This window comes from Furipterus horrens, unplaced genomic scaffold (genome assembly GCF_987537825.1).
Source record: "Furipterus horrens unplaced genomic scaffold, mFurHor1.1.pri manual_scaffold_5, whole genome shotgun sequence".
Lineage (NCBI taxonomy): Eukaryota > Metazoa > Chordata > Mammalia > Chiroptera > Furipteridae > Furipterus > Furipterus horrens.
The window spans coordinates 40,930,783-41,002,871 of record NW_028327175.1 but is presented as its reverse complement, the minus strand read 5'-3'; the positions used below and the strand labels follow the sequence as shown (position 1 = coordinate 41,002,871).

Sequence of the window (72,089 nt, the reverse complement as noted above, 5' to 3'; positions counted from 1 at the left end):
GGTGCCTGGGTGAGCAGGGCTACCCGGTCATGTCAGCGCTGGCGTGTGGGGCAGCGGTGCCGGGGAATCACGTCCGCGCAGGCGCCTGGGTGATCGGTGCAGTCCGGTCACGTCTGCGCTGGCGTGTGGGTGAGCGGGGCCCCGCTGTCACATCAGCGCTGCCGCCAGAGTGAGCGGGGTGGTGCGGTCACGTTTGTGCTGTCATTTGGGTGAGCGGGGACCCGCTGTCACGTCCGCGCTGGCGTGTGTGTGAGCGGGTCTTGGGAATCACGTCCGCTGTGGGATTTCCGTTAGCAAGGCCGCGCGGACACATCCGCGCTGGCGTCGTCGTGCGCGGGTGTGGCGGCGCGCTCAAGTCCGCGCTCGGGTCCGCAAGAGCGGGGCCTCACGGTCACGTCCGAGCTGGCGTGTGGGTGAGCGGGGCTGCTCTGTCAGATCCGCGCTTCCTGTGGGTGAACCGGGCTGCCCATTCACATCGGCACTGGCGTGTGGGTGTTAAGTGGAGTTGCGCGGTCACGTCCGCGCTGGCGTGTGGGCTAGCTGGGCCCCGCTGTCACATCTGCGCTGGCGCCTGGGTGAGAAGGGCTACCCGGTCCCATCCGCGCTGGCGTGTGTGTTAGCGGGGCCCCGCTGTCACATCCGCGATGGCGCCTGGGTGAACAGGGCTACCCGGTCATGTCAGCGGTGGCGTGTGGGGCAGCGGTGCCGGGGAATCACGTCCGCGCTGGCGTGTGTGTTAGCGGGGTCCGCTGTCACATCCGCGCTGGTGCCTGGGTGAGCAGGGCTACCCGGTCATGTCAGCGCTGGCGTGTGGGGCAGCGGTGCCGGGAATCACGTCCGCGCAGGCGCCTGGGTGATCGGTGCAGTCCGGTCACGTCTGCGCTGGCGTGTGGGTGAGCGGGGCCCCGCTGTCACATCAGCGCTGCCGCCAGAGTGAGCGGGGTGGTGCGGTCACGTTTGTGCTGTCATTTGGGTGAGCGGGGATCCGCTGTCACGTCCGCGCTGGCGTGTGTGTGAGCGGGTCTTGGGAATCACGTCCGCTGTGGCATTTCCGTTAGCAAGGCCGCGCGGACACATCCGCGCTGGCGTCGTCGTGCGCGGGTGTGGCGGCGCGCTCAAGTCCGCGCTCGGGTCCGCAAGAGCGGGCCCTCACGGTCACGTCCGAGCTGGCGTGTGGGTGAGCGGGGCTGCTCTGTCAGATCCGCGCTTCCTGTGGGTGAACCGGGCTGCCCAGTCACATCTGCACTGGCGTGTGGGTGGTAAGCGGGGTTGCGCGGTCAAGTCCGCACTGGCATTTGCGTTAGCGGGGCCCCGCTGTCATATCCGCGCTGGCGCCTGGGTGAGAAGGGCTACCCGGTCACATCCGCGCTGGCGTGTGTGTTAGCGGGGCCCCGCTGTCACATCCGCGCTGGCGCCTGGGTGAGCAGGGCTACCGGGTCATGTCAGCGCTGGCGCTTGGGGCAGCGGTGCCGGGGAATCACGTCCGCGCTGGCGCCTGGGTGATCGGTGCAGTCCGGTCACGTCTGCGCTGGCGTGTGGGTGAGCGGGGCCCCGCTGTCATATCAGCGCTGCCGCCAGAGTGAGCGCGGCGGTGCGGTCACGTTTGTGCTGGCATTTGGGTGGGCGGGGACCCGCTGTCACGTCCGCGCTGGCGTGTGTGTGAGCGCGTCTGGGGAATCACGTCCGCGGTGGCATTTCCGTTAGCAAGGCCGCGCGGACACATCCGCGCTGGCGTCGTCGTGCGCGGGTGTGGCGGCGCGCTCAAGTCCGCGCTCGGGTCCGCAAGAGCGGGGCCTCACGGTCACGTCCGAGCTGGCGTGTGGGTGAGCGGGGCTGCTCTGTCAGATCCGCGCTTCCTGTGGGTGAACCGGGCTGCCCAGTCACATCTGCACTGGTGTGTGGGTGGTAAGTGGGGTTGCGCGGTCAAGTCCGCGCTGGCGTTTGCGTTAGCGGGGCCCCGCTGTCATATCCGCGCTGGCGCCTGGGTAAGCGGGGCTGCCCGGTCAAGTTCGCGCTTGCTTGTGGTAAGCGGGGGTAGCGCGGTCACGTCCGCGCTGGCGTCTGTGTTAGCGGGGCCCCGCTGTCACATCAGCGCTGGCACCTGGGTGAGCAGGGCTACCCGGTCACATCCGTGGTGGCTTGTGTGTTAGCGGGGCCCCGCTGTCACATCCGCGCTGGCGCCTGGGTGAGCAGGGCTACCCGGTCATATCAGCGCTGGCGTGTGGGACAGCGGTGCCGGGGAATCACGTCCGCGCTGGCGCCTGGGTGAGCGGTGCTGTGCCGTCACGTCTGCGCTGGCGTGTGGGTGAGCGGGGTCCCGCTGTCATATCAGCGCTGCCGCCAGAGTGAGCGGGGCGGTGCGGTCACGTTTGTGCTGGCATTTGGGTGGGCGGGGACCCGCTGTCACGTCCGCGCTGGCGTGTGTGTGAGCGCGTCTGGGGAATCACGTCCGCGGTGGCATTTCCGTTAGCAAGGCCGCGCGGACACATCCGCGCTGGCGTCGTCATGCGCGGGTCTGGCGGCGCGCTCAAGTCCGCGCTCAGGTCCGCAAGAGCGGGGCCTCACGGTCACGTCCGAGCTGGCGTATGGGTGAGCGGGGCTGCTCTGTCAGATCCGCGCTTCCTGTGGGTGCACCGGGCTGCCCAGTCACATCGGCACTGGCGTGTGGGTGTTAAGTGGAGTTGCGCGGTCACGTCCGCGCTGGCGTGTGGGCTAGCTGGGCCCCGCTGTCACATCTGCGCTGGCGCCTGGGTGAGAAGGGCTACCCGGTCCCATCCGCGCTGGCGTGTGTGTTAGCGGGGCCCCGCTGTCACATCCGCGATGGCGCCTGGGTGAACAGGGCTACCCGGTCATGTCAGCGCTGGCGTGTGGGGCAGCGGTGCCGGGGAATCACGTCCGCGCTGGCGTGTGTGTTAGCGGGGTCCGCTGTCACATCCGCGCTGGCGCCTGGGTGAGCAGGGCTACCCGGTCATGTCAGCGCTGGCGTGTGGGGCAGCGGTGCCGGGGAATCACGTCCGCGCAGGCGCCTGGGTGATCGGTGCAGTCCGGTCACGTCTGCGCTGGCGTGTGGGTGAGCGGGGCCCCGCTGTCACATCAGCGCTGCTGCCAGAGTGAGCGGGGTGGTGCGGTCACGTTTGTGCTGTCATTTGGGTGAGCGGGGACCCGCTGTCACGTCCGCGCTGGCGTGTGTGTGAGCGGGTCTTGGGAATCACGTCCGCTGTGGCATTTCCGTTAGCAAGGCCGCGCGGACACATCCGCGCTGGCGTCGTCGTGCGCGGGTTTGGCGGCGCGCTCAAGTCCGCGCTCGGGTCCGCAAGAGCGGGGCCTCACGGTCACGTCCGAGCTGGCGTGTGGGTGAGCGGGGCTGCTCTGTCAGATCCGCGCTTCCTGTGGGTGAACCGGGCTGCCCAGTCACATCTGCACTGGCGTGTGGGTGGTAAGCGGGGTTGCGCGGTCAAGTCCGAGCTGGCGTTTGCGTTAGCGGGGCCCCGCTGTCATATCCGCGCTGGCGCCTGGGTGAGAAGGGCTACCCGGTCACATCCGCGCTGGCGTGTGTGTTAGCGGGGCCCCGCTGTCACATCCGCGCTGGCGCCTGGGTGAGCAGGGCTACCGGGTCATGTCAGCGCTGGCGCTTGGGGCAGCGGTGCCGGGGAATCACGTCCGCGCTGGCGCCTGGGTGATCGGTGCAGTCCGGTCACGTCTGCGCTGGCGTGTGGGTGAGCGGGGCCCCGCTGTCATATCAGCGCTGCCGCCAGAGTGAGCGCGGCGGTGCGGTCACGTTTGTGCTGGCATTTGGGTGGGCGGGGACCCGCTGTCACGTCCGCGCTGGCGTGTGTGTGAGCGCGTCTGGGGAATCACGTCCGCGGTGGCATTTCCGTTAGCAAGGCCGCGCGGACACATCCGCGCTGGCGTCGTCGTGCGCGGGTGTGGCGGCGCGCTCAAGTCTGCGCTCGGGTCCGCAAGAGCGGGGCCTCACGGTCACGTCCGAGCTGGCGTATGGGTGAGCGGGGCTGCTCTTTCAGATCCGCGCTTCCTGTGGGTGAATCGGGCTGCCCAGTCACATCTGCACTGGCGTGTGGGTGGTAAGTGGGGTTGCGCGGTCACGTCCGCGCTGGCGTGTGTGTTAGCGGGGCCCCGCTGTCACATCAGCGCTGGCGCCTGGTTGAGCAGGGCTACCGGGTCACGTGCGCTGGCGTGTGTGTAAGCGGGGCCCCGCTCTCACATCCGCGCTGGCGACGGGGGTGAGCAGGACTACCCGGTCACATCCGCGCTGGCGTGTGTGTTAGCGGGGCCCCGCTGTCACATCCGCGCTGGCGCCTGGGTTAGCAGGGATACCCGGTTTTGTCAGCGCTGTCGTGTGGGGCAGCGGGTACCGGGGAATCACGTCCGCGCTGGCCCCTGGGTGAGCGGTGCTATGCTGTTATGTCTGCGCTGGCGTGTGGGTGAGCGGGGCCCCGCTCTCACATCCGCGCTGGCGCCTGGGTAAGCGGGGCTGCCCGGTCAAGTTCGCGCTTGCTTGTGGTAAGCGGGGTAGCGCGGTCACGTCCGCGCTGGCGTCTGTGTTAGCGGGGCCCCGCTGTCACATCCGCGCTGGCGCCTGGGTGAGCAAGTCTACCCGGTCACATCCGCGCTGGCGTGTGTGTTAGCGGGGCCCCGCTGTCACATCCGCGCTGGCGCCTGGGTGAGCAGGGCTACCGGGTCATGTCAGCGCTGGCGCTTGGGGCAGCGGTGCCGGGGAATCACGTCCGCGCTGGCGCCCGGGTGAGTGGTGCAGTCCGGTCACATCTGCGCTGGCGTGTGGGTGAGCGGGGCCCCGCTGTCACATCCGCGCTGGCGCCTGGGTAAGCGGGGCTGCCCGGTCAAGTTCGCGCTTGCTTGTGGTAAGCGGGGTAGCGCGGTCACGTCCGCGCTGGCGTCTGTGTTAGCGGGGCCCCGCTGTCACATCAGCGCTGGCGCCTGGGTGAGCAGGGCTACCCGGTCACATCCGTGGTGGCTTGTGTGTTAGCGGGGCCCCGCTGTCACATCCGCGCTGGCGCCTGGGTGAGCAGGGCTACCCGGTCATATCAGCGCTGGCGTGTGGGACAGCGGTGCCGGGGAATCACGTCCGCGCTGGCGCCTGGGTGAGCGGTGCTGTGCCGTCACTTCTGCGCTGGCGTGTGGGTGAGCGGGGCCCCGCTGTCATATCAGCGCTGCCGCCAGAGTGAGCGGGGCGGTGCGGTCACGTTTGTGCTGGCATTTGGGTGGGCGGGGACCCGCTGTCACGTCCGCGCTGGCGTGTGTGTGAGCGGGTCTGGGGAATCACGTCCGCGGTGGCATTTCCGTTAGCAAGGCCGCGCGGACACATCCGCGCTGGCGTCGTCGTGCGCGGGTCTGGAGGCGCGCTCAAGTCTGCGCTCGGGTCCGCAAGAGCGGGGCCTCACGGTCACGTCCGAGCTGGCGTGTGGGTGAGCGGGGCTGCTCTGTCAGATCCGCGCTTCCTGTGGGTGAACCGGGCTGCCCAGTCACATCTGCACTGGTGTGTGGGTGGTAAGTGGGGTTGCGCGGTCAAGTCCGAGCTGGCGTTTGCGTTAGCGGGGCCCCGCTGTCATATCCGCGCTGGCGCCTGGGTGAGAAGGGCTACCCGGTCACATCCGCGCTGGCGTGTGTGTTAGCGGGGCCCCGCTGTCACATCCGCGCTGGCGCCTGGGTGAGCAGGGCTACCGGGTCATGTCAGCGCTGGCGCTTGGGGCAGCGGTGCCGGGGAATCACGTCCGCGCTGGCGCCTGGGTGATCGGTGCAGTCCGGTCACGTCTGCGCTGGCGTGTGGGTGAGCGGGGCCCCGCTGTCATATCAGCGCTGCCGCCAGAGTGAGCGCGGCGGTGCGGTCACGTTTGTGCTGGCATTTGGGTGGGCGGGGACCCGCTGTCACGTCCGCGCTGGCGTGTGTGTGAGCGCGTCTGGGGAATCACGTCCGCGGTGGCATTTCCGTTAGCAAGGCCGCGCGGACACATCCGCGCTGGCGTCGTCGTGCGCGGGTGTGGCGGCGCGCTCAAGTCCGCGCTCGGGTCCGCAAGAGCGGGGCCTCACGGTCAAGTCCGAGCTGGCGTATGGGTGAGCGGGGCTGCTCTTTCAGATCCGCGCTTCCTGTGGGTGAACCGGGCTGCCCAGTCACATCTGCACTGGCGTGTGGGTGGTAAGTGGGGTTGCGCGGTCACGTCCGCGCTGGCGTGTGTGTTAGCGGGGCCCCGCTGTCACATCAGCGCTGGCACCTGGGTGAGCAGGGCTACCGGGTCACGTGCGCTGGCGTGTGTGTAAGCGGGGCTCGGCTGTCACATCCGCGCTGGCGACGGGGTGAGCAGGACTACCCGGTCACATCCGCGCTGGCGTGTGTGTTAGCGGGGCCCCGCTGTCACATCCGCGCTGGCGCCTGGGTGAGCAGGGATACCCGGTTATGTCAGCGCTGTCGTGTGGGGCAGCGGGTACCGGGGAATCACGTCCGCGCTGGCCCCTGGGTGAGCGGTGCTATGCTGTTATGTCTGCGCTGAGCTCACCATCAAGTTGCAAAGTCACGGACACAATACTAACAAGTATTAGCAGCACTGAGAGCTGAACCCAGCGATAAACACCACTCGAGTGTCAAACTCGTACACACATGGCACAGATATGAATAGCATTGCAAAGTCTTGGAAAAGGACCAGACATTGAAACCCACAAAAGGCTGGTGAGGAACTTGCAGCCTGAAACTAAGTGGGCCAACTGCCTTCTAAAAGAAAATACCAACATACTCCACATATTTTAAACCACAGTCAAAGTCTCATAACATAATTGTAAAAATGCCTAATATATAATCCAAAATCACTTGGAACATAAAGAAGCAGGAAAATCTCAATTTCCAAAGGAAAAACAAGGACCAGATGTTAACACAGAGATGACATAGATGTTGGGGTTACCTGATTAAGATTTAAAAGCAGCTATTATAAAATTCCTCCAGTAGGTAAGGGTGAATATTCTTGAACTGAACAGAAAGAAAGTGTCAGTAAAGGAACAGAAGAGTCAAAAGGGAAATTTCAAACAAAAAGATCTAATCGAAGGGGCTTAAATGCAGAATGGAGATGACAGAGAAAGGAGTCGGTGAACATCAAGATATATCAATAGAAATTATACAATTTGAGCAACAATGAGGAAAAAAAGATTTAAAAAAGTATGCATCTGTGGGTAACTTCAGATACCTGTGGGACAATACCAAAAGGTCTAACATTCATGTCATCGGAGTTCCAGTAGAAGAAGGAAAGGATCTGGTTAAAAAACAAACAACAAAATAACCCACAATTTGAAGAAACCATGGCTAAGAGCTTCCGGAATTGGGTGAAATACACAAACCTACTGATTCCAAAAAGCCAGCAACTCCAACAGGATAAACACATATAAATCCACACCCAAGCACGCTATAATCAAACTGATGACAACTAATGACGGGAAAAAAAATCTTGAAAGCTGCTAGAGAATACTTGCCAGGAATAGCAATTTAATTAATGCAGATTTCTCCTCAGAAGCCCTACAGGCCGAAAAGAAGAGAGCAATATTTTTTAAGTGTGAGAGGAAAGAACTATCAGAATTCTATATCCAGGATAATATCCCTCAAAATGGAAGGCATGCTCAGATGAAGAAAAACTGGGATTCTTCATTGCTAGCTGACCTGCTGTAAAAGAGTTGTTAAAGGAAGTTCTTCAGACAGTAGGACACTTGGATCTTCCAGAACAAAGGCAGAGAAACAAAAGTGGTAACTATCTGGTAACTATAACTGTCTACTATTCTCCTCTGGAATTCTTTAAAATATGCATGACAAAAACAAAACAAAAATTAAACAGTGTCTGATGAGGTTTTTGTTAGATGTAGGTGTTAAAAGATCACTATGACATAAACACAGGTGCTATTGATGAACTGAACTAATGGGAAAGACATATATGCTCTGGGTATGAACTGGGAGCAGGAAAAATGTTCCCCAGGCCAGAGCACATCCCATGGCCAGGAGGTCTGTCTCCCCTTTTACTTACTGAAACCCAATTTACCCATCCTTAACTTTCTTCTAAACGCATGAAGTCCTTCTCACTTCTTTCCACGGCATCCCCTTAGCATCTGGTTTATAACTCTCTGAGGGTTCTTATAATAAGCAATAACTAGCAATTAATAAAAATAGCAGCGATCATCTACTAAGTATGTTCTGTCTACCAGATACAACACTAAGTACATCACAAGCATTATTTCTAATTCTTATCCGGAACCCTGTGAGGTAGATGATATTATTCCCTGCTTCACAGAAGAGGAAAGAGGCTCAATGTGCTACTATGATTTTTCCACTTGTTTTATTTACAACAGTTAGACTGACTGACTCGGTTGTGTCTATCCTGGGGCCTCTTTAGGTTTATAGAATTAGAGCTGGAATGACCTTAGTCATGTGCTTCCTCTTTAAACCTCTAATTCTGCAGCTCACCAAACTGGGCTGGTTTGCTTATTTCAAAATTTAGTTAGAACTATAAACCTGAAAGGAAAACAGGCCAATAATAGGTTTGTGAACTTTAGCCTCCTTCCAAATAACATGCAAGACGAGGCTGAGATGGCTGGAGGGAGTTTTGTGCAAACTGTGGAGCCACCGTTGACTCTCACTGAGATCAGAATGAAATAGTTTATGGTTCGGAGCATCAATACCTTTGACTGACCTTGCTGCTGAATGCTTACTGTGATTGTTTGTGCTGCAGCACATTCCAAGTTCAAAGTAAGATGGATCTATCTTAGCGATACATGTTGGAGAAAAATCAATTTCTATGATAAATGGTGTGACGCTTGCCTTGTGTAGGGGCTGTGTGGGCAACCCCATCAAAGTACAGCAGACCCACTCCTAAAAGGCCACAGCTCTCTCTGAACACCTATGTTCTTGTTACCTTGGAATGTTTGGGGCCAAGCTGCAGTGCCCAGGGAAAGAAACAGTATCTAACCATTTGATTATATTTGCTACAGTCTGAATGTGCACACCCCCCCCCCCGCTATCCAAATGCATATGTTAAAATCCTACCCTCCAAAGACGATGGCATTAGGAGGGGGCCCTTTGGGAGGTGCGCAAGTCCTGAAGGTAGAGCCCTTGTGAATGGGATCATTGTTCCTATATCGTCAAGGAGGCTCCAGAGAGCTCCCTGTGCCTTTCACCTTGTAAGGACACAGTGAAAAGGTACTGGCTATGAACCAGAAAGAAAAGCCTTCACCCAAACGTGCTGGCCCCTTGATTCAGACTTCCCAGCTTTCAGACTGTAAGCAATTAATGTCTGTCGTTTATAAGCTGCCCATATGGACTAACAGTATCTGCAGGAACTTCTTGTGGAGGAGGCCTATGGTGCTGGGCACTGAAGAAGTGAGTTTAGAGAAATGGGACTGGAGGGGATGTGGTGCAGATGGTATTCCCAGCTGAGAAGCCAAGGTCTGGAAAGGGAACCAGGCAGGAGGGAACAGAGTTTGACTAGAGCACAGAGGACATATTCAGAGGAGGAAAAAGCAACATCAGTTGGAAAGATGGATGGACCTGCACCAGGCAGGATTCTTCTAATGGAAGTAATTGAAACACAATTCAAATTTGCTGAGTCCTAAAAGGGGAACTCATTGGCTCTTTTAACTGGAACATCCAGGAGTACTGCCAGCCTCAGATATGGTGGGATCCAAGAGCTAAATATATCCTCCATTTCTCTGCCTCCTCTTCCCTCGACAGACTGACCAGTGGTGCTGACCTCACTGGCTCCACCTGTAAGAAACCTTCTGTCAGGTAGGCCAGGAAAATAACCACCAGCAGATCAATCTGTGGCCTTGCCTGTCACTGGGCCAATCCTGGGACCCTGGAGAGATGGGTGCAGTGGTTGGCCAGGCCTGGGTTTTACGCCCACCCTATGCCACAGAACAGGGTGTGTGACTCCCACCCTATGCCACAGAATAGGGTGTGTGACCAGGAGAAAAGGGAAGACAAAAGCAAGAGTTCACACAGTCCACCACAGGGCCAGATCATGGAGGGCCTAGAAGGTCAGAGGACCAGGTTGGGACTGTGTAGACGATCACAGGAACAGAGTGATTGCTTTTATTTATTTATTTTTATTTATTTCAGAGAGAGCAAGAAAGGGAGAGAGAGAAAAATGAGAGAAATATTGATTTATTATTCCACTTAGTTGTGCATTCATTGGTTGCTTCTTATATGTACTCTGACCAGAGATCAAACCAGCAACCTTGCCATATCCAGATGACACTCTAAACAATGGAGATCCCAGCATGGGCCCAGAGTAAATGCTGCTCAAGTGAGAGGCATAATCAGACATGTGAGACAGAAAGGAATCTAGTGACAGTGTGCAGGATGGACAGTGTGCAGTGAGAGGGGGGCGGGTCCCTCCAGCCCTAAGGGCTCATGTCTGAGGTTTTACTACCTAGGGAGCCAGAGGACAGGTCCTTGCCATGGTAGAAGAACAGGGGAGAACAGCATGGGAGAGAGCTGTTCTTACCCCTGTACCCCGAGAACCCACAATGACAGTGACAGAGAACAAGGGCCCCAGTGAAACGATCAAGGCTCTGTGTTAGCGCGCCCGTGACCATGTCAGACTCACAGAACTCGTCTCGGACTTGACTTTGGAGGAGAGGTGGGATGCAGGATGAACTTCTCCCTATCCATTAGACAGGGGCTCAGAATGATAATGCCATGACCTTTGTATGTGTGTGGAATAAGATCAAGAAAGATGCATACAAGCTGTCAACAGTGATTTATTTACAGAGGGGAGAGAACTTTCACTTTATAACTTAAACACTCTGATAGAGTACAAAATAAGTGTTTTTACATTTGTTATAAAAATATACAAATGCATTGCATAGCTGTCACATATGCATTGCAAAAATGTATGCCATAGGGGAAAGGAATTGTGACTTATACCTTGAGCTGGTAACATGGGACACAATAGATTTGCTCTGACAGGGGGATGAACTGGATACAGTGGGGCCACAAGAGTGAAGCAATTCTCTCTGGGGACCTCAAGAAAGTGTCGTTGAGAAGATGTTGCTTGTGCTGGCACTTGAAAGTAGAGCAAGCATCAGCCAGACCAACAAGAACTAAAGGGGGAGGCAGTTGAGGCTGAGAGAACAGGGTAGATGAGAGTATGGGCCGGCAGCAGCGTGGCAGGGCTGGAGCACTGGAGGGCAGAGACAAAGGAGAGGAAGGCGGAGGCCAGCTCAGCCAGCCCCCGGCACACACGCCCTAGGGTGGGGCCTTGCCCTGAGGGCGATGGGAAGCCACAGACAGAGTTTATGCAGAGAAGTGGCGTGAGCAGCCCTTAGCTGAGAAAGACCAGCATGCCAGATTTGGAGGGAGGGAGGAGGACAGGAGGCTGCTGGACTCATCTGAACAATTACAGATGAGGGCTGAATCAGGCCATAGCCGTGGGGATGGGAGAGTTTCTCACATCTGCGAGGAATGTTCACACACTGCGCAGGACTTGGTGGGAGTGGGAGTGCAAGTCGGGGCTACCGCTTACAATTTTCTGGTCTGGATGATAGGCTACGAGAGGAGGAGAACTTTCTTAAGGTCAAGTCTTAACTTCTACAGCCTCTCTCATTGTAAACAGTGTTGGCTTTTCCACCCCACCTGTTACGTTACTTCCGTCCACTTCGTGTCTGCCATTATGGGATTGACCATCCCCTGACTCTAAGGAGGACAGTTCAGTGGCAGCACGCCACACTGTCAACTACAGCTACCCCTGAGCTTCTCGAAAACACACACCCTCTCCTTGCCTTATCCTTAAAGGAGGGCCTTCTGGTTCTCTTGAGGAACAAATCCAACCAACACTCCTGGCTCCCTGTGCGCCTATGCCCCTCCTCGGCACTCTCTTCAGGCTGCTCTGCATTCCACTTTGTGAGCTGGAGCTTACCCCTTGCTCTGTCTCAAAGGGCAAGCAAGCAGCCTGTCCGGAGCAGCCCAGACGTCTTAGCCAGGAGGGCTCCCATGTCCAACAGTTTCCTGCTTTCATCCTTATATTCTCCCCAGCCCCACTTCAAACCCCAGTGACCTGTCCCCACATGACCCCCAGGTCCCGCGGTCACCTACGACCTAGATCTTACAAATCCTCCAGTACCTGTGATATTTCCTCTCTGCACTTGGCTGTGCTTCACTCTGATTTCAGTCTTGTCTAGACCAAGTCTTGGTGGGGCAGAGCTAAGGAGAGCACACACCACCTTGCAAGGCCATGCCTGGGTCAGTGCCTGGCAGGTTCCTGCAGTGGCCACCTGCCCTGGGCCAGGAGACTGAGCCACAGCTCAGTCTGGTAAGAGGCATCTATTACCAAAGGCATTAGAGCAATCCCAAACTTAAGTACAACTTTATAATTGCTCAAGAAGGCTTTAGAAGGTGGCTGTTACGGGTGAGCATTTTCCCCATGTCTCTGACCCACACTTTCCCCTCCCCTTTCTTGCCCTCCTGACCTTCATTTCCCTCCTCCCCCAGCTGAGAGTTTGGCTCCTGCCCTGTTCTATGGGACTTGGTCTGGAAAATGAGGACCTGGAGTCTTGCTCAGAACAGGAAGCGGGGGAAGTTAGGCTCCATGGAGCCTGAGAGCACATACTCAGTCATTTTAAAAGCTTGTTATTTTTCTGAGGCCCCAAGCTCAAGAAATGAATTCAGAAAGAAAATGAAAAAATAACAAGACATATAGCAGGAGTGCAGCCTCTGCTAACAAAGGCCGTCAGCTGAAACCAATTTGGACAGCTCAGCTCTGTCTCGGCTCATGAACTTCACTTTACCTCAGAAAAGCCCTTCAGTAAAGACACACACACACACACACACACACACGCACGCACGCACGCACGCGCGCACGCACGCGGCAGATTGGGTCCAGAGCCATTCAGCATGGAACCTTGCTTCCTTCTATTTAAGTGATAATCTCCGTGGTTTTGACCTCAGCGGTTTATCTTTCAGAGACGTCTCAGATGGATCCCTGGCCGGGTGGCTCTGTTGGTTGGAGCATCGTCCCACACACCAAAAGGCTGCAGGTTCTGATTCCCAGTCAGGGCACATGCCTAGATTGTAGGTATATTTTTCTCACTCTAAGATCAGTAAGAACATATCCTTGGGTGAGGATTAAAAAATAAAAAGACGTCATCTTCGGTAGAACTAGCTGCCCAGCTATCCTGTGCCTGCAAAATGAATTTTTTGGAAATCTTTTGGGTTACTGAACCTCAAAAGAAAAGTGGAAAATTCCAGAGCAGCTCCTGGAGCCCTTGTTTGCACTAGCCACTTGTCCCCAAAATACTTCATCTCTCCACCCACCTTTATTTTAGAAACCTGGAAATGAAGAATTTAAAATCCTAAAACATTTGAAGTGACCAAACAGAGTTTACCAGAGAGTGAATGAGTCTGAGCCTCCTGAAAGGAATGTGGCCAGCCGGCTCCTTGGGGAGCCCAGAGGCCCTAATTCCAGCCAGCCTCTTTCACCAGGTGAAGGGGGGAAGGCAACAGAAGGCATGTTCTCTCCCCAGTTCCTTTAAGGTCCCAGCCACATCCCACCTTCTCTGGCCCTTCTGAGACCCTGCTCAGACTTGAGGCACAGCCTTGCTCACCCAGTGACTCCTGGTGTCCTTCCCCTTCGGTCCATGACAGGAAAGAGATGAAGGAAGTTGTCACTGTAATAGTAAGTGAAAAAAGCTAAGTTCAGAGCCCTGCATATGGTAAGCTACTAACTGTATGAAAAGGGGATTAGATGAATATGAATTAATTTGCTTGCAGATAAAATACCTCTGGAAGGATACACAAAAAATGAATTACACTGTCACTGAGGAAACTATGACTATAATAACTATTTGAAATGAATTAATTAAAACACAATTTAAAATATACATTGATTTTTAAAAGTGTTATTCACCAGAATTTCAAGGTAGGCTTGTTAAAGTAGGCCTAATCCAAGTGAACCTGTGGGGGGAAGTACTGGTCTACAGTCAGCAGCAGAGGATCAAAGGTCAGGACCGCAGACCTTTGGGAGACAGGTGGAGCCAGAGAGGTGAGGAAACCTGTGTTGTAGCAAAGGGCTACAGTGTCTGTTCTTAGACCTTCAATGGCATTTCTGAACTCACAAAATCATAAGTCATTGGACTTCCTTACACAAAATAGGGATGGCTACAAACCCAATGAACTGAAATGTGCCAAACTGAGCAGCACATTTTGACAGAGAAGCTGATTTCAGGACACCTTGAGGAAGAAGGTCAAAAATTCAAAGAAGTCACAAGGAAAGTATGGGGTACACACAGACCAGGGATTTGAGCCAAGGCCCCCATTCCTGAAGGGCATGCCCAACCCAATACAGTGGTTTATGAGTCCTGCTTACACCAAGACCAAGGTTATCATCCTTGAAGGAAAATTGCTTCTGAGACTCAGGTACCAGAGGCCTGGTGGGCAGCGGGGGGGAGAAAATGACATTCCTCCCTCAAAACACATTCCTGGCATCTGCCAGAACAGCGTCAGCTCTGTGATGACTGTCCTGTGAATGGCACCCCCTGGGCTGTGCAATCCACAGCACTTGTGGCTGCAGGGAACAGCTCTTGAGTAGGTGACAGGGAGCCTGTAGGGACCATTTGTGACTGCCTGACTTCTAGAAAGCCTTCAGGAAACACACACACACTCACACTCACACATCTTCCACCTTTACAGCACAAGACTTTAATGGGCAACTCATATTTCAAAAAATTATTTTTCCCTGACCTGGTGGCCTGCTTGGTTGGAGTGTTGTCCCATACATGGAAAGGTTGTGGCTTTGATTCCCAGTCAGGGCACATATCTAGGTTGTGGGTTCATTCTGGGAGTGTATGGGAGGCAACCAAGTCATGTTCCTCTCTCACATCCATGTTTCTCTCTCTCCCTCATACACACACACACACAATAAAATATTATTCCCGAGTGAGAATTAAAAAAAAACTATTTCAAAGACTAAAGAATAACCTGGTGTTTTAGGTTGAAAATGTGATTACATATTATTTCTATATTTCACTATTCTTTGAGATTTAATTTGTGCCCAGTTTCTCATGGTTCAAAAAATTTTAGAAACTCCTGGTTGAAAGACTTTAGAGTTGAAAGAACAGAGGCAGTTCCTGTCCTGGGATGTACTTCACATGGAATGTGCTCTCCCTGTCAACTTCACTTAGTGATAATAAGTAACTGAATAAACTGTTTTAGTGATCTAATATGGGTAATGACTTTTTTCAGCACACTGAAATGTTCTCAAATTCTGATCTGCATAAGAGTCCTAGGGAAGTTTGTTAAAATCTAATTCCCACCTCCTTCCATCCCACTTACAGACCCCATTCTGATTCAATGGGTCCAGAGTTTTGTTAAAACTGAGCCAGTATGTAGTTAATGTATGAACTTCACTCTCTAGTGTGAACTCAGCAGAGACCTGCCAAACAGGAACAGTAACTGTGATCTATTTTATTGCCAGTGGCTTTTCAATAAATATGCAAAAATCACACAGCTCCATCAGGTACCTGAAGTGATTAAAGCTAAAGTTCAGGATAGTCAAAATTGCTTTGGATGGCTGTTTCCTCAGTCGGGTCCCAGATGAAGAAACTGACTTGCATTTAGAAGCTTTTTAAAATGAGAAATAAATATCATTAAACAGAATCCCAGTAAGCACACAGCACATAGAAAATGAGGCTGGCTCAGAAGGCAACAGCTTGGGCTCTCCCAATGCACACAAGCCGAGGGATGAAGGAACACAGTCCCTCAACAGAGGAGTTACACAGATATTAAATTAAATTAAATACCTATGTAATGTGATTTCTGTTGGGAAGGCTTTAAGCAAAGTACTAAATAAGTTTGACTTGTTCCAAAACATCTTTTTCTTTTGTTCTTTCTTCTCTTCCCCACTGCCCTGCAACACGAGCCCATGAGGAAAGGGATAGGAAACCAGCATGTACAGAGGCCCTGTGAAGTAGGGGTATTGTTCCTGTTTTGCAGATGTAGAAATAGAAGCTCAAAGAGATTAAATGACTTGGCCTAGTCACACAGATTCACACGCTGGTCTACTGGGATTGCAAGTCTTAACTACTTACACCTTGCACACCTGTGCTGTGCACCATGCTGTGCACCAAATTATGGTAACTAATATGCTTAGTAATTGCATTATTTGTTGTCAGTTTCTTGAAGGCTTACCCCAACATTCTCCTCCCTTTACTCCCATTCTTCAAATCTTACCTATTTCCATGGCTTTAAATTCTATGTATATGTAATCATCAACTTCCAGATTTATACTGTCAGACCTTGTCTCTGAGCTTCAGGGACATATCTGGCAGGTGACATATCCACTTAGATGGCTTACAGGTGTCTGAAATAGAATGTGTCAAACACTGAACTGTTCATTAACAGACCCTCCCTCTTCAACAAAATCTTTCTTTCCCCAGGCTTCACTATTTCACTTATTGGCACCGCCTTTGGCCCAACTGTTCAAACCAAAATGCTGAGCATCATCCTGAATTCCTTCACTATCCTACACACAGCACATTAGCACCCCAAGATGCTACCTCCAAAATGTAACTGAAAAATCTAACCACTACTCACTAGCTTCTCTTTTACCATCCAGTTGTATATATGTGCATCTATGTACCTGTATTTCTTAGCAGCAGGGTTGCTGTCAAAATAGTTCGGGAGCCACTCGTTGTCCATCAGGCTGTGGCTCTTGCCTACATCTTTGATCTCATCTTCTTTCATCTCCCCTCTTTGTTCCTTCAGTCCCTGGAAAGTGTTGGCTTCTTCCCCACCTCAGAGGCTTCATTTTTTGCTGTTCCCTCCACCTGGAACATGCTTCTCCTCATCATTCCTGTATCTGGCTCATTGTCATCCTTCAAGACCCAGTTTAAATGCCATATCTTCAGAGGCCTCCCCACACCACACTATGTCAACCATGTCCTACACGTGCGAGTACTCATTTTTTCTAATGCACACCTAATGGCCGACTTGTTCATCACCAGGTTTTCGATGAGTCTAAGAGCATTGCAAAGACAAGAATGGTTTGGGTAAATGCTGATTCCCTGTATCCAGCTTTTACCTGACCCCAAGAGCACACAGAAAGGGAGGGCGGTTCATGTCTGCTAGTAGTGCTGTTATATTCATAGAAGTAGTAGGGTTGCATGCTGCAGGTGTACTTGTGTCCCCCCAAAAGATAGGTTCAAGTCCTCAACCCTGGTACCTGTGAATGTAACCTCACTTAGAAATAGGCTTTTTGTGGATGGAATCAGTTAAGAGGAGGTCGTACTGGTTCTCTTCACCATCTTTCCTTCTTGCCGGTAGCCACAGCCATGAAGGTTGAACTGTGTAGTCTCAGTGGGTTACAAGGTCTACCCTGCATACACAAGGCGCTTAGCCAGGACACAAGGAAAGGTTGTCCAATTTCTTAATGCAAAATGTGAGTGGGAATTCCTTTCCAAGAGGAATCTTCAACAGATAAACTGGACTGTCCTCTGCAGAGTAAAGCACAAAAAGGAAAGAAATTCAAGAGAACCACTATGCAAATTCCAGAGGGCCGTGACCAGTGCATCTCTTGCTGATCTAACAGCCAAGAGGAACCAGAAACCTGAAGTTAGGAAGACTCCATGAGAACAAGCCATCAGGGTTTCCAGGGCAGCAAAAACGGCTAAGCAAGCATTTAAAAAGACAGCAATGGCTGCTGCTAAGGCTCCAGCAAAGGCAGCACCTAAGCAAAAGCCTGTGAAGCCTATGAAGGTTTCTGCTCCCTATGTTGGTGGAAAATGCTAAGTTGGCAGATCAGATTTTCAAATTAAGATCTGACTAAAAAAAAATGAGGTCATACAGGACTAAGAAGAACCCTCAATCCAATATGACTGATGTCCTTATAAGAAGACACATGGGATACATATAGGGAGAAGGTCACGTGACAATGGAACAAGAGACCAGGGTGAAGAGTCTAATAGCCAAGGAATGCCAATCACTGCCAGCATACCAGAATCTAAAAGGACATAGAACAGACTTTCTCCTAGGGGCTTCAGAGAGAAAATGCTTCTAAACACCCAGAGTTCATACTTCTAGCTTCCAGAACTGTAAGTTAATGAACTGTTGTTTAAGGCACCCAGTTTAAGGTACTCTGTCATATTATGAAATGATATAAAGTGATTTCTAAAATGAAATCTAGCTCTAAGGTTTGTGGATTTTATGACTAGTAATTAGTAAGGGAGTGAAGTTAAGACACAATATAGTATTTGGGGAACCTGAAGATGATTTCTTAAGCAGGTTTGATTCCCTAAAGGTAAATACGCTAACAAAAACTCGAATATTTCATCTGAACCAATGTTATCCGAACCCTTGGAGCAAAAAATAAGACATATTTGACTCATCAAGCAATTAAATTGCTCATTAAACTTTTGCCACCTGGCCTGGGAGAACAGAAAATCATATTAGATTGATGTTAGAACATATTCTCACTGCTTAATAACTATAATGCTTTTAAAAGTCATGTACAGATAGTTATATCAGCCTTTTAGGATATCTTTAAACACAAATTGCATTAACTTAGATATCTCAGTTGGTTCATCAAACATAATGGAATTATTACTGCCAGAAGCTACAATTCCATGGAAATGAAAATTATATTTTTCCAAATACTATAAATAATGCTTGGAAGTCCTATAATCATTGAGTCTGAGAACTTATCTCTTTATACTCATTTTCAAGATGCACTTTAGAAGGGAAAACCTATCCAAATTTTAACTTACAAAAATGGTAGTCAAATACCATAAGGAGATATGCTGACGGTTGAGTACTGGGTCATGGAAAGGACACAGGCAGGCACCACAGCACTCAGGCCCTGCCCAGACACTGCTTCTTACAAGCAGTCAGAGGTGGGGTTACTCACTTCCTCTTGGAGCTCTGTCAAAGAGCAGAAAGGAAAACACTAGTTCATTTCCAAAATCCTTTTCAAACTCTAAAATACTGTCATGTGTGGACATTTCATTATTTCTCTGCAGCATGTTTATACCGGCTCCAAATTTCAGTCAGGCTTTCATCCTTTTTTAAGCCAATAAATATCTTAATGATTACCCAGTCCCTCTACCTGCCAAGTAGGCCAGCCAGAGTCTGGGGCTGGAAGGAAGTGACATTGAAACAGCTTCCTGTTGCTGGTGCCCCAGACAGCTGTGATGTCGGTTTATTGCACCAAGATACTCAGAGCACGAGACAAGGGAGCCTGAACTCCAAACTGAGCTCCATTTGCCAAGCCAGGCACCCATGAAGCTGCACCACCCAGACGCAGCACCGTGTCCTCACTAACACAGAGGAACCCATGAGGCTTGAGACAGCCCCACTCCCATGTCACTGGATTTCAGTTCCTTTGGGAAGCTGCCAGCTTCCTTTCTTGCTTCAAAGAAAGCAGTTAAAGAATATATGGTTTATTATTGCTATTAATTTATTGCTGTTTATTATTACTGTTCTTAAATTTATAGCACTAAAATGCTTATCTTAGGAAAAAATCTCAAGTCAGTGACCCCAATCAATTTTAAACTAAAAAAAACAAGCAAACAAAACCCAAAGTAAGCAGAAGAAATCAGTGAAATCAAAAGCAGAACAGAAAAAAATCTGATGAAAGCAAAACATGATTGAGCAAATCAGTAAAACTGGTAAATGTCCAGCCAGACTGATCAAGACATATATTAACAATATTAGAAATGAGAGATCACTATGTCTTAACATATATTAAAAGATAAGGAAATATCATGAAATTTATGCCAGTAATTTTGACAACTAAGAAAAAATGGACCAATTTCTTTGAATACACACGCCCCCAAAGCTCACTCTAGAATAAATGATATTAATAACCCTAAACCTATTTTAATAATGAATTTGTAATGTAAAAAGAAAATTCCAGGCTCGGGTTTGCTTTATTGAGAAATTCCACCTATAATTTATGGAAGAGAGACACCATGACCCATATACCAAAATCAGAAAGACATTACAAAACTACAGACCAATTTAAAGAAATTTAAGTAACTAGCAACATATTGAGTTGGCCAAAAAGACCATATGGTGTTTGATTTTTGTACAATAAGACAGATTTTTCATTTTTACCAATAATTTTATTGATTTGGATATTTTGGGTACGTTGGCTATCTCTCATGTGGTATGATATAATATTTATTGTTCTCAACTAATGTCTCAATTTGATTGTTATGAATTCCAACTGGCCTACCCAACCGAGAAGCACCATCCAGCACATCTCCAGCCCAAAACTTCACAAACCACTACTGACACGTTCTATCAGTCGCAGCACCTTCTCCATGCGCTGCACAAATCTTTCTCTGCGTTTCGGTTGTGTTTTTAACTTTCTTGAAATAATAAAACATAATATGTCAAAAGTGTTGCATATTTCCTTCCATCTTCAATATTAAAATGGCTATACAAAAATTCACCAATTTTGATGTTTTGTTTTGTTTTTAAATGCACGCTTTGGCAGCTGTAACAATACAATCTAACCAAATTTTTCCAATGAAGTTGAAGACAACTGAGTGCTACTAGAGCCATCTTAAAGGAAAAAACAAATGAACTTTTTGGCCAACCCAGTATGTTGAAATGAATTTGGAAAAAGTCCTGAAATTGGAAGACAAATTAGCAGGCTACAGAAATAAACTAAAAGGAAAAGGGACTTAATTCTAATACCATATTACCTTTCTGCTAGAGCAGATTCTGTTTCATGAGTGATACAGGGGTGCATCTAAAATATTAGAGGAAATGCACAACTAGGAAGACTTAGCAAATGGGACTGAGGGTAGGGATCAAGGCAGAAATTAATAGTGGTAATGAACAACTAGAAAGATGGCAATTCTGGTGGAAAATAGTAAGTAGCAGAGGTACAGACATGAAACTGGAAATTAAATATTTTGTTTGGAACAGGATAAATGCATAGTGCTATCTATTAAGAGATCCAGTATCACAATAGCTTTGAGTCAGGTGCTACCCTAATGAGGTGGTTGCAAATTTAAGACTGCAGCTCAGGAGAGGGAAATACAGTCCTAGAGGGTCATGCTTATGTAACTAATTCTATCTACCACCTCTCATTATCACACTGTGGTTAATACATTATAAAGTAGTATACTGTTTTAAATTTTTTAACTACTCTTTTCAGTGAATCTTAGAATGTTTTTCCTAAGATAAGAAAATGATTATTAGCCCTGGCCAGCTAGCTCAGTTGGCTGGAGCATCATCCCAATGTGCCAGGGTTGCAGGTTCGCTCCCTGGTCAGGGTACATACAAGAATCAACCAATGAATACATAAATAATGGGAAACAAATTGATGTTTCTCTTTCAAAAATAAAATAAAATCAGTAAAAAATTTTTTAAAAAGGAAATAATTATAAAATAAAATGTACTATAACTATATACAAATAATTACTATTTAGTAATCATTCCTAACAAAAATAATAGAGCACAGCCATTTTGTTTGAAAGTCTGCTGTCAGATAAGTTTCTACTCCAACCTGGCATTCCTCTAAGAAGTCCTGTGGAGGTCACACAAACACTGCTGGTAAGGGGTATGCTTTAAAGATCTCTCCTCTCTCATCCCACACCTTCCCCATATATGTAGTTTAACATACTTGGAAACCAAAATGGCAAATGGTCTATAACCACAGCTGGCCACTGGTCATACAAATCTGATAGCTAATGTATTTTTTAAAACAGGACCTTTGGCTAATAGGTTGTCATACTTAAATGACCACGAACACACCACTCATTCACCAAATGAAGAGCTATACTTCTCTGATAAATGGGAGAAGGCGTTCCACCTGCTGTTGAAAGACAAGCAATGACAATTTTCATTGTATAAATACCCTAGTAAGAAGCCTCTTCTGAAAATAAACGGGAGGTTCCAAATCAGCTATCACTAGAATACTACAAAATGTTTAAGATGCAAAGCCTTTGACTAAACTTACTGCCATAGAACACGAAGACTGGCCAGTGTTCACTATCTCTATTTGGTAGTAATTTTGAAACCTTAGAACAGCCTGTTACTATCTTTGCCATAAAAACAAGCTGGCCCCAACTAATGTGGATCAGTTGGTTGGGCGTTGTCATGCAAAGCAAAAGATTGCCAAGTCAATTCCCAGTCAGGGCACATGCCTACATTACCAGTTCGGTACCTGGCTGGGGCACAAACAAAAGGCAACTGATCAATGTTTCCCTAACATGGTTCTCTTCTCGTCTCTAAAAATAAAATAAAAAATTATTTTTAATGTGTAAATATACAAATAAATGTCTCGGAAATAAGTGAAATTACTACTCAAGACTGACAAAGTTTTAAGATTTTCATTTTATTAAAAATATAGCAACACAATAGCAGCATCATTTGATAAATCTTTACTAGTACCATTTAGTAGCCCTACTCACAACACACACCACCTATGCAGCATCTTCATATTTACGTTTTAAACTTTTCCCTTGATATTTATAGTATTATGTAAAGAACACTATTGTCTTAACCTAATTAAGATTAAGGAGAGTAATAGTTAACATTAAATTGAACTACTTGAACAACTACACAGTACACCAAAAATGTAATCTTCTGTGGAAATCGGGGAATTCTTTAGATTGTTCCCCAACAGTTTTTTGCCTACCCGTAACCTTAAACTAGTAGAACTCAATTTCAACTCTAATTCTTTCAGTATGAGTTTAATGAATCTGAACTTAACATGGTTAAGAAATCTAGCAAATAAAGGTTAATCAAGAATGAAGGGAACTATCCATTCCAATCCTGGGAAAATAATGTGAAGTTTCCCAGAAGTAGGCAATTTTCAAAATTAAAATGTTAGCTAGAGATACAAGTAAATCAGGCAGACTACAAACCTGCTTTTAAAAAACAATGTATTAAGGAATGTTATATTAGATATAAACTAAGAGCTATAATAAATTAATTGCTAGAAACTATAAAAGTAGTTTAAAATAAACTGGGAAAAAATGTAACAGAATACGGAACAAGGTCATTAACAGCTTTAGCTTTTATTTTTAAAATAATGTATCACTCTTTATGCAGAATCATCAATAAAAATGTACTAAGGAAAACAAATTCACCCACAAACCCAAGATTAAGTAGGGAAGTCAATTTTATTTTAAAAGATTAATTTATTACATTTATACTGGACTCTTGCTTTCAGAAATATAATTTAGCTATTTTAAGAGCACTAACCTTTGAAATTTGAAAATAAACAATTTAAACGAATATTACATTAATAAATAAAGAAAATGCTAAGTATAGAAGTAGCAAAAATTTTTGTTTTAATATTTAAACACATAAGGAACAAACTTACTTTATTGAAATAGCTCTACTTTATTACCTGCCCAGTTAAACTGATACTATCTTTTAGAGAAAATATAAGGACTAATTAAAATGTTAAGTTACTCAATGCAGCTCTCCAAAAGGATTCACTTTAACTAATTCAACTACTAAAGATTTAAATCAAACCATATTATTTCTAATAGGTTTTTTAAAACTTTTAAAAGCCTATTACTATATGTATATAGTTGTTGAAAACTCTGCATCAAGGGTTTATTTTCTTTGTTAAGTTTTAACATGATAGCAACACAGGAATGAATGCGGGTCCTGAATGACTAATAACACAAGATATTATTTTCTTGACAAAATATTGATTCTAAATGTTTTTTTTAATTGAGCATGTCAAAATTTAAGCCACTGACACTTTTGAAGATCAACATGGCATACAGTGAACGTCTTGAAAAATAGAATTCTGAACAGAAAATCATAAGCTAACTAGGATTTGCAATTGTAACAGATGGAAAATAATAACTAAGGAGATGGTTGCAGAAATTAAATATTTACACTTGTTTTCTCACATAAACTAGCTACTTTAGGAAGGGCCACTTTGTATTATCATTTCAGTGTGCACTGCTGAAAGGCAAGAACAAGAGGGCCAACAGAATTTGTCTAGAACAATGAAGAGCAATTACAATTTAAGGAAAAGTGTATTCTCTGTATAATCAGGCTAAAAAAGTTAATTACAGAAGGTTTCAAGTATAAAATGGCTGTCTTCTTGGCCTTACCTCAAGTTTTTCTGACAACATCTACCTGGGATAAACAAAAATAATTTTAAAGAAAAAAACAGCATTCCTTGAAAGAAAATTAAATAAAACAAATGGAAACATATCATAAGTGAACAAAGAGGAAATGTCTGTCTCGCTCTCTCTCTCTCACACACACAGAGCACCCCAGTATCTATAGACCCTAGATAGCTTTGCTTCCATAAGCCCTAATTTAAGAAAATGATTTCACTTTCTCCAGGTCTCTTGTATTCCTACTTATGTCCACCTTTTACAAATCACTGTCTTTCATTATTTTAAAGCTGATTAAATCAGCAAGAAAAATAATTAGCAGCAGGATCCAAATTAAATGTTAATTACAACACAAAAAACATTTAATAGAGTCTAGAGTACAAGAAAACACCTCAACCTTTAATGATTGTTTTATAGACAGCACACAAACATGCACTCCATGTCAAAATAATTCCTATGGAAACTAAAAAAAGGACAGGAAAAAACTAAGATGCTGTTTTGAAATACATACTTTCCTCTAAAATACTTAGCTTTATTAGAGAAATGGTACTAAAAATAACAAAGATTCAAACATTTGCTCTATTCTACTTACATATCATAAATAAGACAACTGTTGATGCAAGACATACGTACTCCTTCAAGATCTTCCCATATTCACCAAGCATTCTTTTATCAGAATAAGCTGTTTACCAGCCAACCGCATGTGGTTGAATGATTAAAATGACCACCTATACTTTACATAGTAAAGTATTTTCAAAAATTTTAATGTACATAGTGACAAAAAGGAAAAAAATACCACAGTAATTCTGGACACATGAAGAGTAATTAAGCAGCTTCATAATCAAATCAGGCTTCATTATTTGCAATAAGGGCAATTCTTTCCATTCTTCACCAAATAGTTAAGTTTCAATAGTATTAACATTAAAAAGAAAAACCTCAGGTTGAAACCAAGTAACTGATGTGCTACCCAGCTTTTTAAATCTATAAATAACTCTTCCCATGAGGTAAGGCAACTGAGTAATTTGATTGTATTAGATTGTATTAAAATAATTATACTTGATTTTTCAACAACATGCTAATTAAAAGGTGTAACTTTTTTGGAAATATAACAATAACAAGAGTTTTGAAACCATCAGCTATGGTTTAGGGGGGAAAATATCAGCGATGTTGTCATTTTACTACTTGCATACTTTCTTTAGAAAGTGAACCTAAGAATGATGGATGACCTGTATTTTGAACCAAGTAAACATATCCTTAACATAAAACAACCTCATGTGTTCTCCTTTAAGTACAATTTCTGCATAACATCGTTTATGAGAAGATGATTGAGAGGTAATAATTAAGGCCATCCCATGTAGACAACTAAAGGGTTTGCTTTAAGTAAATTATGAACATGCTTCATTTTCAATTATCACAGTATAAAACTAATGGTCCCAAAACTGCAGTTGTTTTAAAAGCTCTAAAGTCATTCCTGACAACAGGACTTCCCGCTCATATTAGGTGAACTAAATAAGAAGCTCTTCTGACGTATCACTTACACATTTCTCTATGGGAGTAAATGGAATATCCACCTAAATTCCGTATGACTTGAGAATGACTAGCACATATAAAATTCTAGAAAACAGTATACCACATTGTAGAAGGCACTAAAGCTTCAGCTTGTGCTCCCATAGCCCATTTTGAAAACCCAAGTTCTTTTTATAATGACACCTTTGCCACCTACTGCTGACAACACACACTGCAATATTATTCATATTAAGCTTGGAAATGTCAAGAAAGTTAAAAAAGAAGTGCTTACTTTGTAGGGAAATCCAATGATTCTAAACACTGAATACTAATACATAATTAGTATTCAACACAGTCATTCTTCCTTTGGAAAGAGAACAGTAGTAGCATGCATTGAAGGTTGTTTTTTAATCCACTTATTTAAGCAATTTTAATCTGTAAAACTATTTTAAAGAAAAACTGCTGTGCTAAACAGTGAGAAAAAGAAAACACAATAGTGAGATTTTAACACAATCACTCTAAATCCTGTGAAGTGTTAAAACTTCTTACATATTCTGCACTTAACAAGGGTGGATATATAATTGCACCAATTTCAAGTACATCATCAATTTATATATATTGAAATTAAAAAAAAAAAAAGGTAAAACAATTCAAAATTCATTAACCAGAACTTTTTAAAAGAGCCTCCAATGCTTATCTCTAGTCTTCATGGATAGTACAAATTTGGATCTTTAATGTCCCATTTATTTGTAATGGTTCTTGGCAAACACTAACAAACCACATGACAAGTGTGTCAGCCACCATGGAAATGCACAGATTTTACAAGATGAGTTTGGGTAACATCTGTTATTTTCATGATGTCCATGCTGTATTTTCTTACCCAGTAACAAGATGGCCACAAGGTTACCTAACAACTAGAAAAGCTGTTAGCTCCTATCTTTATGCTCAACTGGATTTCTTCACTGTTTAACATCTTGTTAAGAGACTTAAAAGCTTTGGATTTTATTCCAGCGTGTGTTTAGAGGTGCATTTGTTGGTCCTATACCGCTTCTGTTTTGGTAGAGAGGTTTTCTTCATTTGGCTGACAATTCCCATTTTGCTGTACTTTGTTCTCCTCAGTCCTAGGTGCATCCTTGTCATCTGCTTCTTTGCCCACACCTGATTCTGGTTCTTTGTTGTGCTCCTTCTCCTACAATAAATATTAAGATATACAGTTAATATTTTCTCAAGAGTTGCCTGCTACTACCTCTGCTTATGGCTAAAATATGTAACTTCCATGTTTTGTGAATTAATAAAATGAGATATTTTCTCCCATTATCTTTTCATATAAATAGGATATACAAACTTATGTCAATATGTCTTTTGTACTCCTAAAAGGCGGAAAATCCATGGAAATTAAATTAGAATAAAATAGATCAAAAGAAAGTCTACGGAAGTGTTCAATAAATGTTCACTGACTTCAAAAAATGTGACAGATCTCCTGAAAGAGTAAAACAGTGCCGAAGGATGCCAGGACTGATTTGTGATATGAATAACAAGGAAAAAATAAGGGAAGGTAGAAAAGGAAATCACTATTCCTCCTAACAAAGACTGTTCTAAAAGTAGTCCAAATTCTGCCCTCATCTTAAGGGAGACTTAAACGAGAACACGTGGAATAGTACCTGGCACATAAGTAAGTGCTAAAGAAATCCACATTATCAACATTACTGATGATGAGAAACTATTATCAGAACGAGAGTAAATAAAATTGTTAAGATAAAAGCTCCAAACTCGTAATTGATTTCCAAATACAAACACCAGTATAACAGGGGAATTAACATAATTAACAAGCTCTTAGAATATTCATCCAAAAACCCCCACTTGTTGAAATTCGGTTTTCATTAATTATTTTAACTCAACAAACCTAATTTCAGTATATATTACAAAACCAATGACAGAACAACTGTCAATTTTGCTGAAACAAATAGTGAGGAAAATTGTGTCAAACATAAGTCTTAGTATAAAATCACACATATTTGTTACATGTAGATAATTTTACTGTATGCCATTCTGATTCTCTAAAATAAGAAATGTTGATTGTTTAAATTTCAATTCACTTTATCTCATCCCTTCAAAATTTAGTATTTTAAAAAAACTGTCAATGTAACAAATATGAAAAAATACAAAAAAACATGTAAGACACTGTTGCCTTCAAGGAGCTTTTAGCCTAAAACTACTTCTATTCAACAAAGAACAATCTCAATTATTGGTTAGTCAAAGGCTAAATACTGAATGACTATTGCTTACTTTAAGTGAAGTATTGTTCTTCTCCAATTTTTCCTTCCCATCTCTGTCATTAGAATTCTTTCTTGTAGAGGCTGAACGTTCTCTCTCTCTTCTTTCACTGATATGGTCCCTGTCTTTTTCTCTCTTTTTATCCTTCTTATTTCTGCTATAAAAATATTGGTAATGTCAGTTACTTTCTAAGAAATTAAAGACCTGTTATAATAATGACAAAATATTCTTATCTAACACCAAAGGATTGTATTTTAAGCATATCTGTAACCTAGTTTGACCAAGTAACATAAATGAGGCCTATAACCTTACCTACTCTACCCACACTCTAACTTTTAAAGATATACAAGTCATTTTAGCAGAGCCTACCTGTGTTCACATAAAACAATTTTTGGATTGTCAATTTATTAGTTCTTAAACATTCGAGAGTTATCTGCTATAATTAGGATAAAATAAAAACAAATATATACATTTTTAACCCACATTTTCACAGCAAAATCAAATAAACAGAAAGGCATGAAAAGAGGCAATAATCAGATGTGGCTCCCAGGCAGGACTACTAGCAAAGCTGGAACTTCGAATAACTTACTGTTCCATGTGTCCTCATCATTCACCATTACAAAGAAGTCGCACCAATTCAAGGGCAAAAGTTAAGCAGAAGATGGAATGAACAAGTTTAATTTATTTAAAGAAGAAAAAAAAGGCACCCTTAAAATTAAAGGGAAAAAAACAATACATTTCACATAAGAAGCATAATAAATAGCTTCTACTCAAAATAGTTAGACCTGATATGGAATTCTATACTTTCTCCTCTTAATTATGAATAGTTTAAAAATAAACACAAATACCACTGAAACAAAGACACTTAGGAAACAAATCCAAGTTCAAATGAAAAGTTAGTATAACAAAAGTAGCAGCAAATGCATCAAACAGAATAAAATTCTTAAGAAAAAATTTAACCAAGAAGGCAAAAGTTTGCTGTGAGCAATAAAGACAAACAGAAAGACATCATGTTCATGGAGAAGACTTAAATATTGTAAAAATGACAAGAATATTCAAAGTGATTTACGGATTCAATGCAATTCCTATGAAAATCCCATTTGGTATCATTAGCAGAAACAGAAAAACCCATCCTAAAATTCATATGGAATCCTGAGGGACGTCAAATAGCCAAAACAACCTTAAGAAGAACAAAGTTGGTATTAAGGACCAGACATGTAGACCAATAGAACAGAACAGAAAGCCCACAAATACTCATATATGGTCTAATAATTTTTTTTTTACAAGGATGCCAAGACCCATTCCATAGGGAAAGGACAACCTCTTCAACAAATTGTTCAGGAAAACTGTATGGCCGTATACAAGTCAAAATTGAACACTTACTTTATACCACATATAAAAAATTAACTCAAAATAGATCAGAGAACTAAACATACAAGCTGAAACTAAAAAAACTCTTAGAAGAAAATAGGGAAAAATCATCATGGCACTGGATTTAGCAATGATGTCGTGGATATGACATTAAAAGTACAGGCAGCAACAGGGAAAATAAATCTGACTTCATCAAAATTATAAAACTTTTGTGCATCAGAGGATACTACCAAATAAGTAAAAAGACAACCCACAGACTGGGAGAAACTATTTTAAAGTCATATATCTGGTAAAAAAAATTTTTTTTAAATCAATATCTAGGATATAAATAGCTCTTACAACTTAACAAAAAAATAACCCAATACAAAATGTACACAAATTTGAACAGATTTCTTCAAAGAAGATATACAAGTGGTCAATAAGCACAGGAAAAAAATGCTCAACATCACTAATCGTAAGAAAACTGCAAACCAATACCATGACATACCACTACACACTCACTAGAATAACTATAGTCAAGAGGTAAACAGGAACAAGTGTCAGGGAGCATGCAGAGAAACTGGAACCACTGTACATGGCTGACAGGAATGTAAATGGCACAGCTACTTTGGAAAACAATGTAGCAGTTTCTCAAAAAGATAAAGAGAAAGTTATTATATCACTCAGCAATTACCACTCCTAGTAAACCCAGGAGAAATGAAAACGTGTCCACACAAAAACTTGTACATGAATATTCAAAGCAGCATTATTCATAATGTCCAAAAAATAGAAATAATAGTAAATGTCTGTCAACCAATCTAGATAAATAAAACACGTTTTCTACCCACAAATGAGTATCATTCACCCATAAAAAGGAATGAAATACCCATCCATGCTACTAATTCATAAACCTAACCTTGAAAACATTACATTTAGTCAAAAAGCCAGATACAAAAGACCACACATATTGTATGAGTTCATATATAAAATGTCCAGAAGAGGCAAATCCAAAGACACTAAATAAATTAGTGGCTGTCAGGAGCTATGGGGAATAATTGCTAACGAGTATGGGCTTTCTCTGAAACGATAAAAAAAGTTCTATAATTAAGTAGCAGTGACTGTTAAAGAACATTGTAAACATACTAACCACCACTAAGTGGCACACTTAAAAGGGAGAATTTTAAAATAAGTGAATTATTTCTCATTAAAAAAAATTACTCAGGTGAATGTAGGGTTGGGTACAGTCACTGACCACACCACACACACACTGCACATATATTATATACTATCTTGTGGAAACAGAAATTGAAATATATTTATTGACTCAATTTTGCAAAAAGAAAGGAACGGTAAAATTAACAATCACTTACAGAGGGTGAAGGGGGAGCAAAGTAAAGGAAATAGGGAAGGGAGTAACACTGCATGTTGTCTTTTTCTCTAACTTGAGTTCACAACTGAGAAAAGTCTTGACTTTAATCAGCAAGTTTTCTTTTTTCAATAAAAATATAGCCACGTCTATAGCATCCTATGCCTTCCATTTTTCTCACCTAAAAACAGTAACACACAAACAAATAAAATACCTCTACTGGAAAAGATGTCCCTTACATTCTGGCAAAGCTTTTTATAAATTTCTCCTTTCTAACTTAGAAAACCAACTGAAAAACTATGACATCAGTATGGTAGTGACATGAAAAAATAAACAAAAATCAATACTGTCCTATGTATATACTCAACCTCCAATTAGATAACATAATGAAAGAAAACACCTAATTTACAAAAGCAACACAAAAAATAAAATACCTAAGAATTTAGAAAATACATAAAATCTGTATGAAACATTAAAAGATAAAGATGGCCTCAATAAGCCATGTTTCTGAATATAAAAATTCACCATCATAAAGCTTTATTAATTAATAAAGCTACTTATAAATTTTGTCTAATAAATGTAATGCAACTGTAATACAAATCATCAATAGGTTGTATTTCTAGAACTTAAAACAACTGATTCTTCTAGTCAAATGAAAAATAAACATAAGCATGGTCAGAAAAGCTCAAAAAAGAGCAATGGGCAGCGTGGAAGAGAACAGGCCTTATTAGATATTAAGAAATACTATACAATCTGAATAGCTAAACCATGGAGCATCGGTACACAAATCATCAAACCAATCCAACAGCATAGTTCAGCAATTTTCAACCAGTGTGCTGTGAGAATTTTTAAAACACACAATACCTGACTATTTAGTCAGGGATACTGACCTCTTTCCTCTTAAAGAGTATTTAAAAAAAAAAAAAAAAAACCAACAGGCACACAGCAATAGCCTCCAGTGTGAATGAATCAAAATTATTTTATTTTATTTTTTTTGGTCAGATCAGCAAAAAATATATCTTTGTGGATGTGCCGCAGAATTTTAGTAATTAGTGTATGTGTGTCGTGAGATGAAAAAAGTTGAGACTTCCGGCCAAGATGCAGGCGTAGACAGACACGCTGCATCTCCCTTCACAACTAAGAAGCAATACAACTACCTCAAAACTAGAGACAACCGGAAGTTCCAGGAAATAGAACTGCATGGAAGTCCGGGAAACAAAGATATAGGGAAGAAATACTCATCCAGACAGGAAAAAGGGGCAGAGCCGGGGCAGAAAGGACGCGGTGTGGTGGTGGCAGCGGTGGTGGCAGGCCAGCGGAAAGCACAATCACATGTTTTAAAAAGTGGGGAGGGACACCTGGGGAAGGCTCCCAGTCCAGACCAGACCCCACAGCTCACAGTTTCAGGGCCAAGGAAAATAAAGCCTCATTGCTTTCGACTGTGCAAACCAGTGGGGGCTGGGGCGGAGGAAAAAACTGCCAGTCTCTCAGCAGAGTCTGCTTGTTTAAAGGGTCCTTACGGTCCTAGAACGTCCACAGACCTACCCACTCTGGGAACAACAGCCAGATCAACAGCTAAAGAGGAACCAGTCCCATACGAAAATGGGAGAAGTGCCTAGAAAAGGGGTGAGTGCTGGGCAAGCAGCACTGTTCCCTCTCAGACCCCTCCCCCACATACAGCGCCACAACATGGTGAAACGGTGGCTCCTACTAATAATACCTAAAGCTCCGTCCCTTACAATGTAAGAGGTGCAACAGCTCTACCTAAGACACAGAGGCAAACAAATACAGGAGCCTGTCAAGATGAGAAGACAGAGAAGTGTGGCCCAAAAGAGAGAACACATTAAGGTCCCAGTGGGAGAATGAAGCAATGAGGAGATAGCCAACCTAAAAGATGTAGAGTTCAAAACTCTGGTGATAAAGATGCTCATAGGCTTAAAAGATATACTTAAGTATGGCAAACGCATAAGGGAAGAAGTGAAGGCAATCCTAAATGAAACGAAGGAAAATCCACACAAAACCAATGGCGAAGGGAAGGAAACTGGGGTTCAAATCAATGATTTGGAACATAAGGAAGAAAAAGGTCAACCAGTACAGACTGAGAAAACAAGAATTGAAAAAAATGAGGAGAGGCTTAGGAACCTCTGAAATAACTTCAAACATACCAACATCCAAATCATAGAGATGCCAGAAGAAGAGGAAGAACAGGAAACTGAAAGCTTATGTGAAAAAATAAAGAAGGAAAACTTCCCAAATTTGGCAAAAGAAATAGACATACAAGTCCAGGAAGCACAGAGAGTCCCAAACAAACTAGACCCAAAGAGGACCACACCAAGACACATCATAATTAAATTGCCAAAGGTGAAAGAAAAAAGAGAGAATCTTAAAAGCAGCAAGAGAAAGACAGACTTACCTACCAAGGGGTGTCTATAAGACTACCAGCTGATTTCTCAAAAGAAACTTTGCAGGCAGGAAAGAACTGGCAAGAAGTATTCAATGTGATGAAAAGCAAGGACATATAACCAAGATTACTCTATCCAGCAAAGCTATTGTTTAGAATGGAAGGGCAAATGAAGTGCTTCTCAGACAAGGTAATGCTAAAGTTCATCATCACCAAGCTGTTATTATATGAAATGTCAAAGGGACTTACTTAAGAAGAAGATCAAAACTATGAACACTAAAATGACAACAAACTCACAACTATCAACAACTGAATCTAAAAAATAAAAACAAAATCCAACTAAGCAAACCAGATTAGGAACAGAATCAGAGGTATGGGGATCATTTGGAGGCTTATCAGCTGGGGGGGGAGGGGGAGAAATGGGGAAATGGTACTGGGATTAAGAAGCATAATTGGTTGGTACAAAATAGACAGGGGGACGTTAAGAATAATATAGGAAAGGGTTGAAGGCAAAGAACTTATATGCACGATCCATGGACATGAACTAAGGGGGGTGGGATTGCTAGAGGGAAGGGGGGGTACTAGGCAGAGGGGAGCAAAGGGAATAAAAATTGGGAATTCCATAACAACATAATTAAATATACTTTAAAAAAGAAATGAAAAAGAAAAAGGATGAATATCACTGGCATAGAAGGCCAAGAAATAGACCCAAATAGAAGAATTTATTTAGTACATGACAAAAGCAACATATCGAACCAGTGTTAGGAAAATTGAGTTTTTGATAAATGGTATTACAACAACAGAGAAACATTTGGAAAAATAAAATTTGACTCATATGCCAGATGGTACATATGGATAAATTCCTAATAGATCAAAAATATAAATGTAAAAATAAACCATAAAAGTAGAAGAAAAAAAATGGAAATTCTATTGTAACCTTGGAATTAGGAAAAGACCTTTCTAAAGTTATGACAAAATATAGAAATCATAAAGGAAAAATATTTGAGAAATTAAATTATGTAAAAATTAAATATTTGTATTTAAAACCTGGTATTTAAAAGTGACAAATTAAAAATAGTTACTAAATAGTTTATTATTTAAAACTATCTTGCTTAATATATGAGCAAATATGCATACTCTAAATTACTGCATTTGTAAGGGCAGTCAATTTAGAAACAGTAACTTTAAAAGATATGCTGACAAACTAGGAATGACAACTTGAAATCAAATTACTGAAGAATAATTTCCCCAATATAAAAAGAATTCCTGAGAATAATAGAAAACAGAGTCCACAGGAAAACTGGCAAAATATACAGACAATGCACAGGAAAGGAAATACAAATGGCCTTTATATATACATAGAGATGATCACCTTCACTCTTAAGAGAAATGCAACTAAAATTACTGTATGTTAGTACCATTTCTGATCTATCAGGTGGGCAAAACCCCACAACTTTTGATTACACAACCTGTTATATAGCTGTGGGGGAACAGGTACTCTCCTACACAGCTGGTTGAAGTACAAGGTGCTGCCAATCCTTATGGAGGGCAATAAAGAAATACTTCACAACATTACAAATACAATCCTCTGACTCAACATTACCATTTCTGGAAAGTTTTCCTACATACTTGCACACTACAAAATGAGGTAAGTCCAAAGCTATTCATTACAGTATTATATAATTTATAACAGAAAAATTAAGAAAACCCATTCTACTGCAGGCTGGTCAAACTAAGGTGTATCATATACCCAAAGTGCATGCTGTTGTGAAAATGAAAGAAGCAGCAGTCTCTGATGAATATGGAAAGATCTGATAGTTAAGTGACAAAAGCAAGTGCACAACAGTGTCTTATTTTGTACTACCTCTTGTAGAAAAAATAAACTAAAAGAAAAACTACATATCCTCACCTTGTATGGTGTGAGTGTGTAACTGAAAGAATATACAAAAAACTTAAAGTCACTACTTATGAGGACACAGTAGATGGGCACATAGGTGGAAAATGAGATCTCTCAATGTATAACTTTTTATATTGTTTTTCTCTGAACCATGCAAATGTATTACATCTCATTCATTCAAAAATATAAAGACTGAAGAGAAAAATTTCCCCCCACTTCCTCCTTAGTTTTAGCAAATGTTTTCAACCTACCTCCTCGGAGATGGAGACCTAGAAGATTTCCTTTTTATGGCTTTTGATGCTCTTGGGGATCTGGAAGAACTCCTGCTCCTCCTCCTCCGCCTTTCCCTGAAAGTCAAAGATATGCCATTAAAAAGGGGGGTAGGGGTGCAATTTAAAGGGCAATTCAAATAAATAAAGAAGAGTCCTTAATGATCTCAAGTGAATAGTATTCTTTGGAGGCCAGTTTTGACTAATGTATGTTATGAGCACATTTTATTACTTAATTTTAGTGCAGATCAAATTATGAACCGTAAGTTTTTACAGACTGATAAAAAGCTATCCTAAGATCTCATATTAGAAAGGATAGAGGACCTCCAATTCACTTGGTTTATTTGAACAAATACATCTTGGGTAGAAAAAAATATTAATGGATATTTCAGATTCTCTCAAACATGTTCTTCCTTCACAACTAAAACTATGTTTGCTCCTCAGATCCCTGGTCGTACATCTAGTTAGTTCCTTGCTGCCTCACTGTGGATTACTTTGTAACAAGGTAACCTGCCCTTTTCAAGAAGTGTAAGATAAACTGGTTTGTAAAATGTGAACTTCTCAGACCCAAGTATTCAGATTATCTCTGAATAAGTATTTACATTAACTCATCTTATGCTTTACTCTCCCAGCTCCTCCCACTTCATTGCTGCTGTTCTGTTATTTAAAGTTGAGTGCACAGCTTAGGTATAAGTAAAATACTTAAAACCTGGGATTTAAATATGACAAAGTAAAAAATAATTACTACATTGATAAAATGTTTATTATTATTATAACTATTTTGCTTAACATATTAGGAAATATGAATACTCTAAATTACTTCATTTCTAAAGTGGTCGACTTAGAAACAACAAATTTCAAGATGTCCATAATTGAGGGGATGATATATAAGGATAACAGTTACTAAATGATTAATGTATCCAACAAGTTATCTCACAAGTTCTGCTAATTAGTGGCCATATAGCTGAAAGAATCTAATCTTCTAGAATTTAATTTGTTCTTACCATCTCAGTAAATTGATTCTTGGTTAATGAAACATTTTATCTATGTTTTTCATTTATAAAAGGAAAACCTAAATAATGCTCAGATGTGGTATATATGGTAGATGTTAAGACCAAAAAAGCTCAAGAATTTTGAGAACACAAATAAGTCAATTCCAACTCTACCTAAAGCGCTCTCCTCCGTTACCCAACTTTATTTCCAGGATACCCCAAAATTATACTTCTGACTGATGAAGAAATTAAGATAACAAGATTCAGTTCAATCAATGCTATCCTGTAACAGCTCAGCACAAGAACCTGAAGTACTTTTTTCATAGCATGAGAACATCAGTGAATCCCAGACTTGAAGTTTACACAGAAGGGCTCTGAGGCGTTGATCACTGTGACTGTTTGTTCAGGAAGCACTATGTACAGGTGGATATCTAATAACAACCAGCTGATGATAAGAGCTAAAGCAATCTAGAATATAAATCAGTCGAGAAAGAAGCAAGCAGCTGTAGTATGAAGAACTGTAGTTAGAATGTCTGGCACACAATAATAAGTGCTCAATAAACATTTTCTTGCTCCCTTTCTTGGTTTCATCTTTATTGACAGTAACTTTTAAGAATGAAGTTTTTTACAGAACAAAATTTTCTTCCAAAAAGATTAGCTGACAATGTTAGAAATAAAAATATTAAGTAGACCATTTTTATGAGCAGTTGAAATGTTTCCAAGTTATTAAACAAATCAGAGTACAAAATCAGAAAACCGCTATAAATTAAGAAATTTTAACTTTTCATCAAGCTCTTCTGAAAGCATGAAATGGTCCAAACTGCCAAAGGGAGTGTTAGTCAGCATAAATTCTCCAGAAGGCCCCAGAGGTTATTTAGGAATATACTTAGGACTGAATGTGAACATCTGAATTTTCGTAAATATCAAGCAACTTTAAAACAGGCCATGAAAAAATTAAACATCTCACAGTCATCAGAAAAAGTAAATTCAACTAAATTAAAAGGAATCAAAACATTATTTGGTTTTGTGAACTGTGACATCTAAAGAATCACATAAACACAAAAGAATGTGTAACATATAATCAATAAAATCACTGTGCCATAAACGTGCAGTCGCAGGCTCAACTGATACCCACAGTAAGTGAGGTTAAATTAATTCTTCAGGTTTTGATTCAATGGGCTTAAAATATGACCTGTTTGTTTTAAGCCCCATTTAAACACACAGTGTTGCTTTAAACTTTATGCTTGCGAGGCAGTTATTTAAAGTAGGTAGCAAGTACTGGTTAGAGAATTCTCAAGTAAACTTAATCCCTAAAAAGAGAAAGAGCTAGTCCACTTGTGATATTAAAGTAGAGTGCAGATGGAAAATTTCTCCTAGACTTCCTGATGTTTTAAAACCGTAATAATAATAGTCTTCAACTGGCTTATTGTAAGATTAAATAAGGTTAATCATGAAAAACGGCTGAGACATTAAATCTGGCAAATAGTAAAAGCACTCAATAAATGCCTGTGATTATCTTGTATTATCTAACCAAAGACTAGTATTAAAAATAAGCTATTACAACAGGAGTGACAACTCTACCTAAGACACAGAGGCAAACACACAGAGGAGACTTCCAGCCAAGATGGGGCCCTAGATTGACATGTTCCGTCTCCCTCCACAACTAAGAAGGAATACAACTACCACAAAACCAGAAATAACCAGAAGTTCCAGAAAATAAATGGAAGTCCAATGTATGAAGTTATAAAGAAGTGGTGCTCGTTCGGATGGGTAAGAGCAGCGAAGCCGGGGTGGAGAGGTCAAGCTCTGCTGGGTGCTGCAGCAGCAGCAACGGCAGTGGGATGGCGGTAAGCACAGTCACCTGTAGCTGCAGATCAGACCCGTCAGCTTGTGATTCCAACGCCGGGGGAGGCAGCCCCCCATTGCCTTGGACTGTGAGGCCTGGAGAGGGTGGGGACAGAGGAGGAGGCTCCCAGTCTCTCAGCCGAGAGTGAACAGCAGGAATCCATCTTGGACCCCCACTCCCACACAAAACGCCAGTGTGGTGAGAAGGATCTCCCAGTAGTGACTAATGCACGGGGCTCCGCCCCCTATAGCATAGGAGGTGTGACAGCCCGCCCAGGAAGCCAAGGTAAACACAAACTGTCAAGATGGCACAGATCATGATAGAGATACCGGTGATGGAGCTGACCAGACAGCAAATATCTAATCTAACAAAACAGCAGATAGAAAATCTTTCTGAGGCACAGTTCAGAGCTTTGGTTTTAAGAATGCTTACAGACCTAACAGCAGATATTAAACAAAACGGGGAAGGAATGAAGGCTAGTCCTGCTGAAATGAATGAAAACACATATGAAACTAGTGGTGAGGGAAAGAAAACCACGGATCAACAAATCGGAACATAGGGAAGGAACAAACAGTCAACCAGTGCAGAAAGAGGAAACAAAAGGTGAGAAAAATGAGGAGAGGCTCAGAAACCTATGGGACAGCTATAAGCAGGCCAACATCCGAATCATAGGGTTGCCAGAAGGTGAAGAAGAACAACTAGAAACTGAAAAATTATGTGAAAAAATAATGAAGCAGAAATTCCCTAACTGGGAGAAGGAAATAGACTTACAGGTCCAGGAAGCAGAGAGTTCCAAAAAAACTGGACCCAGGGAGAACCACACCAAGACACATTATAATAAAAATGTCAAAAATTAAAGATAAAGAGAGAATCTTAAAAGCAGAAAGAGAGAAGAAAAGAATTAGGTACAAAGGGGTTCCAATAAGACTATCAGCTGATTTTTCAAAAGAAACTCTGCAGGCAAGAAGGGACTGGCAAGAAATATTCAAAGTAATGAAAAGCAAAAACCTACAACCACGATTACTCTATCCAGCAAAGCTGTCATTCAGAATAGAAGGGCAGAGAAAGTGCTTCCAGGACAAAGTAAAACTGAAGGAGTTCATTAGATCCAAACCACTATTATATGAGATGTTAAAAGGACTTGTTTAGGAGAAAGAAGATCAAAACTATGAACATTAAAATGAAAACTGTATCACAACAACCAACGACGGAAGCTAGGGAATCGAAACAAAGGCAAACTAAGTAGGCAATGAGAGTGGGAAAAGAATTATAGGTATGGGGAACATTATAGGGGGAGGTCAGCAGGGAGGGGGAAGTGGGGAAATGGAGGAGGATGGTACAGGAATTAAGAAGCGTAGTAGGAGGGAGTGGATTAGATAGGAAGATGTTGAGAGGAACTATATGCACAACCAATGGGCATGGACAGGGGAGTGGGGACAAGTGGAGGGGGGGTTCACTGGGTGGAGGGGAACAAAGGGAAAAGAAATTGGGACAACTGTAACAGCATAATCAATAAAGCATATTAAAAAAAAAAAAAAAGAATAAGCTATTAGCCCTGGCTGGTGTGGCTCAGTGGATCAAGTGCCACCCTGAGAACCAAAGGGTCACAGGTTTGATTCCCAGTCAGGGCACATGCCTGCGTTGCAAGCCTGGTCCTCAGCTGGGGATGTGAAAGAGGCAACCACACATTAATGTTTTTCTCCCTCTCTTTCTCCCTCCCTTTCTCTCTCTCTAAAAATAAGTAAACAAAATCTTGAAAAAGCAAAAAAGAATAAGCTATTGAAAGTTAAAAAAATAGATATTCCTGTCTCAGAAATAATTTGCTATGAAAAATTATGCTTAAAATATCTTTAAAACTTGCTAAATATATATATTTAATATTTTTAATATATAGCTTAACACAAGTTAATAACTTCTCTTTATTTAAAGTCATATTAGCATCTGGAATAATGGATACAGGTTAGATAATCTTGAATTAATAAAGGTCCTCATTTTGCTGCTGTTACAAGGGCCACCTACTCCACCTGGTGGCAGCATACCTATTAATAAATTAAAGGAACAGTCCTAAAAAAAAAAAAGCAAAACCTTACAAGCGACACTACCAAAATTTAAACACCATACTTTCAAAAAATAGTCCTATAAAAATTAACTTAGATGACAAAAGCACTAACACTGTAGCTTTAGGAATAATTTTGTATAGTAGATTTTACCACACCATTCCAAAGAAACACAGAAGCCTAAGAGGTCAATTCTTCTATATTAAAGAAAACAAACAAACAAACCACCTGGACTGTTTCCATGTCTTGGCCACTGTGAATAATGCTGCAATAAATAAAGGGGTGCATATATCTTTGGGAATAAATGTTTTCAAATTTTGGGGGTAGATGGGTCATATGGTAACTCTAAGCTCAATACATTAACTGCCACATAGGTTTTATTTAACTCACCCAAGTTTTAAGCCTGGAGCTTCGTGAAGCGTACACAATTTACATGTCACTTTACCTTGGGTGCCTCATGGTGCACAGGCAACTCATGCTACCATGCTATAACATATATATTATGTGACGAGTGGCCTCATGGATAATACCCTGCAGATGGTCTGTGAAAATCTTATTTACTGATGGTGTCATTGTTAAATTAATGCTGGCAATTTAAAAACATGATCAAATGAACAGACATTAATTTATTTCCTATTTATTTTAACTTCTAAATTTCACTAAATCTGACATGTAAAAAACACTTCCTTTATGAACTGTTTCCAAAGTTTTCCCATTACTTTTTCTTCAAATCAAATAAATATTTTGTTTTCAATGTTTTTATTCTATTTCCATAATAAAACATCATAGCTCCAGGGAAAAATTTATTTTTTCCAGTGTGGCAGTCAATGTGTTAATTTTTTGAAGAACCTCCATGCTGTTTTCCATAGTGGCTGCACCAGTTTACATTCCCACCAGCACTGAGTGAGGTATCCTTCTCCACAGCCTCCCCAACACTTGTTATTACTTGTCTTGTTCATAATAGCCATTCTAAAAGGTGTGAAGTAATGTCCAACTATCCTCTGACAGATGACTGGACAAAGAAGATGTGGTACAAATATACAACTACTCAGTCATAAGATGAAATACTGCCTGCTGTTTGTGACAACACGGATGGATCTTGAGAATATCATGCTCAATTAATTAAGACAGAAAGTCAAGAACCATATGATTTCACTCATATGTGAGATATAAAACTAAAAGAAACAAATGAACAAACAGGACAAACAAAAACTCAAACACAGACAACAGTATGGTGGATACCAGCGGGAAAGGGGGCTAAGGGATATAAATGGTATTGGGGTCAAATATATGCTGACAAAAGGAGATCTGACTTTGGGTGGTGAAAACACAACGCAATATATGGACAATGCATTATAGACTTGTACACTTGAAACCTATAATTTTATTAAGCAACGTCACCCCAGTTAAAAAAAAAAAAAAACTTGCCCCTGCCATCCACTTTCCAAGAAAATCAGCAGCAGCAGCGGCCCCTGCTGCCGCCACTACCAGGTTAAAATAATGTATTACAAAGAATAGGTAAAACGTCTCAAATAATTTTGTCCAATACTATCCATCCCTCCTCCTCATAGGTTTATTGTGGCAAGCCTGTTAGAGAAATGTTTACTCTGCAGAGGAAGATGTTCTGGTATTACTGTACTGATTGCACTTGTATAGAATAATCCTCTCCCCTCAGTTAAATTCATGTTTACATTTGCCATCAGGAAACCCCTTGGTAAAAATTGTAAGCATATCAAACCTGCTGGAACTACGAGATCTTCTTGATGCATTGTAACTTCTGGGAGGTGTTCTGGATTTTTTATCCTTCTTTCTTTTCTCATCTACCTCTTTGGATCTGTCTTTTTCTCGTTCCTTTTCTTTATCCTGTTCTTTTTCCTTCTCTTTGTCTCGCTCCTTCTCATGCTCTTTTTCCCGCTCTTTCTCTCTGTCCTTTTCCTTGTCTTTATCCTTATCCCGTTCTTTTTCCCGTTCTTTATCTTTGTTTTTCCCCCGTTCCTTTTCCTTTTCACGTTCCTTTTCCCTGTCTCTCTCTTTTTCCTTTTCCTTTTCTCTATCTTTTTCTTTCACTCTTTCCTTTTCCTTCATCTTTTCTCGGGTGTCTTTTCTCTTGTCCCTTTAAAAACAAAAATAAATAAGTAAATTCACAACTGAAGTAGTTCTACTCCCACAAGAACCTCCCCTTCTTCAATAATTAACAACACAAAACTATTTCTAATAGTTGTACGATATCACATATAAATTTCTGTGTAACTCAGTTGTAACTAAGCTGCTAAATAAAACGATTACCAGGTGGAATTAAGTACAGTAGTCTGGAAACCTCATAAGTCATAATGGCCATCAGAGTCAAATCAGTGGAAACCAGTATTAATCATTACTAAAACAATCAGAAGAAGTTTCATTTCTCTTATTAAAAACCTAAATCACAACAGATTTTTAACAAGTGAAGCCATGAAAAAAACTATTCATAATTTTCCAAAAACTCACCGTGAATGCGAACGACTCCTCGACTTCCGTCTCTCCCTGGACCTAGAGCGTTTCTTATGTGGGCTCTTAGATCTACGTCTATCTTTTTGTCTTGAACGTGATCTATTATGGGATCTACTCCTAAAAAGAAGTTTGTTAGAATGTCAAATCTCTTTCTTAGAATTTCAATTTTTAAAAATTAAAGATGCCTTTCAAATAAAAGAATTTTAAAACCTGCCCCAAAAATATGTATCAATATTTTAAAGTTCTCATCTATATTATGCTTCAGTTATATTATCTAAAATAAATTTACTGAAAACTTTACCAGATTGCTCATTGTCCAGAACACAGAGATAAAAACTGAGAAAGAATTTAAGTTATTTCCTATGTCAGACTTAAGTTGACAGTATCAGGTGTATCTTTTACTATTTTCCCCTCCCCACCCCGAAGAATGTCTCACAAAGCAGCAGAATATACCTCTGTGAAAATAGAAGGCAAAACAATGCTAGTTCTGTGAATTGTCTCTTCTTTTCATGCAAATCTCTTGCTAATTATTATATGCCTCAATTAATGAAAAAGGCTTCTATGGTCCAAGTTTCATACCATAAATTGTCTTTAACTCTTGGCTTGCATGTAATGACTACTCGTGATTATAACTTATCTTGACAGAGAATAGTAGCTATATGGTTCAATAATTTTTGTAAGTGGCTGTGTGCTGTTTGTCATAACACATACTAAGAATATATAAGCAGCACAGTACTAGTTACAGTACTAGTGTGAAAGGAAAATAAAAACACTACTTATGAGTTAAAGCTAGATATAATCAAATCTTGAATTTGCAAGGCCTTGATGCCTTGATTTTATAACTATATAAACACAGCTATTAAATGAAACCTTTATTATTTGAACTCTTGAAAGAAAAATAACTATACTTCAATTGTGAAATTCTCTAGGCTCCTTTCCCCACTCAAATAACTGTTTATGTAATATGATTCTTTTATAATGAAATATTCTAGAAACGATGTATTAAAATATAACGAAACTGAATGCACACAACCTTAATAACAAAGTGATGAGACTACCAATCAGACAATCTGGCTCTAACACTCAGTTCTGCCACACACTAGCTGTGAGAATTTCGGCTAGTCAATCTCTCTAAGCCTGAGTTTCTTCACTTGTAAAATGGAATAAGAATTATACCTACATCTCCTGGGGCTTTCATAAGGATTAAATCAGATGATATACAGAAAATTAATTGCCTAGCAGTCTCTGGCACAGAGTAAATGTTTAAAATTCTTAACACTCAATATCATCATCATTAACAATATAAATGAAAACTTTAAATTCTATATTTATTCCAAGGAGGTCAAATAAACTTCCACAAGTATGCTTTATATAATTAAAACTCATCTTGATAGTCATGATTTCACAAATTAAAGCAAATATCTATAAAAGAAATACATAGTTAAATGTTTGTGGCAAACTATGAAACCAAAAAACCCTTCAGACAACCCTCAATTAATACTGAAATCTTGTTTTTTAAATTCATTTTTCAGTTAAAATTTGTTTTCCAACAGCTAATTTTCACCTAAACCATTCATCTATTAAGTCTTTTAAAAATATACATTTATCTTCATACCAAATTCTTAATATAATTCATAGCTTATTGAAATTTTTATCACTAATAACCTGAGATACAAGAATCGAGCAACAGGTATTAAGGCAAAAATGTAAAACTTAGAACATTTTAGTCCATTTACAGAAATCCACATAAGGCTGAGGTAATAAAGGGTCTTTGCTTCTAGGTACTTAGTTAAAAGTCTTAAGATTTCTGTTGTAGTTAACCTTGCTAAAAATATAAATAATAACTCTGTTTTACTCAAACAGTGCTTTCCAACCTTAAGCAAAGAAACTCATTTTAAAAATTTAAGTATAGCCGTAACAGAAAAAAGTTAATAACAAAAATAAAACACCAATCACTTGGCTTCCTACTGTACCCTGTAGGTCCTCAGAGTTACTGCCCAATAATTAATGTATTTTAATTGTGACATTGAATATTTTCATGTCTCTATCTCACCCTCTAGTCAAAAAACTTCAAATCAAGAGCAAATCTAATCCAACCAAAGATAAAGATTTGTTAGCAGTCCTCATTTCAGAGTAATGTGCAAAATTGCATTTATAAATTAAACTGTGAATAAAGGGCAACTTACCATCATGTTGCATCAAAGATCATTTGCAAGTCAGTTGTTTCCCATTAAATATTATAAAATGCCTTATAGTTTCTATGTTGCTCTGTAAAGATTACTTAACTTTAAAATAGTAATTATAGTACTACCCACCCTTCCTAACAGTGTCTCTATGAAAAAAAACATACAAATTTGGAAACAAAAGTAGAAACACATCATCTCAGCCCTAGTCAAGGTCACGGTAACAAGAAACCCCTTCCTCCATCTTAATGTAAGAAAAGGAAGGAATAGCCCCCGCTGGTGTAGTTCAGTGGACTGAGCACAGGTCTGCGAACCAAAAGTCACAGGTACGGTTCCCAGTTGCTGCACATGCCTGGGTTGTGGGGCAGATCCCCAGTTAAGGGCATTCAAAAGGGAATCGATCAGTTTCTCTCACACACTTATGTTTCTCTCCTCTTGCCCCCTTCCTTTCCCTCTCTCCAGAAAGAAAGAAAGAAAATCTTGGGGTTAAAAAAAAAAAAAAGGATGAGAGTGAAACTTCAGAAGTGCCTAAGAACAGTGAGAACCGAGAAGAGGTGTGCATTCAGGAGTAAGGGCTCCCACAGGCCACAGAGCCCACGTTCCTGCTTAGTCTAGTGGGTCAGAGGCAGAGCTGAGTATCAGATCACACCAGCAGGGGAAGGGAAACAATCACTGCATACCATCCCGCTCCCCTACTAGGGTCAAGGAAGTTACTTCCATGTCAAGATTCCAAGATCCTTAAACGAAATGTTTTCTGGGTAAAGTTTTTTTCTTTTAAACAAAACTCATCCTCTTACATATTTCTTTAAGAACTTAGAAAAAGCTATGTGTTTCTATAAACCATGATAAAAATAGCATATGCTTACCAAAAAAGTATGTAAAAGTGTGTTTATATAAGTAGGTATGTTTATATATCTGTATGTGTGTACATATACAGTTGACCCCTGAACAATGCTGGGGTTGGGGCACTGATGCCCACACAGTCGAAAATCTTGTCATTTCCCCCAAACTTCAGCCACCCCTCTGTTACAAAGGATTGGTTTCAGAACTGCAGATACCAAAATCTGCAAATGCTCAAGTCCCTTATACAAAACGACACGGAACAATGCATACAGTTGGCCTTGTGCATTCGTGGATTCCCAACTGTGAACCAAAAATATTGTCTTTCAATCTGTGGTTGGTTGAATCCATTAAACCTAAACCCATGGAGATGGAGCTGACTATACTCTTGTACTTATTGAAAAGAATCCACATATAAGTGGACCCATGCAGTTCAAAATCATTTGTTCGAGGGTCAATTGTATGCATGCTAAGAATAACTAAAAATGCTACATAGTTAGATAGATCTACATGAAAGCACTCCCACAGATGAGAAGCATAATTAACAAATTTCATTTTAGACTGAATAATCCTCCCCCTACCAACCCCTGGAAGGGAAAAATATCCAAATGTACTTAAAGCGATGAGTAAAAGCCTTAAAGTAGATAGTTAAATTTTTTGCCCCAACAGATAAAGCTTCCCAGAGATTATTATGGAAACAATGACGTTAATCATTAAGTTTTGCTTTATTTTAGCCTTAGAAAACCACTAAGGTATTAGATTTGGAGCCTGGGTCTTGTAACCAATACGAGATTCAGGTCATTGGTCTTTTATTGCCTCAGAAAAGCAGCTGTTAGTCTTCAGTTCAATCATATATTTCCTTGATCACCATTACGTTCACCACATCCTGTCAACCTATGGAAATCCCCACAAGCTAGTACCACTGTTTCTATACCCCCTTCCTTCTTCAATTCTGGCTTCCGCTGCACTGCATCATTTCTTGTACATGAAACAACACCTTTATTTGGATCTGAACTTGCCTTGCTATAAGGCCTTGGATAGAGGAATAGATAGTAAAACCACATCCCAAAAGAGATTTTACAAACTAAGAATAACAGAAGTATACACCAGTAAATAGCAAGCAGTATAGACTATTAAGAGTAAAAAAAAGAATATTTTCATATCTCATTGTTTCAAGATCCTTTAACAATCCAAAACACAGACTAAACTGAGCTTGCTGGTGAGGTTCAACATACAGCAGCATACTGGTTCCATCCCCCCCTTCTCTAGTACATGCACACCACATATACATACACATGCACACTTTTCTCTACCTCTTCTCTTTAGACATAGTACGTATGTACACAGAGCGTGTGGTTAGAATCCACTATATAAATTTTCACACTTGAGTAACAGCCCCTCCACATCTTTGAGAAGACAATAAAACATCACTTTAGACTTGTAATCAAGATGGTGTAGCAAGCTTACATTTTGAGGTTCCCTTTGCATCAAACACACAACACATTTTAAAAGAAAATTAAAAGAGAGCTAGGTTCAAAAGTAAGATAAATAGAGCAGAAACAGCTAAGCACAATACAATAGTTGGAATTAAAGCCACACGCTACTCCTCTGTTTCAAGTCCCCGAGTTACTAGAAATAGCTAACAACTTGAAAACAAGATCTGGGGTGGTACCTCCCAGCCCTTACGTGGACCGGGGTGGCAGGGGAATGGATGATTGGGGTTTGCAACTTCAGTGATAATTTCAGCATCACCGTACACATAGTGTTTCCCTGTTCTCAATATGAAAAGTTTCTGCCAGTTCTGTATAAAAACTATTTACTCTTAGAAAAATCAGAAACAGAGCATCTTATGAAGACAGAAAGTCAAACTTCTAAAACAAAAAATTAACTGAAATAAAAATTATATATTAATAAAATTTCATTCTTAAATGTAGTATTATAATTAAAGCAGTATTTAATGGTAACCATATTTCCTGGTGAACTCTACAGAATTTCTAGGTTCTGATATTTAGACAAACCACAGAAATCTTAACTATTTTAAATACAAAACTGAAAAAAGTTTAAAACAACAGCAGAAATTCTCACCTGTGTTTTGATTGTGATCTTTTCCTTCTAGAATGGGATTTTGAGCTAGATCTGGATTTTGAACGAGTGTGGGAACGAGATCGACCGCCTTTTCTTTCATTGCTCTTTCCAGACTCTGGGAGGAAAAAACCACTTTGCAGTGTAAGCTCAGAACAATTAAAGATCCCAGTTAATAATCAGGCACAAGTGGAATGTACCACATATAGTGCAAGGGGCCTACTCTCTGTACATCCTCCTCCTGTGCAATTATCCTTCAGAAACATCCAAGAAAGTCATTGCATAAACTCGTTGAGTGCAGCCACCCTGCAGCAGTACATATAAACCAGATGATTATAAACAGCTGTTCGTAGTATTCTGTTGCTGCCATAATGTACGATTATAACATGTCTGTAATTCCTATAACAGTGATTTTAAATCCTTTCTCCATTTATTTTGCTAAATGAAGCTTAAATTCTGAGTGCTAATTTAGAAAATTTGCTCAAATGTAAACCATCTAGACATTTTTAGGCTGGATTTTAAAGTTTTAGTTAGCAACACAGAAGTGTGAGAAAGTAGGTGTTCTTTTTACCTTGTTAAGTGTCTGTGTTTTTCCTAAATCATGGACTTTTTTATTTTTAAAATTAAAACTTTGATAAAAAGTGAGTCTGCTTAATCATCACATTTTAAATATACTGATTCTTGTTTTTAGCCTCGCAAGAACATTTATATTTGCTTTAAGCAAACCAGTTTTAAGTACTAATTTTGCTCTTAAAGTATAAAAAAACTGATTAACTCAGGCCAATGTGCCTCAATTCAGTACCATGGGAAAAGAATGTCTGTGCTAAGTACTTCTTTGATCTTTGACATTAGTAAGTCACTTACTCTTTCTTGTGTTTCAGTCTTCTTGTTTGTAAAATGAAGGGACTGAACAAGATAATTTCTAAAGTTCCTTGCAGCTCTAAGAGTCTAAGATCTTAAACTACGGCCTATGTAACAACACTATGGCCTTACCTGGTTCAATAGCAGCTGAGATAAATGACTGAGCCTCTCGTACTCGCTTCATTACTTCTTCTAACTCCTTAGCTGCAGCCTGAGGTGTCATCTCAGGGGGTTTTACTATTGCATTGTTGGAGTGATTTATTCTAAATTAAAAACATTAGCATATCACAAATACACACCATCTTTTACAAAATATGAAACAATTAAATATTTACATGATACATATATTTATAACTCGACATCTGGAAAGCACATTAAGAGTAATATAGCTAAATAAAGAATAACCAAAACCAACCTCAAAACCATGATGTATCTCATTCCCACGGGCCATCATCTATTGCTAATAAAGCCAAAAACCTGAATGCTAGCTGACTTAATAACTTGAATAGATGATAACTGCGTTCCCACAGAGCTTAGGATTATAATAAATTAAAATGTTGACAACAATATTAAAATGAATCACTTCTATTCTTAGATTATTAAGATTTTATTGATAACCTCCGAACCTTGGGGAAATGAAGGGGAAGCTGGACCATGGCTGAGTAAGACACAGTTTGAATATGGGAGACGTCTGATAAAACACTTTCTCTGCTAGGTAAGAGTGGTTTCTCTGATGCTCTGATGCACATACATGAATTTGGTCTGCCTGACTTACCCTCTCCACAATGAGAAGACAAGCATTCACTAAGAACAGTTATGAATATTTATCCTTTAACAGCAGCATCCTGATCAAACTGTATAACTAAGGTAATTACCAATGGCATTCAGATAACACTGTTACCTCAATAATCTGCATGAAACAGAATTTCTGAGTATCTGACAGGCTACATCAGTTTTTCATTTTGCAAACAAATATGTGAGCCAACCTTAAACCTCAAAATACATGATTTAATCATTTCTGAATACTTGTTATTATTTTCTTCCTGGGATTTTGGATTTACCAACATTCTTATTAGTGTATTATTAAAGTTCAACCCATATGTTAAATTGTCCATTAGTCTAGTCATAATGCAGAACCAACCTGACTTGTTAAAGCTTATGGGAAAAAAAAACCTACAGTCATTATGTAGGGTATATAAACAACATTAACATTAAATTAGACCTTAGAAAATAAGATGTCTTCATATACAACCACAAAGACTAAAATGATAAGTACGTTAAGTATTCATTTATACTTAACACAAAGTCTTCCTTTCCACAAATAGTCAATTACTATTAAAAAGAAAAAAAAAAAGCCTTAATTACATCAAAAATACTTTAAAGTTTTTCAAAATCATTAAAATTTCTTTGTTTAGGGTTTCTTACTTCAGTGGCCTGTCTCCAAACATAACTCCATTAAAAGCAAGGGCCCTTGGTACAGAATTTTGGTCTGCAAATTCCACAAAAGCAAATCGAGTTGGCTGAGTCTCATCACCTGCCATTCGTACAAACTTCACTTCCCCAACTTGCTTAAAAAATTCAAGTAGCTGATCAGCTGTTGTTGTCTAAAGAAACAAAGTAACACTTTAATAAAGTATATTCTTAAAAAAAATCAGGTAAATATTACTTTATTAATTTATATGATTTTTAAGGGGGAAAAAATCAGTTTCTTCATTACCTGGGAATTCAAATTGCCAACATAGACTGTTCTCCTGATTTCATCAATTTTGGAAGGATCCACATTTCCCATAAGTGGTGGCTGTGGTATCTCTCCAAGTGTTGCAATATTGGGGTCTAGTGCCGCTGCTGGTATAGCTCCCAAACTGCTAAGGGAAACACCCAGCTATTTAAAAAAAAAAATTTGGTTAGTATCAAAATTTATCATTCTCACCCTGACTGGTGTGGCTCAGTTGATTGGGTGTCATCCTGCAGAGCAAAAGGTCACTGGTTTGATTCCCAGTTAGGGCACAGGCCTGGGCTATGGGTTTGGTCCCTGGTCACAGTGAGTACAAGAGGCAACCAATCAATGTTTCTCTTCCTCTCTTTCTCTATCCCTTCCCCTCACTCTAAAAATAAATAAATAAAAATATTTTAAAATATCATTCTCTAATCTGAACAGATGTGATCAACTCAACAAGAATGGGAAGAAACCAGGGAATCCTAATTTTTAAGCCAGGTATATGTCTGAATTATTAAGAGTGAGGCCACAGTGTTTTAAATGTAATTAGAAATGCAACATATTTCTTAAGTATCGGGATATTTTACCTACTTTTAAACTTAACACTAGAAACAGATAGTTGATTCTTGTTATTTGCAATAGTTATGTCCTATAAAGTTGCCACAAACACTGTATTATTGAATACTGAATCATTGCTCCTAGGGAAAATACAGGGCTAGGTGTCCTACAAGCCTCTGGTCACATTATTTTCATTAACCAATAGGTAACTTTATTTTATGTGTATTTCTGTTTGAAGACACCTTACTTAATATATATGTTGATTCATTAACACTGAACTCACAGCCAAAAGCACTATCAATTCATTCCTGAATGAACCCTATCTAACACACACTTTCCCTGTAAGGCACATCACAGCCTTCCAGCCCTTAGAAACACTAGGCAGCACTTTAGCACTACACTTGGGAACTAACTTAAACAGTGAAATCACTAAGGATTTTCAAGATAGCAAGAAAACATTTGGAGGGGGGTGGGGGTTGTGGTCCAGGAATTAACGTATTAAAATATATCCAAAATTTCTAGAAAGCTCAACACTAATGATCACTGGTGGATTAAAAAGCATTTCCCTATATAAATGACAATGCAGATCTCCTGCACAATAATGTCATGTAAAAATTAATAGACCTGTAATTTTGCACTTCAAAGTTTCAAAAACCACTTTTACAACTTGGATCCATTAACTACAGTCATAAAACTTATGAGTTTACTCCCTAATAATACAGTACCATAAAGCTAGACAACTTTCAATTAAGGTAAGATTTACATTTTGTCTTGAAGAAAAATGACCATTCTTCTAAGATAAACATAATCAGAATCTTTTACATAAAAATCAAGAGTACAGCAATATGCTTTTTAACCCCAGCTGGAAATCACAAAGGAGGCATTAATTACTACTTAATTCCAGAGTTAATGATATTTTTCCATGTTTTTACCTTGTTACATTTTCCCAGATAAATCCTCCTTAGATATTTTTTCATATTATCGGTTTGTGAATCACTTCATATTTTTAAAATAAACGTAGCCCTCATGAACTGGGAAATAGTCACCTAGATTCTCCAATTCACCATGCTAGCTGAAATGCTGAGTTTCAGTAACTGATTTTCTAGAGTATCATCAATTTTAGTTCTCAAATTTAAATAAATTTTCAATTACTTTAAAATTCCAAAAGGCAGTTTAAATCAGTGACAATGTGAGGGACAAAAATTAAGGATCCTCTCTATTAAAAAAAAAAAGAAAGATTCAAAATAAAAAATTTCATTTTTTTTCTCTTTTTTAATCCTCACCGAAGGAATTTTTTTTTCATTGCTTTAAGAGAGGGAGAGAGGGGTGAGAAAGAAGGAAACATCGATTGGTTGCCTTCTCATACATACGCCAACTGGGACTGAACCCACAACCTGGGTACGTTCCCTGACCAGGAACCTAATCTGGGACTCTTCAGTCTATGGGACAACGCTCCAACCAACTGAGCCACAGCAGCCAGGACCAAAGTAAAAATTTTCTAAGCTCTTTCTTTATTCAACTCATTAGACAGTTGAACATTCATCCCTTTTATCAGAGGGTATATAGTACTTACTGTAGTCAAAGGATTTGGGGTCGGTATGGGAAGCAAGCCTGCACCAGGCATCAGACTTGTCATGGTTGGAGCAGGAGTTAATAAAGAGAGGGCTTTGGATTCCTCCGGGATTTTACCTGCAGAGGCAAGTTCCAAACATTACAAAAAGCAGAAACACCACACAGACCTTACACTATGATTTTACAATTACCCTTGCACTTAAAAAATAATAATAATAATAAATGAATCTATCAGATTCGTATAAAGAAATAAATTAGAACTTAAGTCTTTCCTTTTATCCTGCTCTACTAGGAAAAATAAAAGTGAGCAAAACTTCAAAGACTAACAATCTCATTAATGGAATATTATTTTAAAAATTGAATAATGTAGACAATTATTTAACACTTTGAGCTATGGGTCACCTGTACTGGAAACTTAATGTTCATGAACCAAACGATATCAAGCATGGACGCTTTCCCAGGACGGTGTTTTCGCGGTGATCGCAAGTTGTGTTACACATGACAACCGTTCGTGTTGGCTGCATCACTAATAGCACACAGAACATCAGATACAGAAAAGAAGAACATTTTTTAAAGTTTAATCCCCAGAAATGGCAAATTACCAAATTAGTCAAAAAAAAAAAAAGAAAAAGAAAAAACAAACTGAATTTTGTTCCTTACTGAGTGCCCCTATCCTGTTATTGAAACTCCCTACTTGTGATGCAAACAATTTTGATAACCCTTCCAATAAATTCCACTTAATTTCAAGTAGACAGAAAAAAACAAAACAAAAACCTACTGCATGTAATCAGCTTCAATTTAAAAGGAAGCCTGTACTCAATTTAGTTAATAAGGCACCTCGTCAACATCAGAAATGCCCCCCAAAAATCCAGGTCCCAAGAATATGTCTTGGGAAACTGCTAAAATTTTTTTGGATTAGCTAACAAAAAAAACTTCCCTAGTAAACTTTTAAACCGTTGACTTTTAGAACCAATTTATGCATACTTATCTGAAGAGTAGCTAATGCCTAAATGTGCTGCTTGTAAACATCTCAATTGCCTAATAACAACAATGACAATAACACTGAAATAATGTTAGATGCTAAGGAAAAAAAATTTCTATGACTAAAAACTGAAAATTTTACTGAAATAAGTGCATCAATTTTCCATATTTAATTACTGAATTCTAATAAATTAATTTTGATAAGGGTTGCAAATTCCATATATTTTTTCAGGACCTCTCTCTTACACCCCAACCCCCAAGAAGAATTATTTCTAAAAAAGTTGACTACATGTAGCTATTTTAGAAGAACTAATCATAATTAGTTGGCAATGCATTTCCATTATGAATTCTTCAAAAGTAATTTAGAACAGTGTACAAAGTCATGCTAAATTGAAAATAGCATATGAAATAAATTTTCAAAAGCACCATGCTGGGTTTTAGTGGTAAAAACACTATTTGAAACAAACAGATATGCAGAGATAAACCTCTAAACAATATTATCTAAACATATCTCTAAACATGAATGGAATTCAAGATGGATTTTAAAACTTGCTTTAAATAATGGTTACACTTTATTTATAGGAACAAAAAATAATACATTTCATTAGCTTTAACAAATGCCTACCTTTTCCTAAGCTTTGCAACATCTAAGCCTATATTACTTTAATCTACTAACTTCAAAAACAAAGTTATTTTATTTCCGTGTAAATTCTGCATAAGCACAGATTTTTTTAAACATGCATAAACATAAATAAGAGGTAGGTCGGCCTTATTGAAAACATCAAATAACAATTATTTATTTTATATTTATTAGTTACTAGTATTAACACATTATCTGTATACCCACAAATATACTACATATATTATCAGACCTGTTTTGTTATAAATAGGAATTATTTTTCTTAATGTCTGTAAAACCTGAACACATCTTAATAAATCAACTGAGGTCCTCAGATAAAAACCCTGTGCTTTGCTATTCTAATTTGTGCATCCAAAAAAACAAATTAAGAGTTCCAATCTAGTAAAGCCCCAATTTAATATTATTTGTCAATTAAATAGCCCAAATTATCCACATCAGAGTGTAGAAAGACTACCCAAACTAAAAGGGTATTCAACACAGGCCAAACACTCAATACTTAATATTATAAAGACTTTCACTTTTGGCTTAAAAAAAAAGCATCAGTAGATGATCTGACTCCCACTGCCTCTCACAGTATTAAAAAACTATTATAAAGTCTGACTGTAAGCACACTATTTTTTTCTTATTCTAATTATTATTTAAAATACTTTAGAAAAGTTCCATTACTTAACTTCCAAGACAGAATTCTATCAAATTTACCTTCTAAATGCTATCAGAGTATATTATATAAAACAAACGAGCATTTAGCAATTTTTCTCAATTATACTCAATGACAATTAAGAGAACGATGTTTCTCACAGTATTAAAGTACTAGTCCTAATCTCAGAATCCTCTTAAAACCTAGTAACCTTTGAATATTTTTCAACAAAAAGTTCATGCAAACAGAGAAACATACACAGGTATTCAACAGTTTCTCTAATATCCATTTTCCTCATAGGCAACTGAAGCCTGTAAGTCAAGGAAATGTTATTTTCTATAACGAATAACTATCATAAAAGTAAAAATCTTTTTGTCCTCTAACAAAATTTTTTGTTAAAAAAATTTTACTTATTTTCCCTGATTCTGTATGCCTAAAATTCTAGGGGGAAGGATACTCTCAACTGGTCTTTTTTAAAAGATGTAGACTTGGGAGAAAAATTGCAAAAATGTTGCACTGAAATCAGAAAATGTTTCTAATAATCTTATCAGTGTTTGAAGAACAGAATGTACCTGATCAGTCTATAGACACCAATTAAGATTCTCACTGAGCCTCCTAACATTTTATCCTAATTTACTGTGAAAATTAATTTTATCTTAAGGTTGAGCACTGCTGATCATCTCCCCATATATTTTGCAATGCAATGTTATGAACCCTTAATGGAATACCATTTACAAAGAACTGGAAAACCAGTTCACAAGTTAAAGTGAGAGAGATTTAACAAAACAAAAACAAAAAAGGGACAAAATAAAAAGAAATGAAATTAAAGTAAAACAATAAAAAAACAGAGACAGGGCGTCCATCTTCTGCGGTTCAGACTCCGATCTCATTTCCCCAATGAAGGTTTCACTTGACGGCCGGTTTAGTGGCATGGCAAACAATGCCTAACTCAGGCAAGTGTCAGGCAAGTGTAACAGGTCTGCCTTGGCCAGTCTAGTCATCTAATAATGCACAAATATCACATAGAGAAAACATACAAAACCAAATTAATAGTCAAAATCCATCTACCAGAAAATGTGGACATAAAATTATGACTGATGATTAGGCTGACATCCTTGTTATGTCTGACCTTATCTTTTTCTAAGTGTTAACATTTATAAAAATAAATCTGAGATGCACACAACAACAAAAAGAGGTCATATTTGGACAAGTATAACAAAAGTATATTTTATTTTGAAATGGCATGTTTTATTAACAATAGCTAATGCTTAAGATGTAGGAAACTATTACACATCAAACATTACTTATACAGCTTAGGATGGTCTCATAATACTGTCTATGTATTTTTTAAAAACAGCATGTTGAAAGAAACTGAAAAACTTTTCTTAAAATTCATTTCTATGGTTTTCTCACTTCTCTCATAATGCTGTTTCTACAACATCAAGGAAAGAATGCAATCAGTGAAGTAAACAGAACACGGCTTGCAGCACCACAGTACATCATTCACAGAACTTACTCCAATGGAACTCTCCTTTAGTTTATTTCAAACTCACTTTGTTATTGCCTTTGGTACAAAATATAATACATTATCATTTTGCTTGCAGTGCACAATCAGATCTTTAAGGGCTCACTATGACATTCTTTAGATTCTATAAATCCATTTCTTTTGTATACGGTTTAACAAAAAATTGTGTCTGAATGTTTTTCTAATACTAATTATTTTATAATAGTTCTAAAATATTTATAACTAAATTGCAATAAAAATATTTTTTATGTTAAAAAATGGTGAAACTGTCTCAAAATGATACTTAAAAATGTCAAAAGCTAGTATAATGTACATTTATACTCATCTCTATCAAGTAAAACATCAAAAAATAGAACCTCTACCTGCCCATAACCATAACCCTTCGAGTGCCATGTGTAATTTGAAATTTGGGTCAACATAAAAAGTTCTATCAATATATAACCTGAGGTACAGAAAAAGAGAACAAAACATAAAATATGAATTATTGCATTGTTAATTACGTTTATAGCCATCAAAAAAAAGAGTTGCTGGGAGCAATGCTGGCATTTTTGGGAAAATTTGTCTGTGGGGCTCACAGCAATGTTGGCACTCAAGGGGTTAAACATTTATGACAAATCACAGCCAGGCCTTCTCAAATACTACATAAAAAAAATCCTATGGGACTACAGTGAGGTTCCAGCAAAGCAACAACTGATAAAATTCCCCCTTCTAATTCAGTAACAAGAAGACATAATACAGAACCTGTGCTGCTGGTGGCATATTTTGCTGATATAATCAATAATTAATATTCCTGTTTAATAAACATTCTACCTGATTATTTTCTCCATGCAGTTTACTTGGTGTGAAATTGGCTGCAGAACTAAACCATTACCAGCTCATTTCTCACCTTGCTCTCCAATTCTGAGCTCACTGTCCCCTTACAGGTCAGTAGATAAGGATACATTTAGCAAATAATTAATATGTTTTTATTCTCCCTACCCCACGCTAACTCCTAGGCATGGGAAAAGTACTTTCAAATTTATCTGAAAAAAAAAAATCCAAAATGTTCTATCCTGGGACTCCAAAATAACAGAATGATACCTGCTGCATATAACTAGTGTTTTTGACATCTCAGAATAGCATTCTGAAATAAGCATAAAATCTTGAAAGTATAGCAAACTTTTTATTATACACGTTATTTTACTTTTAGCCTGGTTTTTTAAAAAAGGTTTTAAAACATTACATATAGAAGTACATTAAATTGCTACAGGTAAAATTTTTATGATGTAAAGTTACCACCATCCACCAGTAAAAATACAGTTTAAAGACATTTAAGTTGTAATAACCCAATTCCAAAATCCATGTACACATGCCATAGTTAGTGCTCTGAATAAAAGTTAATTACACACCAGAACTGTCAAATTCGGCACAGCTTATTATATGAGTGGCTCTGTAAATAGAAGTTACTAAAAAATAAATATTAGTAATAATTAGCTCTTAAAGCAGGTTAAATCATAAAATTTAATGAATAACTATAAGGCCACACCTTGTTCACATCTTCAGCAACTATTTCCTTGATGGAAAAAATTTGCTTTTCATTATTTTTCTTCTATTACAACCCCCCCACAAAAAGCCAGTAGCAAAAGATAAATTCTTGTTGCATGGCAATTACACTGAATATGAAATAATGATCTGTTACAAGGTAAATTACCTTAAGAGGATACTTTAAACTTCAATTATGAATGTTTTTCTTATTATCACAAATATCACTTAACCCCAATTTGGCAAAATGTGTACACTTTTTATTTATGTAATATTAATATTGTATACACAGAGGCAGGTGTTTATTTACACATTTAAAATAATTCCCCAACCAACCTAATTTTTCTTTAATTTCAGAAAGCTTTCTTTACAACTTACAAACTGACTATAGAAAGCCAAAATAAACCAGAGAAGCCAAGCAATTTATAAATTTTTAAAGATTTAGCTATTTATTAAATTTATGTTAAGTAACAAGTGAACCACTTTAATATATTTTACTAGTAAAAAGTCTTTTCTTCTCCAAATTTCATTCTCACATACATATACACACAAACACATACATACATGCCAGAGTGCTATCTATTTGCCAATTTCTAAGAAACCCAAAGGTAGTTAACAGAGGACAGAGATAAAAGTAATAGGAAAAAAACATGTGAAATACCAACCTTCTGCACAAGGAACAACTATCAGAGCTCTGTCAATAAAAACCGTGTTAGTTAGATGCTGGGCCACGCCAACACTTGATGGGTCACGAAACTTAACATAACATACTTTGGAAGAAAAAGCAAGAGGTGTATTGCTGCAAGATAAAAAGAAAAATAATTAGACAAATAAACATTTGATTGGTGTTGGCATTTTCATTAAATTTTCCTTAGATCTTTATATAATCTTACATAATCAAGACTTAAAAAGTTTTGTTGCTAAGGGTCATTGAGACATGAAATAGCAAAACTTATTCTTTTAATTGTGATTTGTCCTCAAAGACTGATGGCAATCTAGGCAGGCCTTTAACTTTATTTGTAATAACTTTAAATATAAGAACTCTGAATTTTTATTCTGAATGAAATGTGAAAAAAGTGGCTCAACACAAAGATGCTGAACCAGTGTATGAATAGGTAAAATCCCTTTATAACAGCCCCAATCCTCAAGACTTAAAGCATTTTATAACCACTTCCAACCCTTCCCTGGCATTTTTAAACTTCTAAAAATTTCCTAAGTCTTAAAAGCAACAAGATAACATGGAATTAAAATTAAGGCTATTTTCCATATACTGGACTGCTTCAGACTAGGTACCAGCATTGTGATTTTCCAGAGAAACAATTTCACAAACAAAATTTTACATATTATATGCAAAAGAATAAAGACTCCTACAAGTCCTATTAGATTCACTTCAATCTAGGCAGGCCTATAGTAAAAAAGAAACCAGACACAGACAGATGAAAACAATTTTCCTGTAATACCAATCCACATTCCTAGATTGCAAAATACACTCTCCCCATGGATGATCATTTTGTCAACCTGTCCATAATTATTTTCAATTAAAGTCTTTACTTATCTTTAGCAAGGAAAAGACCCAAGCAAAATATATACCTATGCCCTGGCTGGTGTGGCTTAGTGGCTTGAGTGCCAGCCTGCAAACCAAAGGGTCGCCAGTTTGATTCCCAGGCAGGACACATGCCTGGGTTGCAGGCCAGGTCCCCAGTAGGGGGCGCACAAGAGACAACCACACATTGATGTTTCTCTCCCTCTCTCTCTACCTTCCCGTCTTTCTAAAAATAAATAAAATCTTAAATATATATATACCTAGTATATAACATAAATGCACAATACTTTAAAACATTAAGATTTTTCATACTAAAAAAAGATAATTTGAAAAATATGTCTTTTGCAATATCAATAGGGCAAGGAAGTTGACCACAATCCTAGAGCTAGTAAATGGCAAAGATGGAACTTAAAGTCTAACCATCTAATTCCAAATGTCAAGCAACCTTTAATCATTCCAACTAACCAAGAATTTTAAAACACTTTCATGGCACTTTTAATTAGCAACTTTGCAAATCTTCATTATTTTAAAAGTTTTTTTAAATCTTTCACAGATAGCAACAAATCCATTTTTATAATGGTTAAATATATACATTTATGCTATCTAAAACTTTGATCAAATAGCCCTGGCCAGGTGGCTCTGTTGGATGGAACATCGTCCCATGCATCAAAAAGGCTGCAGGTTCTATTCCAGTCAGGCACAGTAGGTCTGTGCATACTGGCAAATGCAGCCAATGGCTGTCTCCCCCTCCTCCTCTCTAAAAGCAATTAAAAAAAAAATAATAATATCCTGCAGAGATAATTTTTTAAGAACTGTGATAAAATATATTTGCATTTAGAACTTGAAACTATTTATATTATTATTAACATAACTAGGCTAATTAAAGTTGCAAAAATAAAACAAAGCTCTACCTCTTTCTTATCCAACTCAACTCAGTTCAATTCACTCCTGCCTAATGCTATTCAATTCAGGCTTCAAGGGAGCCCACTCCAAGAATCCCCCCCTCAACATCTACGGCAGCCACTTCATGTATTTGTCTCTGAGGTGAACACATTTGCATCCAGACTTAACTCACCTTTACATCACCAAGTCTCCAAGCTCTAGACTCCTAGCTCTAAGTGCCTGTTGGAATACTGCACCTCAGTAGTCACTGGGCCTAACCTTAACTTATTAAATTTTAAAATTCATCATTTTCCTTCCTCAGCAGTCCTGCCCACTGTCCTGCACTTCATATCTCAACCACATTACTCAAGTCAGAAATCTGGGAGTCACTAATGTGAGTATCATTAGTACCATTCACTAAATATTTCAAATACTTCACATGGTAAAATTCCATTTCTTTGGTCCTTGAAGTTAAGTGTAGCCATGCAATTTGCTTTGGCCAATTAAATTAGAGCAAAACGGCCTTGTCACTATTCAGTAGCTTTAAGAGCCATTGCTCAGCTCTTTCCCTCCGCCACAGTGACCAGCAACATTCAAGAGATGGGTGGCTGGTACATCAGCTTCATCTCAGTGACACAATGAGTAGAGTTCCCCACCCTACCAGTTTAGTGTAAGAATGAATTTTTTAAATCAATCTCCTGAGATTTGGAGATTGTTTCTCTCCTTGATCCTCCTCTCTTCTTCAAACAATTGTTCTTTAAATCCTGTAAAGACTAACCCCCCAAATATGTGTCACATTAATTCAGGCCCTCATCACTGCCCATCTGTATTAATACAATGGCTCCTAACCAATCACACTGCCTGAAATCTCAGCTCCTTATTGTCTTCCACAAAAGCTGCCAGAGTGATCTTTCTAAACCCTAAATTTCATCATGTCACTCCACTGCTTAAATTTCCTCAAAGACACCCTCTGTTCTTGATTTATTGTCTAAATGCACCCAAAATCCAGGCATAAAAATCCTTGTGGTTCACAGAATCCAGAAAATCTGAGCCATCTTTGTACATGCCCGTTCCATTTGTTTATGATGTCTTCTGTAACTCCCTTTTGAATGCTAATTCCACTTTTCTTCAAGGCTCAAGTTTCCTGGAAAGCCAGTTTAAGATATAAAAATGATTAGGTACCCACCCTATATATGCTCTAGATACTTTCAGTACAGGCATTATCAGTTTCCTACATGAAACCCTCAATAGATGTAAGCTTCTAGACACAACTTATAGGACACATGATACCAGAGCCCATTTCACTGGCTGACCAGCAACCAATAATGTGGGTGGCTTGACCAAATGGACTGGGAATAATCAGGTTCTATTTCTTTTGCCTGGCAAGTCACTTTGTCAGGACTTGGGCCATATGCCAGCTGAGTGAGTAGAGAATAGGTCTGTAAAGAAACTGAGCAAATATACAGAAATAAACTGAGCTGACAATGCCTCCAAGAAGAGGCTTTATACGTTGGATGCTGAAACCTTTCTGGTTCCCAGTCTCAGCTCCCATAAGGCCTGGCTGTACTATATAGTCTTTATTCTTCAGTTCAGTGAAATCTCATCTTTTCAACATCCCTTCTAGAGCTAGGCTGCATAGAACTTTCTGTCTTTTGCAAACAAAGAAGTCTATAATTACAATGAGCTACTATAGCCCTAACAACTGCAACAAGTGTACTACTCTCTTTTGGCACTGAAATCAAGAATCTGAGAAGCCACCACTAAAACTACATTTCCTAAATTGACAGGTCCTTTTGTGAAAGAATGAAAACCTAAGTAATCACCAATGAAAACTAAAAACACATTTCCAAATCATTTCAAATTTGAAACAGGTACAGAACATTTGAGCCTGGTTAGTAAAACAACTACATGTTAAAACATGCTACCAAGATTTGGGAAGGCCAGGAAGAAATTTAAAAATTCCAGTCTAGCCCAGACTGGAGTGGCTCAGTTGGTTGGGCATCATCCCAAAAAGGGAAAGGTCGCAGGTTCCATTTCTGGTCAGTGCACATGCCTGGGTTGTGGGTTTGGTCCCCGGTTGGGGCGCCTGAGAGACAATTGATCAATGTTTCTCTCTTTCTCCCTCCCTTCCACTCTCTCTAAAAATAAATAAAAACAATCTTAAAAAAAAAAAATCTAGTCTATTCTGAACAGCATTATCATAGCAGCATGAAGAGCAGACAAGGCTACATCATTGCTTTAAAGCAATTTCTTCACTTTATGTCCAATTACCTTTCTTAAAATAAAGATTAGCCCATAGTTACTTATACAACTGTAAACATTTAAACTTCTCAGGAGAGGAAGTACCACTTTTGGTTTGAACATTACAGACTAAATTATGATACAGTGGCAAGCGTAAATACAGATAATTAGTATCTCGGTAAACAAATGTGTTATTTATTTATAAATCAGTATGTTTCCAAATCTTGTATTTAAAGCTTTCTCTCCATTTAATAATTTACTTTTTGCCCTGGCCAGGTGGTTCATTTGGTTGGAGTACTGTCTTGTACACCAAAAGGTTGTGGGTTCAATTTCCAGTAAGGGTACATACCTGAGTTGTGGATTCGATCCCTGGTTGAGGTGGATATAGAAGGAAACCAACTGATGTCTCACATAGATGTTTTTTCTTTCTCTCTCTCCCTTCTCCTTCCCTCCCACCCTCTCTAAAGAATCAATAAGGATATCTTCAGGTGAGCATTAAAAAACAATGTACTTCTTTTTAATAGGATTATCATTTTATAATGCAATTTTAACTAAGCTTTAATTCTGTGTAAATGTATCCCTGTAAGTAAAGTAGCAGTATCCAAACAGCAGATTTTACTTTAACCTCATTTGTTGTTTTCTTTCTTAAAATATAAAGCTTTCTACAATTGTTTATTTTTTATTTTTTAAAGATGTTATTTATTTGCAGGGGGGTGGGGAGAGAAAGCAAGATAAACACTGATGTTGGACAGAAATATTCACTTGCACGCCCTCAACCAGGGACCAGGCCTGCCACCCAGGCATGTGCCCTGATGGGGAATCTAACTGGGATCTTTTTCACTAGTGGGACAATGTCCAACCAACTGAGCCACACCTGTATATGCAACTGCTTCTTTTCTTTTCTTTTTTTTTTTTTTAAATAACAATTTCTGAGTTCAATGCAGAAATCACAGAATCAATTTTTTGAGCATCATTTAAATTTCATGGGCCCAAACTGGCTATTTTGTTTTTCATTAAACATGGTGATGACACTGCACAATTTTTAAAAGGAAATGTGATAATAATATATCCAATATTTTATATTAATACACACCCTTTGTAGATATGTCATGAATATAATTGAAAACATGGACAAAGTATATAGTTTTATGTATGAAAACATTAACACAAATTGTAACAGGGTTTCTCAGTAGGACTCCAGTGGTACTCGGCACGGCACAATTCTTCCTTGCATAAGACTTTCTAATATGATGACTGACACTTACCCAATAAATGCCAGAAGGTCCTCCATCATTGTTGACAACCAAAAGTACACATTTCAAATGCTCATTTCTACCTATAATCCACTTACTTATTTACACAACACCCCAAAACAAAAAAGCAGCCAATATATCTCCAATGATAGACTTTCAAAAACATACAAACATTAAGGACAGGTTAGTTTGTAAATATTACTACTATAAATAAAACACAACAATATGAAAAATGATTATAGGCTGGGTGTAAAAGTTTACAATCATGGTGGATAAACCTTTTGATCACACCGTATCAAAATAAACATATAAAAAAGACTTGAGGAAAACACATGGAAATGGAAAGAGGTTGTGACATAGGATCACCGGTGGTGTTTCTTTTTTTGTTTTTCATCAAGGAACTCTATTGGTTACATTTTTAAAACTAAATAAATAACCAGTTGGCAGATTTTGCCTTTCTTATTAGTACCTTTGAAGACCAGAGAAGTAAAGAAGACCAGCAAGCAAAAATCAAGTGTTAATGTTAGAAATCAGGATAAGACTACCCTGTGAAGGGAGGTACAATGGAATTTCTAGGATGTAGACAATTCTGATCTGGGTGCTGGTTTACACAGGTATGTTCACTTTGGATAAGTGCACTTCTCCATGCACTTTTCTGTATGCACATTGTACCTTAATAAAAAGCTTGCTGCAAAGATTTCTGCCATTAACATTTTCACATTCCATCAAAGATGTATTATTTCCAAACATCTTTGCACATTATACCTCAATAAAAAGTTCGCTGCAAAGATTTCTTACTGTCATTAACTATTTTCACATTCCATCAAAGATGTATTCCCAATTTTAAAACAAATGAATTTCTACTCAGTTTCAAAGGATTAATCATAAAATACTGTTTCTGTGATACTGCAAAACAATTATGTCTTCAATACAACTATTACTATTGCACTTTTACCCATTTCAGCCCAAATTTGCTAACACAGCTTTAATGTACCAACTAGATTAAGATAATTTCATTACAGAGCGGACAACATATTATTAAGCATGTCAATATTTTTGAAAAACAGGAATAAGGGGCTGCACTTATAGAAAACTGGTTAAGGATTTTGCCTGGTCCTTATGTTTTATATTTATGTTACAATTTTGCAGTTTGTGACTCACTCATTCCATATTAAACTACCATGTTTAAGTAAAAAGCTTTGACTTTTAAACTGCAGCTAATTAACACTTGATTTCAAAAACCAGTTCACGAGTCCTGACTGGTGTTGCTCAGTGGGTTGAGCATTGTCCTGCAAACCAAAAGGTAACCAGATCAATTCCTGGGCAGAACACAGGCCTGGGTAGTGGGCCAGGCCCCTGATTAGAGACATATGAGAGACAGGCGGTGGATATTTCTCTCCCTCTCTCCCTCCCTTCCCTTCTCTATAAAGATAAATAATCTTTAAAACAAAGAAGCAAACAAAAAACAGTTCATTACTAAGTTTCAGAATTACTGGCAGCATGTTGCCACCCAAGCTCAGATTTCAGCTATGGCAATGGTCTTATGTTGGCAATGAAGACTATTCTATGATGTATTTCTACCTTAGGACACCTTATTACTACAACCTTAATTAAAAGCAAGGTTAGTTTACAAAGGTTTATGTACAAAATATTGTACTGCTTGATTCCAATTTTTGCAGCGTACAGCACTCCTCCAAGCACTTTCAATTAAGAAAAGTTTTGAGTGCTTAAATGAAGAGACAGCAGAAGGCATTTTCAAAAGTTTTAAATAAGATGGTCAATGCTATATATGCCACAGCTCGTCAACAAAGATGTATGGGCATATTGCTGTATTAGGTATTGTTGTCGAAAATGTATTACCTGACTATAATAATGTAGAAACAATCGATATATAAACTCAGATTATAAGTCATTCTACAAAAACAAACTATGAGACACAATATCAATGTCATGAAAGACTTTTAAAAAGGTGACAGGGACTGTTTTAGATTAAAGGGGATAACCAAATGCAATGGGTAGTCTCTGATTATATTCTAGATCAAAAAAAAAGAAATACAAATTAAAAATATTTGGGGAAACAAATACAAATGTTATATATTACTTTATCAGTGTTAAATTTCTTGGACATATTAATAGTATTGTGGTACTGCAAGAGATACACACCTAAGTATTGAGGGATGATTAGTCATGGTGTCTACAACTACATACTTTCGAAAGGATGGGGAAGAGGAAAAGTAAAGATGGAGATGGGAAGGGGGAGACAGAAAGAAATCAACTGTGGCAAACAGTGATGCAGGTGAAGGAACATGGGTTCTTTCAGCTTTTCTTTCATGCATGAATTACTTCAAAACAAAAAGTAGAGGGCAAAATTTTTAAAAATAAAGTTTAAAATCCGAAATACCAACTTTTATCAATATCTATGCAATAACAATTGGACAGACTCACAGACAGAAAATACTTATATACATGCATCACTATGAAATAAACCAAAAAGTCAAATACAAATTTTTTAAGAAGAAAAATCTTGGGCAACTCCGCTCCCTCCTTTCAAAGGATTTTGACACAATAAACAAAGTATTGAGTATTTTTAAATTCTAAGCTCTATCTTAAAAAAAAAACAAAAAAACAAGTTTATCGTGTAAGATCTTGAACTCACAAACCCCTTACAAATTGTGTGAGTTGATAGTACTGTACAAGGGAAATCTGACTTCAAAATAACACGACTTAGGAAACGTCCGTGGCCGGTGAAAGCCAGGCGATGTCTGTACTGTTAAAAGTTTACAGCAGAGATAATCCTGCACCAACTAATAGTTTTTCTGGAAGGTTTAGGACAGTGTGACCTTCCAGGAGGAAATTCTAATCTGTTGCCAAAAGAGTGAATAGACACGATCGTTTCACAACATGGATGGGCTCAGTTAGATGAACCAAGATGATGCTAAATCTGTGAACACCGCCCCGTAAACAAACAGGGCCCTAATTCCAGGCTTGCCCGTCAGCAATAACGGCCTGACACTAGGCCCTGAGAACTGGACAGTTTCTCCGGCGCAGTCTCGGCGCTTTTCACACTACACACCAGGCGTCAGCGGGGAGGACTATTCGGGGCCCAGCTACGGCCATCTTAAGTCCGGGAAAAAAGGGGAGGGGGAGACACTGAATTGGAGGACTCAGCGGCGAGCACAAGTCCGGAAGGCACGAAAAAGGCAACGTTTGCAAGGCTCGGTGCAGAGGTTAAATCGCAAAAGTCCGACTAACAAGAAAGGTGGGACCGAGGGGCCCAGGCCCTGGTGCCCTGATCAAGCGTGGGCACCAAGGTAAGACCAGACGGTCATGTGACGCGCACCGCGCGCCCCCGTCCGAGCTCTCCCCGCGCGCCGCGGTCCCCAGGTCTCTAAGGCGCCCGCGCCCCTCCCCCAGCCGAGCTCCAGCACTTACTCCGGGGGGTAGAGCCGCAGCTCCTCAATTTCTCCTAGGAAGGAAAAAAGCGTCCGCATCTGCTCGCTGGTAACCGCCGACGACAGATTCGTCACCTGAATCACCGCTGTAGGGGTGAGGCCGAAGCCTAAGCCCAAACCAAAGCCTCCGCCGCTATTCATCCCGCTCCCGCTGTCGCTCTCTCCAGTTCCCCAACGTCCACGACGCGTCAGCTACAGAGCCGGGCAAGCGGAGCACGCGCGGCCGCGAGCGCGCTCCGCTGGCAAATTCACGGCGGCTGGCTGGTCTAACCGCCTGTTTCCCAACTCGCCTGTTCTCGAGGCTGCGCGCGCCGACCGGAAGCGTCGCTCCGGCAACTCAGCGGATCTCGCGAGGCTACGGCCTGGGACTCACTGAGGCTGTGCTTCTTGCTTCTGTTCTCTCTTTTAAGGTTTTTTTATTGCCTTTTTCACAGGAGTACGACTCGCCCAAATTTTTGCGCTCCTATAAACGTGACAGATCCAGCTCTCGCCATTGTCTAGATAGGACTGAGGAACGAAAAGACCGGGCCTGTTGATGCGGGGGAGGAATAACTGTCTGGCATCACAGATGAATACTTATCCAAACTATAACGCGTCATTATAATATACGGGCAGTTCCCCCGCCCCAACTATTTAAAAAATTGGCCAGCGTCCTAACTGTGAAAAAACTTAGAAAATTGTACAAGCAGGATAAATTACGGACAGGGGTAGTAAGATAAGGCAATGTGGTCGTTGTTTGTAACGTCGTTTATTCGCTCGTTCCACAGGTATTAATACTTACTGTTTTGCATCACACAGTCTTAGACAAGAGATAGTTACAGACGGTCCACATAGAAACTGCAGCCTAATGAGAGACAGCAACAGCAGTATGTGGAACTAGGACAGCTGTTCCCAAAAGGCGATCTGCAGAACTCTGAGGGTCCTAGAGGCAACCTTTAGGGGGTCCACAGGTCAATTTTTATAGTAACACTAAGACTTTATTTACCTTTTTAACTTTGTTAATATTTGCACTGACGACATAAAAACAATAGTAGGCTGGCACCCTAGCAGGAATTAAGGCAGTGGCACCAAACTGCACTAATAGGTTTTCTGTTCTTCACTTCCTTGTACTCATAGCATACAAAATGTAAGATTTTTAAAATAAACTAATTTAACTGAATAATGACCAAGACAAAGGAGAAAAATTATTAATTTTATTAAGTCTTCACCCTAGCATACATGTGATTTTAATGTGTAGAGAAATGGTAAGTACTTCTGCTCCATGTCCAAGTAAAATAGTTGTCTCCAGCAAAAGCATTTGTTGAGTTTGAGTTTTCACGCAAAAATGCAAATTTTGTAAAACTTATATCCACCACCTTGAGCTTGAGAGTTTTCCAGTACATAAGAATTTTCTGCTATAAATACCACTGATGTTAACAAATGTGCTTTTGACATTATAAGGAAATATGTGAACATTGAGACAATCTCTTCAACTCCATGAACTGTCTTCAGAATAACCAATGCATGCTATTACAAAATAAAAGTCATCAAAGCATAAGACTTTGTATTTTAATATAGCAGAATACAAAAAGTTAAAATGATTTTTGATTTGGTCCACATTGCAACTGCACTCTAAGAAACTACCATATATCAAGTTTGATATATGTGTAAGACCAGTTATTGTTCATGTGTTTTAATCAAAACATACCACAATAGACTGAATGCATAGATATAAAAATCCAGCTGTTTTTTTTATTAAACCAGACATTAAAGAGGTTTGAAAAATGTGAAATGACACTCTTCTCAAGGTGTTTTTTTTTGGGGGGGGCATTCTATTTTATTATGAAAATACATCATTTATTATTAACACAGGGGATTTGTAATTGTTTTTAAATAAGTTTTAAAGTATTAAGTTTCACAGATTTAACTTCTAATATTGTGACTTTGATAGATAGTCCATAAATCTCTTAGGGCCCTCAATAATGCTTAAGGGTATAAAGGGGTCCTAAGACCAGAATGTTTGAGAACTATTACCAGAGGGATAAGCACAGGGAGTGGGAGCATGTAGCAGGGCCACTTACACTTAGTCTTAGTGGAAGACTTCCCAAAAGAGACTTTGCACTGAACCTTGAATAAATAGGAACTAGCCAGGCAAGGAGGGAGGAGGGAGTAGTGAAGGGCCTTTCAGAAAAAAGCATGCAGAATATACAAAGGTGGAGAGGTATGGGAGCCTAAGTGAGGTCCAGAATATTAAGATTTACTATTGCTAGAACAAAAGCTGAGAATAACTAGAAATGCATATAAAAGAACTTGTTGAAAGGTGTTTGTCATACTAAGAAGTCATTTTATCCTAAGAGGTCACTATCATAAGCTATTGGGAGACATTGAAGACCTTTGAGCAGCAGAGTGACCATGATCAGATTCATGTTTTAGAATGATTATCTTCTCTGCAGCATGGGGATACGTTGAAAAGGGTGCAAACCAGAGGTGAAGGGACTGGATCACAGATTAAGTGGTGGTAGTAATAGAAAGCAGTCCTACTTCTGGCCAAGATGGAGGCTTAGACTCACATGCTCTGTCTCCCTCCACAACTAAGAAGGACTATGACTACCACAAAAACAGAAATAACCAGAAGTTCCAGAAAATAAAGCTACATGGAAGTTCAACGTATGAAGTTACAAACAAGTGGTGCCCGACCGGACGGGGAAGAGGGGTGAAGCCAGGGCGGAGAAATCAAGCTGTGCTGCCAGTGGCAGCTGCAGCAACGACCGACAGGACTGCAATAAGCACAGACACCCGTATTTAAGGGGAGGCGAGAAGCACCAAGGCAGCACCCCCGGCTGCAGTCCAGACCCGTCAGCTCACAATTCCAATGCCCGGGAAGGCAGACCCCCATTGCCTCCAACTGTGACGCACAGGGGGCGTGGCTCCCGGCCTCTCGGCAGGCAGTAATGGCAGGAATCCATCTTAGACCCTCGCCCCCACACAAAGTGCCACAGTGTGGTGAGAAGGGTCGCCCGTTAGTGACGAGTGCATGGGGCTCCACCCCCCCTTAGCGTAGGAGGTGTGACAGCCCCACACAAGAAGGAAAGATAAATTAAAATGGTCAGGATGACAGGAATCATGATTGAAATACCAATCATGCAGCTGACCAAAAAGCAAATACGTGAATTAACTGATGAACAAATAGATAAACTTTCTGAGGCTCAAGTCAGAGCTATAGTCATAAGGCAGCTTACAGAATTAACAAAAGATATTGAACAAGACAGGGAAGGAATGAAGGCTAGTCATGCTGAAATGAACGAAAACACGTATGAGACAAGTGGTGAGGAAAGGAAAACCAGGGATTAAATCAACAAATCGGAACATAGGAAAGGAACAAACAGTCAACCAGTGCAGAAAGAGAAAACAAAAAATGAGGAATATGAGGAGAGGCTCAGAAACCATGAAACAGCTATAAGCGAACAAACATCTGAATTATAGGGTTGCCAGAAGGCGAAGAAGAACTAGAAATTGAAAAATTATGTGAAAAAAATAGTGAAGCAGAACTTCCCTAACTTGGGGAAGGAAATAGACTTACAGGTACAGGAAACACAGAGAGTTCCAAAAAAATTGGACCCTGGGAGAAACACACCAAGACACATTATAATCAAAATGTCAAAAATTAAAGATAAAGAGAGAATCTTAAAAGCAGTGAGAAGAAAAGCATTATGTACAAAGGGGTCCCAATTAGACTATTAGCTGATTTCTGAAAGGACACTCTGCAGGCAAAAAGGGACTGGCAAGAAATATTCAAAGTAATAAAAAGCAAAACCCTACAGCCACGATTACTCTATCAAGCGAAGCTGTCATTCAGAATAGAAGGACAGAGAAAGTGCTTCCAGGACAAAGCAAAACTGAAGGAGTTCATTAGATCCAAACCACTGTTATATGAGATGTTAATGGGACTGGTTTAGAAAAAGGAAGATCAAAACTATGAACATTTAAATGAAAACTGTATCTCAACAACCAACAACGGAAACTAGGGAATCGAAACGAAGGCAAACTAAGTAGGCAATGAGAGTGGAAAAAGAATTATAGGTATGGGGAACATATTAGGGGCAGATCAGTGGAGAGGAGGAAGGGGGAAAAGTGAGGGAGATGATGCAGGAATTAAGAAGCATAGTAGGAGGGAATGGAGTAGACAGGAAGATGTTGAGAAGAACTATATGCACAACCAATGGGCATGGACTAAGTGGGAGGGACAACTGGAGGGAGGGGGGGTCACTGGGTGGAGGGGAGCAGAGGGAAAAGAAATTGGGACAACTGTAACAGCATAATCAATAAAACATACTAAAAAAAAAAAAAAAAAAAAGAAAGAAAGCAGTCCTAAATATGGAATTGCTTGAACCCAATTGAAAATAAAAGGAATAAAAGCTGTCAACTTGACTGGGCTTGGAGATTCCCAGGCGAAGCTTGCTTAGAGTTTAATTGGCTTTTTTCCTGATTTCTTAACGTGAAAGCTTATATTATTAATTTGAAACTTTTTGTTTTCTAATATTAACACTTAGTGCTCTATATTTTCCTCTAAGAACTGTGGAAAATATTCTCTTTAAAGTCTGGGAAAAGCTGCTCAAACACAGATGTCTCACCAGAAGCGCTATGCTACATATCCAAAATTCTTTAATTGATTTATAATTTAACTACTGTAGTCGAAAGACATAGTAGGAAAGATTTCAGTTCTTTTAAATTTATTGCGATATGTTTTATGGCCTAAAATATGCTCTGTCCTGGAAATTATTTTGTGTTTATTTGAAAAGATTGTGTAAAAAAAAAAAAAGTGCGTATTTTCCTGCTGTTGGGAGAGTGTTCTCTAATTATCTCTTAGGTCAAGTTGGTTGTTGTTTAAGACTTTTACATGCTTGTGTGACATTCTGTAAGGATCTGAGTACTGAAGAAGCTGCCCATGCTGCAGAAGCATGGTGGTCAGCAACCACGTATATTGCAGAAGTGGGGATCTGCTGAGACTCGGTCCTCCACAGGAGCTGCCCAGCAAAAGCACACCAGAATCAGGAAGAGAAATCTTTTCCTATTGCAATGAC

At 40.0% G+C, this 72,089-nt stretch overlaps 1 protein-coding gene and 1 pseudogene across 5 annotated transcripts; one reads left to right on the top strand and one right to left on the bottom strand.

The window, feature by feature from the left end:
* Positions 1 to 17,328: 17,328 nt before the first annotated feature.
* Positions 17,329 to 17,785, top strand: LOC150008450 (large ribosomal subunit protein eL24 pseudogene; annotated as a pseudogene).
* Positions 17,786 to 23,699: 5,914 nt separating this feature from the next.
* SREK1 (splicing regulatory glutamic acid and lysine rich protein 1) lies at positions 23,700 to 67,337 on the bottom strand. 5 transcript variants are annotated; one of them, XM_090276334.1, is made up of 12 exons: positions 67,010 to 67,337; positions 58,324 to 58,457; positions 52,356 to 52,471; positions 50,225 to 50,389; positions 49,933 to 50,111; positions 48,640 to 48,770; positions 47,650 to 47,764; positions 42,539 to 42,658; positions 41,793 to 42,167; positions 35,142 to 35,237; positions 27,889 to 28,033; positions 23,700 to 26,791 (listed from the first exon to the last, which is right to left on the bottom strand). In XM_090276334.1, exons 1-12 carry the CDS (start codon positions 67,168 to 67,170, stop codon positions 26,642 to 26,644), a joined length of 1,887 nt encoding a protein of 628 aa, XP_090132460.1. In that variant the 5' UTR covers positions 67,171 to 67,337; the 3' UTR covers positions 23,700 to 26,641. The 5 variants fall into 5 exon arrangements, with proteins under 5 accessions (XP_090132460.1, XP_090132461.1, XP_090132465.1 ...); XM_090276335.1 differs by having other exon boundaries at positions 27,889 to 28,030; XM_090276339.1 differs by lacking the exon at positions 67,010 to 67,337 and adding an exon at positions 52,757 to 52,880 and having other exon boundaries at positions 58,324 to 58,377.
* Positions 67,338 to 72,089: the final 4,752 nt, after the last annotated feature.

What these genes read in the sequence shown, in the direction of transcription:
- SREK1 (XM_090276334.1), bottom strand. Translation starts at nt 67,170, where the DNA reads ATGAATAGCGGCGGAGGCTTTGGTTTGGGCTTAGGCTTCGGCCTCACC. An exon ending in TTGGCAATTTGAATTCCCAG is followed by an intron (nt 50,112 to 50,224) that starts GTAATGAAGAAA and finishes TTGTTTCTTTAG; the next exon opens with ACAACAACAGCTGATCAGCT. An exon ending in CTCAGCTGCTATTGAACCAG is followed by an intron (nt 47,765 to 48,639) that starts GTAAGGCCATAG and finishes TTTTCCTCCCAG; the next exon opens with AGTCTGGAAAGAGCAATGAA.